The sequence below is a fragment of the Lichenostomus cassidix genome, chromosome W (assembly GCF_008360975.1).
Source record: "Lichenostomus cassidix isolate B80296 chromosome W, HeHo_3.0, whole genome shotgun sequence".
Classification (NCBI taxonomy): Eukaryota; Metazoa; Chordata; class Aves; order Passeriformes; family Meliphagidae; genus Lichenostomus; species Lichenostomus cassidix.
In genome coordinates this window covers 17,330,980-17,403,068 of record NC_139510.1, presented here as the reverse complement: position 1 = coordinate 17,403,068, position 72,089 = coordinate 17,330,980, and the positions used below count along the sequence as shown (strand labels likewise).

The 72,089-nt window shown below is 45.6% G+C and overlaps 1 protein-coding gene, 1 long non-coding RNA gene and 3 pseudogenes across 2 annotated transcripts; 4 read left to right on the top strand and 1 right to left on the bottom strand.

Annotated features, from left to right (window-relative positions):
* The first annotated feature begins 31,910 nt into the window (after positions 1-31,910).
* On the top strand, positions 31,911-38,912 carry LOC146425615 (endogenous retrovirus group K member 5 Gag polyprotein-like; annotated as a pseudogene).
* A 689-nt stretch (positions 38,913-39,601) lies between these two features.
* On the top strand, positions 39,602-40,546 carry LOC146425614 (uncharacterized; annotated as a pseudogene).
* A 2,583-nt stretch (positions 40,547-43,129) lies between these two features.
* On the bottom strand, positions 43,130-49,631 carry LOC146425613 (uncharacterized). Its single transcript, XR_014846591.1, has 2 exons — positions 49,544-49,631; positions 43,130-44,524 (listed from the first exon to the last, which is right to left on the bottom strand). It is a non-coding gene; the product is annotated as an uncharacterized LOC146425613 (long non-coding RNA).
* A 365-nt stretch (positions 49,632-49,996) lies between these two features.
* Positions 49,997-51,576, top strand: LOC146425612 (uncharacterized). Its single transcript, XM_085041486.1, has 3 exons — positions 49,997-50,004; positions 50,130-50,702; positions 51,120-51,576. Exons 1-3 carry the CDS (start codon positions 49,997-49,999, stop codon positions 51,352-51,354), a joined length of 816 nt encoding a protein of 271 aa, XP_084897612.1. The 3' UTR covers positions 51,355-51,576.
* A 1,133-nt stretch (positions 51,577-52,709) lies between these two features.
* On the top strand, positions 52,710-56,921 carry LOC146425611 (uncharacterized; annotated as a pseudogene).
* Positions 56,922-72,089: the final 15,168 nt, after the last annotated feature.

Below are 72,089 nucleotides of genomic sequence, written 5' to 3'. Positions count from 1 at the left end.
CCTGATGCCATCCAGGTATGTGGGGACCGAATCCATTTCTATTTCTGAGGTGACAGGAGGATCCCAGCAGCTGACTGTACTGGAAGCTGAAGTGAGTTTAACTGAGAACGAGTGGCAGAAACACCCCATCGTGACTGGTCCAGACGCCCCATGCATCCTCGGCATAGATTATCTCAGAAGTGGATATTTCAAAGACCCAAAGAGACATCGCTGGGCTTTTGGGATAGCAGCCGTAGAGACAGAAGACATAAGACAACTGAATACCCTGCCTGGTCTCTCAGACAACCCATCTGCTGTGGGACTACTGAGAATTGAAGACCAGCGTGTACCAATTGCTACAGCAACAGTGCACCGCCGGCAATACCGCACTGACAGAGACTCTGTGGCCCCCATCCATAAGATGATTCGGGAACTGGAGAGCCAAGGGGTGGATGTTCAAGGGAAGGGTTCCCTCTACCCACCATGCCACTGATGCCACGTAGAGCAAATAGATTGCCCTCATCACACAGCGCGCCCGTATTGGAAACCCAAATCGCCCTGAGATTCTGAAAATCATAACAAACTGGCCTGAAGGTGAGACTTTTAAATTATCTTCAGAAGAAGCAGAGGAGAAAGTAGCACGTGCCGAGGAAGCACCCCCGTATAACGAGCTGCCAGAGAGTGAAAGATGCTATGCCCTCTTCACCGATAGTTCCTGCCGAATTGTAAGCGCAGATCGGAAATGGAAAGCTGCAGTGTGGAGCCCCACACGACAAGCCGTACAGGCTACCGAGGGACAAGGTGGATCGAGTCAGGTCGCAGAGCTTAAAGCCATCCAACTAGCTTTGGATATTGCCGAACGAAAGAAATGGCCAAGGCTCTATCTCTACACTGACTCCTGGATGGTAGCCAACGCGCTATGGGGATGGTTAGATCGCTGGAGAAAGGCTAACTGACAGCGCAGAAGAAAACCCATCTGAACCGCTGAGATTTGGCAGGACATCGCCGCCCGGGCAGAAAAGCTGACCGTGAAAGTTCGACACGTAGATGCACATGTACCCAAGAGTCGGGCTAATGAAGAGCATCGTAACAACGAGCAAGTGAACCGAGCTGCCAAGGTGGAAGTGTCACAGGTGGATCTGGACTGGCAGCACAAAGGAGAATTATTTCTAGCTCGTTGGGCCCATGATGCCTCTGGTCATCAAGGGAGAGATGCGACATACAGATGGGCTCGTGACCGAGGGGTGGACTTAACCATGGACAACATCTCACAGGTCATCCACAGCTGTGAGACTTGCGCTGCAATCAAACAGGCCAAGCGGGTGAAACCTCTGTAGTATGGTGGACGATGGTCAAAGTACAGGTATGGGGAAGTATGGCAAGTTGACTACATCACACTTCCCCAAACCCGCCAAGGAAAGCGCTACATGTTAACCATGGTGGAAGCAACCACGGGATGGTTAGAGACCTACCCTGTGCCTCATGCTACTGCCCAGAACACCATCTTAAGTCTGGAAAAGCAAGTCCTGTGGAGACATAGTACCCCTGAGAGAATCGAGTCTGACAATGGAGCCCATTTCAAGAATGGCCTCATAAGCACCTGAGCTAGAGAACACGGAATTGAATAGATATACCATATCCCCTATCATGCATCAGCTGCCGGGAAAGTTGAACGGTACAACAGACTACTTAAAACAACTTTGAAAGCACTTAGCGGGAGAACCTTCAAAAATTGGGAACTGAACTTAGCAAAGACCACCTGGATGGTTAACACAAGGGGTTCTATCAATCAAGCCGGTCCTGCCGAGTCCGAACCTTTGCACACAGTAGATGGAGATAAAGTCCCTGTGGTACACGTAAGAGGTTTTTTAGGAAAGACTGTTTGGATTAGTCCCACCTCAGGAAAAGGCAAACCCATCCGTGGAGTGGTTTTTGCCCAAAGACCTGGTTATACTTGGTGGGTGATGCAAGCAGATGGAGAAACCCGTTGTGTACCACAAGGAGACCTTATCTTAAGTGAGAACTGTGTAGATGGTAATAGAATAAGGGGTGGATAATGTCCTAGGTTGCAATATTGATGTAGTTAAGTATTCTATTACCACCAGCTGTGGGCCATTAGCTACTATCACCCACTCCGGATGACAGGCAATGGGCCATCCGTTAGCTATTATCACTTGCTAATGACCCACCCCGCATGACAGGCAATGGGCCATCAGGGACCCACCGTGTGACCCATGGACTTATCTCATCCCATTGTGAGATGCTCTGCCCAGGAGGGAGGAGCCAGGTGTTCCCACCTGGATATAACCTGGCCTTGGAACTGCCTGAGCTAGCCCTGTCTACTGGGTTCCCAGAGGACCAGAGCTACCACTGAATCTTCAGCTGGAGACTAGACCTTCACAAGATCACCACTTCAACTGGACTACTTCAGTTGGACTGCTACTACCACCCTAACAGGGCGTTAGGTTGTATCTGACTTTGTCAGTGCTTTTCCTTGTATTATTTCATTTATTTTTAATTTCAATCTTGACTTGTGATCTCCCACTGGTTTGTTTTCAAACCAAGACACCGGCAACACAACGCAGAATCCCCGCTTTCAGCTCGCCGATCCAGTCCCCGTCCCGTTCCTCCCTCCATCTCCCCTTATCCTATTAATAAACCTCCTGGACCGCCAATCCGACTGCCTGCATTTCTTGCTTCTGCTACCGATCTCTGGATCGCACGGTTTACCCGAGAGTTCTGCCAGTCCTGGCTGCCTTGCCCGCCCCCGAGAGCGGGCTGCCCCTCCAGGGCTCCAATTCCGCAGCTAGCCCAATCATGAACTGAGCTTGGGGTCCGGAACCCCATTACCCCTAAACAAGCGAGATAAACAACCTTGTCGGAGAAAAAAGCAAAGAATGCAGACTTGTATGACTAATTAAAAGAGGCACCTGTGGATAGTTTGCTAACTAATGTAATGTAATAAGGAACACCTGTTATGCATGTGAAGAAAGGGTATAAAAGGGTGTACCAGGGGACAATAAACTGCTGATGTGTGCCTCCATTTAGGGTGTCAGCCTTTTGTCCACTGTTACAACTTGGTGTTGTCTAGGAATTCACTGAGGGTACGCTTCATCCCCTCACCTAGATCACTGATAAAGATATTAAACAGGACAGCCCCCAAAACTGAACCCTGGTGATCACCACTTGTGTCTGGCCACCAACTGGATTTAACAGCATTCACCACCACCCTCTGGGCTGGACCATTCAGTTACATATAAACCTTAATAAGATTAAAGCAAAACATAATGATCAACAAGCTGATTTTTTTTTCTCTAATTTTAAATTGAGGCAAAAGACCATTATGTCAACAACATCTGGGAAAACTGTTGAATAGTTATTCCTTGTTAGCTCATAATTGAGACGTAATATGTCTCAAGGAACTCTTTCTGTTCCCTAAAAGAAATAAATCCCAAAGTACAGAAATCCTTTCTACTGTAATTTTCCACCTTGAACCATGGTGAATTAAACCAGGGGAGGCAATCAAAAGGATAATAGAACATGCTAAGTATTCAAGTCAGCATCTACCCTTGAACAAACCCTCCCCCCAAAAAAAAACCCCAAAAGAAGCCCACCTCCTGAAAGGAAACTATAAATACCTAATACAGTGAAAAATATAGAATTTTATGGGTCCAATTAAATAATTGTAGAGCCAAGTGCATACACAATTCCCATTTCTGAACAGAAAAAACCCCATCTGCCAGTAAAATCCATCCATTTACTGATATACATTGTATTGTCCAGTCTTTTCTGTATTGTCCACTTGTTAAGCAGTTCTATAAAGTACTCTTATGTTTTCATTCTACCCAATAGCTTCCTCTGTAATCCATAACTGTGGTATGAAAATGTCACATGCGCTGAAATATTCAAGTAAATATTTTTACTGTATATAGTCATATGAAATAGTTTGAATGTGATCCTACTCTTACAAGAGAAGCCACACTGGATATCTGATAGCACAGAGAGGCAATATGACAGGGTTTTTTTTCTTATTTTTTATTGTGTCCACTTCCTTTCCTATCATTAACAAAATTGCAGAATCACAAGTTTATTTATTGATGCTTTCACTGGATCCAGCATATCAGGATATGATCCTGACAATCCCACACAAAGAAGATCCACAGATCTAGATTTAGGGAAATACTTTCCAGATTTGTCCCATCTCAGAAACTTCTATGTCTAATTAAATATACTTGATATATAATTGCAGGTCTACCAGCACAGTAACTACTACTGTGATTGCTTTCCACTGCAGTGTCAGCTTCTTGCTTCTGATAAAACCCACCTAAGGCTTTGGCACCTATCATTGGAGATGCTCCCCAAGCAAGGTCAGCTTTTGCAAGAGCAAGAATTTGTGAACACCATGAGGGGAAGGATCAAGGCCTGAATCATCAAACTTGTAGCTCCTTGCTCAGCTGTTGACTTTGGAAATCTCTCTTTTCTCAACAAAGTGGGTGTGACCCCAGGCAGACAAACTCACACAACCAAGACCATGCTAGGCATGATTGCCCTATTAATGAGGAAGGCAGCAGAGTTGTTTTTTGATTTGCATCTCACAGAGGATTTTGCAGGGACAACTTTGCTTCAGAGGAACCATTTCCTTTCCAACAGTGTGCCAAGTAAAACACTTTCCAAGTTGTCCAGCCACTATATATGATCATCCACCTCCCTTTTTAGCTAATGGGCTAATGCATAGCCTCTGGTGCCAACCAGAGGGCATTTGGCTAAGAAAATTCTAATGTGTAAAAATGTCTGCAGACTGATTACGTGAATGACAATATATATATTTAATTTGAATGATATGCAGTGTTTACCATAATTAGACAGCACATTAGCATGATTAAACCAGTGCTGTGGATCAGAGTGACAAGGCACTCAACTAGAATCTGAAGCCTTTATTGCCAGGAGAAGTGTGTTGTGCTTGTCCATTAAGCGACTGCTTCCCCTGTCCTTTTGCAGTGTGAGTTTGAAGCTGTCATTGCAGGGGGGCAAAATTTTCCTTGACAAGCAAACAAATCCACTAACATGTTAACAGATTTTGCATGTACATGTGGAAAATATTAAGGACGCCAACACAACAGCATGGTTAAGAGAGTAGTATTTAGTCTAACACAACAAAATGATCAAGTTTTACTAGGAGAGAGCAGGTGATATGCTTTTACCTATCCTGAAAGGCAGAAAAGGAATTGATTTTCAACAGTGGTAAAATAACAGGACTAAGAAACAGCAGAAATCACTGCTATTTATAGCTGCTAGCTAGTTGATCTCTAGCATCCATCAAACAGCCACAATTATATTGCTATGTATGATTGCTTTGTGTATACCCTCCAAGTACTCAAGATCACAGTCTGCTCTCCTATTCGTTGCTGGGAGCTTTGCCATTGATTTCAATCAGGCCAGAACTTCACCCTTGTTTCAGCCAGCAGAAATCCTGTCACCAGACCTTTTCTCTGGAGCAAGCCAAACATGATAGAAAGTAGAAATGATGGCAAATGGACACAAAGGCTACCCACACATTTAAAAGTAGGAGCATACAGTTGTGGAGCTTTGGTGGGATGGGGAGGGGATATGCTACATCTACTTAATTCTGTGTATTGGAAGAACATGAGCATGAATTGCTTTAGAAAGATAGCAACTGGGCACACAGAAAATTAAAAAATAATAATCAAGTGTTAAATAAAAGTATATGGTGATTCACAACTCCTTCATGTTCATACTTTCACTTGCAATATTTGGTTTCCCCCTGTACACCAGATAAGCACTCTTACTTTTATTCATTAAGGAATTTGGAAACAAGCGTCATTACAAGTCATAGCAGCTGCAGAGCATTAAGGGTACTCTAACCATTAAAGGGGCATCTGGAACATCTCAAAATCAGTATTGCATCAGGCCACAGGCCACAGAGATTTCCATATGATGGGTACACTTCAATTCATTCCACCTTTAGCTGTGTTCCAGCAGTATGCCCAGTGCATAAGATGGGGAAAGGTCTTGCAATCTGCACCAGTTTCACAATTGACAGGGAATGATTTTCAGCACATAATCTTCAAAGCAAAGCAGAGCAACCCACAACACAGCAGTGAGATCACAATTTTTACAAATGCTTTGTTCATGGCATGAGTGACTAAAGTCAATAAAATGTCCTTCTAAGCAAGGTGCAATAAAAACTTGGAGGCATCTTGTAGAGTGTGAGCTCCAAATGTCTAAAGCAAGCACAAGGTGGAACTGAGATGCAGTACATAAATAGAATGAATGTGGTGACAGCGGTAAATATTATATTATTCATCTTGGTCCCATTCATCCTAGTTTAACAGTGGGGTCATCTGAGGAGGGGATTAGTGGGAAGGGAAGACAAAGAAAAAATGAGGAGATGGAGAACAGGCAACACTGAACCACAAGAAAATCTTGGTGACATCAGCAGCACCCACAGGTCCCTGGTTAAGCCACTTTCTTGCCCCTTTTCTTCCAATATAGGGTCTGTAGTCAAATCATCCCTATCTTCTTATTTCCAAAAGGATACACAGCTTGGGGCTGATGGATCTGTCTTGAATAGATATGGGAGAGGAAAAGAAAAAAATATGTGTGTGTTGTTTGGCATAGTGGAGAGTGTAACTATGAGGTTTACACACTCGTTGTGGTGGAAGGTGTTGATGCAAGTTAAGAAGCCTCTATTAGATGATCTTGCCCAAGGGTTAGGTTTTGAAGGAGAAAGACAAGTGGGATATTCATGTGTAACCTGCGTGACCCCATTCCCACTGTCAGGGAACACAGGAGCTTTGCCGCATCCTTCAGCAGCAACAGAAAATACTGAGCCCTTCACTCCACATATACAGAAAAAACTTGTAAGACCAGGAAAAAAACCAAACCCTTAGTGGTTTGTTTCTGCCTTAAACCCTCTCTGGCATTCCTAGAAAACCAAATGTAACCCTTTCACTGAATTTCGAGGGAATATGAGAGCTGAGCTCTATTAGTCTCTTTTGAAGCCCTTTGATAACAGGATAAGAGCAACATAAGACAGATGGGGAAAAAAATACTGATCACAACATAAGCACAACTTCTGCAAGGAAAGGACTCTTTAACTTCTCACATCTCAGGACAACTGACAAGAGCAAGCAAAATATTGTTCTGTATCTAGTAACAAATCCAAACTTTTAATCTCTGGTTTTCTCAATTTCCATGTCTAACTGGTGTTTTCCTTGCTTCCAGGATGAAATAAAATAATCCAGTCCAGAGGTTATCTGTGTCCTCCCACAATATACTGGGCTGGGGCATGCAAGGGGGAGTCCTGAAGGTGTTTGATGCTTGCAAGGGTAAAATTATTTTAGCAGGAGCTGAAGATGCTGGATACCCTGTGTTCAACACAGTGGATGCTTTCAAGCCTCAGAGGACTTGCTCATGGACCACAGAACTCAAAGGGACCTCCCTGGCATAGTGCAAGGCTCACTCACTCCTGACAATCTGACTGCAGAGTCACAGCAGGGCTTCCCCAAGTCTGACTTCAGCACTCGGATGAGGAGGAAGGGTGGACTTTTGCCTCTGAACCAATCAGTTCCAACTCCACTTTCAGTGGTTCAAGGCACTTCTCCCTGCAGCTAACTGTGCAGATATGAAAAAATTAGCTTAAGGAGTGAAGTGGCTTCACTTGTGAGGCTCAACTGGGAATCCAGCCTTGGCAGTAGAACTGGCAGCAATGCTTGCTGAGACCATGATGGAGGACATTACAGCATGTTGTGTGGATAAAGCTCTTAGTTCCACTCCATGGCACTGAAATTGCATTAGCTGATGTGATAGCTCAGATTGCTGGAAGAGCCTCATGCAGAATTAGATGTGTCTCTTTATTCTTGTAAAACTCGTTATAGTCAGCAGGGATGTTGCCGACCAGATCAGCAGTGCCACTGGGACTTGGGACCATTGATCTCTGCTGTCAGAGCAATATCAGTCTCCCAGATACAACATCTCTCTCGTTCATGCTCTCCCTAACCCATGGTGCAATGTCATTGCTTAATGACTGGCTCAAGCCAGCACCACATTCACAGCCTAGGGTGGCTTGAGACATTATGATATATATTTCAGGTTTGTCCCCAGGCTCCTGAAGTATAGATCATTTTCAGAGTAGCTAAGGGTTGTGCCCTATCTCCTGGAGTATAAATCTAAGAGGACAATGTACTCACTCTGCTTCACTCCTCATACTCCAAACCAAAAAATTACTGTCCAAAGACTGAATGGGAGGGCAGTGTACACTTTTTCTCTGTAAGAAATGAGAAGCAGGTATCAAAAATGTACAAAATGTAATACTCAGAGTATTGGAAAGGGGCTTTAAGAAGAATTTACCAAATGAAATAATATGTGCAGTCCTTTCCCACATAGCCTGGGTTTGCTTGATTGTGTGTAGGCTCAGTGAATTGGGAAGGACTAGAGAAAAGGGAAAAAATAAAGGTACAATATTCTAGACCTCTTACAGATGATAAAGAAGAAAGTCAATAGAACCTTGCAACCAAGATCATTCCCTGCCTTTTGTTCCTGAAGGGTTCATTATGACCCCAAAGTTTTTAAATTGTTTTTCTTAAAAAATACTGGTTCATGCTATTGCATATATGAGTAGAAGATTCTCTTAAACTTGTGCTCTGGAGAAAGTGTAGAGGACGAGAAGTCTGGCCTTAACGGTTTGTGCAGCCATAAACCATTTGGGACACCTCACAGGTCCTGCCTGTGCACATTAGCTGGATTTCCATCCACAGGATCAAACAACAAGGAAATGTGCACACTCCTTTCTTCCAAAGAATCACAAATCTGGTGCTTTCGGACTGTCAACCCTGCTTCACTTCAAAACTGTTACTTCCTATGATACAAGAGCCTCGGACTTTCCCTCCCACGAAGGAAAATACAAAAGTCTGTCTGAACTTCTGGGAACTTTGGACATTGCCTTCAGCATCCCCCTGGCTTGCCTAGTCTTGAGAGTTCCTTAATGCCTCTAAGCTGAACTGTGCTGTAAGCCTGCAATGCTCCTCCATAGAGCCTGTCAGAATGAGTGCATCCCTTTCAACACTGGTGCTCTTTTGGTTTAAAAATAGCAGTCAAGACTTGAAACAGGAAAGAAAAAACATATTAAAATCATATTATTTCAGAAGGCTTCATCCCCATTTACAATAAGAGACAAAGTAGGCTCCTTTCTAGTTTTTCCAGCCCCAAAGAATCAAGATAAAATCTCAGAGATGATCTCTCCATACTCCTCCCTGAAGGTGAACAGAGGGACTGTGTTGGTTTTGCTTGGTCCAGTTTTTGGTAGTGGGTGGGAGGGCCACAAAGATGGCTCCTGTGTGTTCTGTGTGAAGGTTCTGGAAGTATTTATCATGTCCAGCAGAGCTAAGCTCTGATGGCTCTGAAGATGATGGACAGACTGCTGGCCAAGCCTGGGCCAATTAGAAATGTTGGCTACACCTCTGTGATAACATATTTAAGAAGAAATCAAAACAATAGGTGCACGTACTTCTTTTTAGCCAAAGAAGAAGGAGGAGGAGGTGAAAATATGTGAGGGAAAACAACATGGAAACACCAAGGTCAGTGGAGAAGGTGGGGGAGGAGGTGCTCCTAGCACCAGAGCCGACAACCCTCTGCCAGCCGTGGTGAGGACCATGGGGAAGCAGGTTGTCCCCCTGCAGCCCATGGAGTCCATGAAGGGTGCAGAGATCCACCCACAACCTGCGGGGAGGTGCCCACGCCAGAGCGGGTGGATGCCTGGAAGAAGCTGTGATCCAGTGGCAGTCCCAGTGGAGAGAAAGGCCTTGCTCTTGAGATGGAACAGCCTGGCCTCAGAGGTCTGCACCCTGTGGATGGACTCGTGTTGCAGCAGATTCAGGCGGGCTGCTGCTCCTGAGATTTGGACTCACACTGGAGGTGTTCGCAGAGAGCTGCCTGCCGTGGGAGGGACCCCATGGCTATGCAGAGAACGACTCCTCTCCCTGAGCAGCGGAAGATCTCAGTGATGGAGTGACCAAACCCCCATGCCCTGCCCCCTGTGCTGCTGGTGGGAAGGAGGGAGGGGAGTGAGTAGAGAAAGTGTCTTAAGAGCTTCTTTTTACTTCTCATTAGCCTCCTCTGACTTTGTTAGCAATAAATCACTTTGCAACTTTAAGTTTCAGTCTGTTTTGCCCTCAGTGCATCTTCTCCCATTTCCTTATGTCAACTCATGAGCCTTTAGTGTGTTAACTTTTTTCCTCTCCTCTGCCCAGCTGTGGCAGGGGAGAGCAGAGAGAGTAGATAAGTGCCTGGCATTTGGCCAGGGTCAAACCACGACAGGGACGGACCCTCCTGTTGGGTGCACAGATGTAGCACACACAGATCATCTTTTTCGGTGCAGGATGGAAAAGGGCTTTTTAAGAATGCTGCTGGAAATGTAGGTTTTGCCTTCAAAATCAAAACTTTCAGGAGGTGCGAGCTCAGAAGGGGGGAGTCCTGTTGCAGTCTGCCCCCGATATTGCGTTATGTATTTCCCCACCCCTTTTCTTCCTTATATGTCCTCCCTTCCCAAATGGTCCTGGCCACTCCCTTCGGTTTTCCCTATTGGTTCCTGTACCCTAACTCCGCCCATGTACTGCCCCTGTGCCCAGAGATCACTGGGCCAATGTGCTGTCCCTGCCCCCTGTCTCTATAGAAAACCTCTGACCCTCCGCCATGATGTGTCTGTGCATGTGGATGTCTTTGCATCCGTGAGGTCTTTGCACCAGGGATGTCTTTGCACTAGGTCTTTGCATCTCAGTGTCTCTGCCCCTGGGAAGGCTTTGGCCTCTGGTGGACCATGTTAATAAACAACTCCCATGGTCACTATGCATAGACCCTTCTCACCTCCTCTACCGCTGCCATGTTGCAAAGCGCAGATGAAACCAGAGCTAGCCTTCGGCTCCCTGGCCAGTGGAAGTGCAGTGACCAGCCCTCAGAGGGAGGGTTTGGTGCACTGAGGCGCTGACCTGGGCTGGGCAGAGACGCTCCCTGGTAAGGTCTGCAGACTGCTATACCATTGCAGAAACTAATTAATGCAACAGGGTCCCATCTCAAATTTTAAATAGCACAAAAATGCAACTGGACAGTAGTGAGGGAAGAAGAGAGGGATGGAGGGTGGCAATAGAGAAAGGCCAGGGCAAAATATCCAAAGTATACATATTCCTCACAGTTTTGACTGTAACTGCTGGGATCAGCCCTTCAATACGTATAAATCAACACAATCCCAGTGACTTTGGGGAGCTGTGCCAAGAGATGTCAGCCAGAGAAATGTGTCCAGACCAGTCCCACATCTCCCTTTGGAGCTGGATCTACAGCCCTGGCTGGCCAACAGCAGGATGGCCATGGAAGTAGCAACACCAGGCAGAAAAGCCCAGGAGAACTCCCTGACCTAAAAGGAGCATCTGTGCAGGAACAACATCCATCCATCTGTTGAGCAGCACATTCTGTCCTGGCAGTCAGACACAGCCCTGTGTACATTGCTGTCTGTTCTATATTTAGCCCCGGATGTAACTAAAGTCAATAATATTCCATTAGGGCAGCTGGTCCTAATTCTCAAATATGCTTTCCTTTGACAGCTCCACCTACACATGTCAAAAATCTGGATATATACATCAGTAAAATCTTCCTGTATTTATATACCCAGCGGAACAGTTTTGAATAGAAAATATATTACTGTTAGCATAGTTTAACAGTCTGCTATATAACAGCAGCAGTACTTTTTTTACAAGAGACATTGATTCTTCCTGTCCAGGGATGAGTTTAAAGAGCTTAAATTTCATTGCAAGTCAATATTGGCCTTTCCCTTTCTAGGGTATGTTTCTGAATTGGAGCATTCCTTATCTCTGCTGCCAATTAAAAATTGCCTGAAGGGTTTTGTAGTGTTTTCTGGGAAGGAAGGCATACACATGTAATAAAATAATCACGTTGCAAGTCCCACACTTGAGCCTGTATGAAGTTTACATCTGGTATTTTGTATTACTCAAATAAGGGCTTGTATCAATTAAAATGATTACCAAGATAAAGGAAAGTTAAAGGCACAGACCTGAAATCATGAATGGGGAGGGAGAGGAAATCTCATATAACTTCTGCAAAAGATCCATCCATCCATCCATCCATCCATCCATCCATCCATCCATCCTTCTATATGATGATGTACATAGTGAAAATTCCCCAGATACATTCAAACTAACAAATAGAGTTCTCTAAAAGAGACACACTTCAAGAAATATTCAAGAAGTACAACTTAGACCTGAAGTTAATACTGCCTGTGTTAAATCCCTTGATCTCCACCATATGTGCTAGAAGAGCACAGAGAACCTTTGTGGGAATTTCTGAGTAAATATTAATATTTCTTCAACTAGCAAGGAACATTTGGGAATAGAAAATGATGACTCAGGAGTCTGCAGACATGTTGCCATTTAGATCAGTGGTTAAAGCCAACCCAGCCAGTTATTAAGCTAAGTCTATTCCCAACTGATACCTACCTAATAGTTTTTAAGAAATGAAAAAATGCTTCTTCAATTTGAAATTAAAAAAAAATAAATTAAACACTATAAAGGATGCAATTTAACCAGGTTTTGGTGTATTCAGAGAGACTGGGGTTTAACTGAAAAGTTTCTTTAACCATGCAACCCAGAACATAAACAAACATCTCTGGTCACACAAAGACATATGGTTAAGTAACACCCAAAAGAGCACCCTGACACTCGCATGTACCCCCTGCAGCCATGCATGGCACCACAGTGTTCTGAGGACAAAGGTCACATTTGGTTCTGAATGCCACTGATGAACCACAGAAATAGTCTCATGTCTGCAGACCCAGACTTCGTCAGGGGCAGTGGCTGGGGGAGTAGAACCCTCGGGAAGTCAGGCTAAAGCCAACCACTACCTGAACATCACAGATCATAGAATAATATCATAGAATCCTAGAATGGTTTGGGTTGTAAGGAATGTCAAAGACCATTTCATTCCAACCTCCCTGCCATGAGCAGGGACACCTTCCACTAGACCAGGCTGCTCAAAGCCCTGTCCACCTGGCCTTGAACACTCCCAGGGATGTGGCATCCACAACTTCTCTGGGTAACTTGTTCCAGTGCCTCACCACCCTCACAGCAAAGAATTTTTTCCTTATATCTAATCTAAACCTACCCTCCTTCAGCTTAAAGGCCATTACCCCTTGACCTATCACTACATGCCCTTTTAACAAGTCCCTTTCCTCCCTTTCTGTCTTTCTTGTAGGACTCCTTTAGGTACTGAAAGGTGCTATAAGGATGTGTATAAGATCACAGCAAAAGCTTCCGAATTCACTTCCTAAAGGTTATGGCTGCTGTTTACAAAGACATGGAGATGAAGCACTCAAAAGCATTGCTATTTGAGACTTGATTAAGACCTGCACCCAGGATGGGAGGCACCAGAGAAGTCCCAGCTGGGTCAGGAAGGAATAGGGTTAAGGAGGTTAAAACATTTCAATAATATTGCCTAAGCAACACACTGGCTCACCAGTGAAGCCTGGGTACAACATGTGGTCTTGGATTTCTTTTCAAACCTCTAGGTTTAGAGGCATTAAAATAAATCCATTCTAAAGGATTGCTTTTCTCTATGCTCTCATGGTCATCAGAGGCACTGACTGCGATGATGGAGAGAAGACACCTGTGGAAATGAATACCTGTTTGTGCCTCTCCATATCTGGGATCAGCTATGTCCCACCCTTGCAAGGAACAGCACAGGATTCATCACATCCCCCTATCCTTAAGAGCCATGCCACAAACCAGTTGGTCCATGAAAATATCTCCTGGGGATGTGGAGTGACTCCAAATTACCCACCTGAGGACTCAGAGGATGGGGTGATGCTAAAAATCCTTGGCATGAAATAGCAAGGCATGGATTATCTCAGTCAGGTCAGCTCAAGAAACCAAATCAGTTTGTGCTTCTCCAAATGATTTCTCTAGAAATTCATTAGCATGGAGTAAACCCCTTGCAATGAGGATGCTCTCTGGAGGAGGAGATCAGCCTTAAAATATAGGAAGCCTGTAATTTTTCTGGCAGTCTATACACATTTTTCAGAAAAGGATGTTTGGAGATGTGTAAATTCTGGGAAACATATTCCACTAAGTAATGGCATTGCCCACAGTTTGCAGGAAAGAAAAAAAACACATTTTCTAATCCTTTTAAAAATGTAAAATTTTCAGATTTAAAAATTGAGGGTCAAAGCAGGTGCTTATGGTGATGCTTGCATTAGAAGAACAATAGACCAGAACAGAAAAGAAACTATTTTCATTATTCAGATAAGAACATCATTAAAAATCAATAGGTCTAATTTATCCCCGATAACATTCTGTGGAAGTCTGTACATTTACCATAGGGATTAATTTATCCTAACGAGTCTTAGCAAATGCTACTACAGGACTTGATCCTATCACTTGTGAAGACAGAAAGGGTTGAAGTTTCTAATAGGCTCAAAGCCCTTGAATGATGTCCAAATACAGCTTGTGGTGAATGAATGTTTTTTGGTCAATCATATGTCACTGTGAATCAACTTTTTAATTAATGTTGCTAATCATAAAATGAAAGAACAGATCGATTCATACATTTCAAAGAAAAAAAAGAGACCTGTGATCATCTATGCCTTGTGGACACTGGCAAAAGTGAGACATCCTGACCTACTGTAATCCTTGCAAGAAGATATTTTTCTACAGTCCTAGAAAATGAGCATTTACTCTGCAAGACTCCGCTCTTCAAAAAAACAAAACAACAACAACAAAAAAACCCCTAAAAAAAAACCCTGAACACTAAAGAGCCTGGTTTCATTGAGAATACATGACAGTGAATTAGTGACCCTCAGGTGTTGGTATACAGGTCAGCGAATTAAATTAAGCTCTTTGCTTCTGTTCTAATATAGCAGAACTAATGCAGTTATGCTCATCACTACAGCTTCTTAAATGTGGGCACTGCTGCTGCCATAGGGAAGGGAACCTGCTTTCCATCCCCTGGGAAGGCTGGCTGGAGTCAGCAAGCAACCCAGGAGCTGTGACATTGTGGTGGTTTGACCCTGGCCAAAGGCCAGGCACCTACGGCATCTGCTCTCTCCCCTCTCCCCTGCCGCAGCTGTGCAGAAGAGAGAAAAAAAAGCTAATACACACACACACACACACAGAGCTCATGAGTTGAGATAAATGACCGGTGGGAGGACACACTAAGGAAGGACAAAACAGACTGAACACTTAAAGTTGCAAAGTGATTTATTGCTAACAGAGTTGGAGGATAAATGAGAAGTAAAAAATAAGCTCTTAAGACATCGTTTCTTCGCTCACCCCCCTCCTTCTTAAGACACCATTTCTCCACTCACTGTCCTCCCTCCTTCCCACCAACAGCACGGGGGGGACAGAGTATGGGGGTTTTTGGTCAGTCCATCACCGAAATTTCTTCCGCTGCTCAGGAAGAGGAGTCCTCTATGTTGCCATGGGGTCCCTCCCATGGGAGACAGTCCTCTGCAAACTTCTTTGGCATGGGTTCAATCTCATGAGCAGCAGCCCACCTGAATCTGCTGCAACATGAGCCCCTTGTCCATGGGGTGCAGACCTCTGAGCCGAGGCCAAGCTGTTCCATCTCGGGAGCAAGGCCTTTCTCTCCACTGGGACTGCCACTGGATCACAGCTTCTTCCAGGCATCCACCTGCTCCTCTGGTGTGGGAACCTCCCCACGGGCTGTGAGTGGATCTCTGCACCCCCTGTGGACCCCATGGGCTGCAGGGAGAAAACCTGCTCCACCATGGTCTTCACCATGGCCAGCAGAGGGTTGTCAGCTCCAGCGCCCGGAGCACCTCATCCCCCACCTTCGCCACTGACCTTGGTGTTTCCATGTTGTTTTCCCTCACATATTCTCACCTCCTCCTCCTCTGGCTACAAAGAAGTACGTGCACCTATTATTTTGATTTCTTCTTAAATATGTTATCACAGAGGTGTAACCAACATTTCTAATTGGCCCAGGCTTGGCCAGAAGTCTGTCCATCATCTTCAGAGCCATCAGAGATTGGCTCTACTAGACATAGTAAAAAACTTCCAGAACCTTCACACAGAACACACAGGAGCCATCTTTCTGCTCCCCTTCCCCCCACCCACTACCAAAAACTGGGCTAAGCAAAACTAACTCATGAACACAGGGGTACGCTTTCTCCCAAGCCTTCAGCCACTTCTTCAGGCCTACCACAACAGCTTTTGAAGGGTTTAAATTTCCCCTAGATGCTAAAGGTACCTTGCTGATGTTCTGGGCTAAGCAAAACCAACACAGACATAACATCTGAAGACATGGGCAGGAGGAGGGCCAGGCAGCAGAGGCAGCTCCAGTTCCAATCTTTACACTATTAGAGGGGAAATCAAGCACGGTGGCTTTTAATCATGGTCTAAGGAAGCATTACGCTAGGTGACCAAAAAAATCAACAACAACAATAAAATCCCAACAGGGAAGCAGCAACCCTTTCGCTTTTGCTTCCTCCAGCAGAAAAAGGCAGTGCTTAGAGGTCCATAAAAAAACTTTTCCATAGAGGTAAGGCTGCCATGATGATAAACAAGGAGCATTTGGCTTTAAAAAAATCAAGACAACCCCTACAGAACTCCTGGTGGCAGCACCACAGAAGAAAAAAAGAAAAGAAAAGAAAAGAAAAGAAAAGAAAAGAAAAGAAAAGAAAAGAAAAGAAAAGAGAAAAGAAAAGAAAAGAAAAGAAAAGAAAAGAAAAGAAAAGAAAAGAAAAGAAGAAAGAAAAGAAAAGAAGAAATAAAAGAAAAGAAAGAAAAGAAAAGAAAAGAAAAGAAAAGAAAAGAAAAGAAAAGAAAAGAAAAGAAAAAAAGAAAAGAAAAGAAGTCGTTTTCTGAAGACTTGGTGTTCCCACACATTTTGTGCTTCCCTGACTGTATCTTTTGCCTTCCTGCTCCTGCCCCTTCCATCACCTTTGCTGCACAGTAGCAAGCTGGGTAAATATAAACCACAACAGGAAATTATTAATGACTTATCAGTTGCAATCAAATTGCATAATGCAAATAGATGGACAGTAAGGAAAAATACTGGCTGCTGTGTCTTTATTATTATATTGGAGAGAAGGTGGAGGCAAAAAATAAGTTAGAAAGATATTACGTCTACTGTAGATCCTGAAATGTATCCTATATGCTGGCTATGCACAACTCTTTGGAAAGTGGAGCATAAAAAATTGTGCAAAACTCTGTGTTTGATTTGCATGTAAACATTAAGTCAGTGCATACAAAATCCTATCTTTGCTCATGCAAATGAAAGGGCAGAAGCACCACCAGCAACTGCTCATGCAAAGCCAGGCTGCAATGGCACATGCCTGAAGAAGAGTAGGAGCAGGGCTTTTCAGGCAGGATGCTCTTGCTTGATCCACTTTCAGCAGCAGCATTTCCATATTCTAATGAACAAATAGTTTCTCATGAGATAGTTGAGATAATTTTCTTAGGAACAGTCAAGCTTCATGATATAAAGAGCTGTCCTAAAATGTTCCTCCAAGGATAAACTGAAGCAAAGTGGTGATAAGGTCAATATTTTCCAATGGAGTTGCTTAAAATATCCAGCAAAGTCAATAATAATCAAGACAATCACTAATTTGGATTACTGCATTGGGATGTACCTACAAGACTTGAAACTCACATTTGAAAACTTTGGCCTTAATAATTTCCTTGTGGTTGAAGAGTGGGTAAAGAACAGACCTGTGTTGGTTTTTTGACCTGACCACTAAAAACAAGGCATGAAAAAGGCTGGAAAAGTGGCATGGGCCCACAGACTTTCCCATTTATCTCCCTGAGAGAGGGCTTCTCCCTGGAAGAGGGCTAGGATCAATGCTCAAGGTAATCAGGGTAGCATGGAAACCCATCTGTGGTCAAAATGTTTCCAGCCAGCTCAGGAAAAGGGATGTGCACTACTCATCCCTTCTCCCTCCCTCTGGAAACACAAGTGCCAGCAGCTCAGCTGCTGAGTTCTTTTACGTTTGGACACAGATGACATCGAGACCCCTTGCAATGCAGGAGGAAACAGTTAGTGACCGGCTGAGCCACTTAGATGCTCACAAGTTTATGGGACCAGACAAGATCCAACTGAGGGTACTGAGGGAGCTGGCAGAAGAGCTCGTCAAGCCACTCTCCATCATATATCATCAGTCATGGTTAACGGGGAGGTTCCAAACTACTGGAGATTGGCCAGTGGGATGCTGTAGTGGGTTGACCTTGGCTAGCTCAGTCAGGAGAACATGGTATTCTTAATACCAGGGTTGTGGGTTCAGGCCCCACATTAAGTGCCAAAGGGACTGTAGTGGATTGACCTTGGCTGAATGCCAGGTGCTCACCAAGCTGCTCTATCACTCCTGTTCCCAATGGGACAGAGGAGAGAAAATAAGATGGAAAAAAAATGGTAGGTTTAAATAAGGCAGTTCGCAAAGCAAGCAAAAGCGAAACTTTGCACCCCCATAAGCAAAGGGGAAAAAAAATTCTCTTCTTCCCATCAGCGAGGGATATTCAGCCACTTCCTGGGAAGCAGAGCTTCAGTGCAGGCCTCCACAGGGTCACAGTCTTCTCTCAAGCATCCACCTGCTCCGGCATGGAGGTCCTCCACAGGCTGCAGTTGGATCTCTGCATCCCCGTGGATCTCCATGGCCTGCAGGACACAGTTGCTTCACCATGGTCTTCACCACGGGCTGCAAAGGAATCTCAGCTCCGGTGCCTGGAGCACCTCCTCCCCATCCTTCTCCACTGACCTTTGTGTCTGCAGAGTTGTTCTTTTCACATGTTCTGACCCCACTCTTCTCTGGCCACAATAACTTTTTTCCTTTCTTCTTAAATATGTTATCACAGAGGCGTTACCACCATTTCTAATTGGCCCAACCTTGACCAGCGAGTAGCATGTCCATCTTTGGAGCCACCAGAGATTGGCTCTGCCAGACATGGAGGAAGCTTCTAGCAGCTTTTCACAGAAGCAATCTCTGTAGCCCCCCCTCCCCCAGTACCAAAGCTTGGCCATGCAAACCCAATACATACATGTTGTGGTACAAATTGTATCTCCCCACCCCTTTTCCTTCCTTATATAGTTATCTTTCTTCTATTGTGCTGCCTTCCCCACATCTGGCCCTGGCCACGCCCTTGGGTTTTCCCTATCGGTTCCTGTACCCTAACTCCACCCATGTACTGCCCCTGTGCCCAGAGATCACTGGGTCAATGTGCTGTTCCCGCCCCTCTGTCTCTCTAGAAAACTCCTCACCCTCCACCATGTTGTTGTCTATGTACCACATGTGTCTATGCATGGTCTGTGCACATGTGTCTGTTCATGTGAGGTCTTTGCCCATGAGGCACCTCTGCCTCTGGGAGGGCTTTGGCCTCTGGTGCAGCCATGTGAATAAAATCTTCCACGGACACAAGGCGTAGACCCTCCTTGCCTCCTTTACCACCACTGGTTGTGAAGAGCAGATGAAACCAGAGCTAGCCTTATTGCTCCCCGGCCAGTGAGAACACAGTGTCTGGCCCTCGGAGGGAGGGTTTGGTGCACTGAGGCGCTGAACCGGGCTGGGCAGAGATGCTCTCCAGTAAGGTCTGCTATAACAACCTTTAAACTGCAACACATACACCCACCTATAAGATGGGCTGGAAGGGAGAATCTGGGAAACTACAGACCTTGTCAGTCTGACCTCAGTGCTGGGGAAGGTTATGGAACAGATCATCTTGAGTATGATCACACAGCACATACAGGACAACCAGGGGATCAGACCCATCCAGCATGGATTTAGGAAAGGCAGGTCCTTCCTGACTATCCTGATCTCCTTTTATGACAAAGAGACCTGCCTGGTAGATAAGGAAAGGCTGTTGATGTTGTCTACGTGGACTTCACGAAAGGCTTCAATACTGTCTCCAACAGCATACTCCTGGAGAAGCTGGCAGCCCACAGCATACTCCTAGAGAAGCTGGCAGCTCACAGCTTGGACAGGTGCACTCTGCTGAGTTAAAAACTGATTGGATGGCTGGGTCCAGAGGGTGATGGTGAATGTTGCTGCATCCAGTTAGCAGCCTGTGAAAAGTGGGGTTCCCCAAGGCTCAGTATTGGGGCAAGTCCTGTTTAATATCTTTATCAATGATCTGGACTAGGGGATCAAGTGTATCCTCAGCAAGATCACAGATGACACTAAGTTAGATGTGAGTGTTGATCTGCTGGAGGGTAGGAGGCTCTGGAGAAGGATCTGAAGAGGCTGGATTGATGGGCTGAGGCCAATTGTATGAGGTTCAACAAGATGAAGTTCCAGGTCCTGCACTTGGGTTGCCACAACCCCATGTGACACTACAGGCCTGGGGAAGAATGGCTGGAAAGCTGCTCAGCGAAAAAGCACCTGGGGGTGCTGGTCGACAGCTGGCTGAACATGAGTCAGCAGTGGCCTAGGTGGCCAAGACGGCCAATGGCATCCTGGCTTGTACTAGCAATAGTGTGGACAGCAGGACCAGGGAAGTGATTGTGTCTCGGTACTCAGCACTGGTGAGGTCACACCTTGAGTACTGAGTCCAGTTCTGGGCCCCTGTTGTGGGTAACTCAAAATGTTATTATATTCCATATCTATCTGTGCCAAAAAAATCATTACTGTCGCTTTAAGACTCGGCACTCTGTCCGGAACTGGACTCTCAGGCCGGGAAGGGGCGGGGGTGTTGCCATGGTCCCTTTTTAAGTTGGAGCCTGGAAGCGGAAAGCTCTCTGTCCTGGCAGCGTTTGCTGAAGGCAGAGACTCCACTTCGAAGGGGGTTGCTTTGGGTAGTTGGGTTTTATCTGGGCTTGCAACATCAGCCACTCAGAAAAACTGCATTTTGTAATTAGAAACTGTTTCAGAGTGAACTTTGCAAACCCTATCAGCAGCGCAAAGCTTAAGCTGGTCCCTGGGTCTGAGTCACCCTACGTCGGTGCTGACAGACCGGTTCTTCCCCCCAACTCACCCGCTGCTCAGAAGACAGCAGCACCAACACCAGCGCAGTCCAGCGGGCAGCAGGAAGAAGCAGCGAGCAGCAGTGCTGACCCAACACACGCTGGCAATTCTCATCTGCCGCTAGAACTGCTCTGTAAGCTCCAAACATTACGGCAGGGTTTTCCTTTGGTCCGCCATTTTTTTTTCCCTTTGTCTCCCGGACCGTGCGGTAGCCTGTGAAGGACGCCCTCTTCGGGGGGAGGGTTTGCTGCTATCTTTTCCCTTTGTCTCCCTACACGCAGTCACCCATGGCAGTCACTGTGATAAATACATATCATAATGTTGGCTTTTCGCAAATATTACAATGGATACTATGTGTATAATTTTAATTCTTTTTACAAAGGTAGCCTTGCTGTGAAAAAAATAGTTGTGTAATGATGACTAATGCCTTTCTTTTTGTTGCTAGCTAAGCTTAGTCATAGTAGTGAAATAGCTGTTATAGTTTTGTTAGAATGCTTGAACTGCCTGCTTGAACTGGATAACATCCCATGAACGGACCCTGCCACTGACATTCCAACTATCAGCACCTGTCGTCTGCAGAAACCCCAATCTGGGAGTGATAACAGGATCAATTAAAACCACAACCGAGAGGACTGTGCATGCTCCGAGGAGGCGTATCCAAGGAGGAGCTAAGCTAAACAGTTCCTGGAACATGCAAACTAGTTTGGAGAAAAGTTTCAATATGCATAATTGTTTATGAATATGCATTAGGCTGAAGAGTATATAAAGGGTGTCTCCATACCAGGTGTGCTTTTTGGCTGAATGCCAAGAACCCAGCACTATACTTTTGCCTTCTATCTGTCCCCTATTGTCTTTTATTAAACTTTTAAATCCTAACAGGAGAGTGCATCTCGTTTTTCACAGGCACCATCTTGGAAAGGGTATTTCTGGCGTATTGGGTTTCTCTTTGTTCTCATGGAGTTAATGAGATTTAGCAATTTTGTCTTTAGTGATTATTTACTGTTGTTTTTTACCTGTTGCTGCTTTGCTTGTTAGTAAACTGTTATTTTTTCACTTATCTCTACTCATATTTTGTTTCTCCTTATTGGTGGAAAGGGATTGGTTATACAAAGGGAGAGAACTAATTTTAGACGGTTCCCCTTTAAATTGTCTTAAACCAAGACAGCCCCTCACTTCAAGAAAGGCATTGAAGTGCTGGATCATGTCCAGAGAAGGGCAATGGAGCTGGTGAAGGGTCTAGAAAGTAAGTCCTATGAGGAGCTGCTGGGGGTGTTTAGCCTGGAGAAAAGGAGACTCAGGGGAGACCTTATTGCTCTCTATAACTACCTGAAAGGAGGTTGTAGCCAGGTGGGAGTCATCCTCTTTTCTCAGGCAATTAATGACAGGATGAAAGAACATAGCCTTAAGTTGCACCACAGGAGGTTTTGGTTGGACATCAGGAAAATTTTCTTCATGGAAAGGTTTGTTAAGGATTGGAACAAACTGCCCAGGGAGGTGGTGGACTGACCATCCCTGGAAGTGTTCAAGAAACAACTGGACATGGCACTTCATGCTATGATTTAGCTGAAGGTGTTCTTCAGTCAAAGGTTGGACTCAATGATCTTGGAGGTCTTTTCCAAACTTAATGATTCTGTGATTCTATCATTCTATGTAATAATTTTTCAGCCTTGCTGCTGAAGATGAAATCTTTATAATGCAACTCTACTATCTTCTAGCATTTCAGAAAATTGAAAGATCTTTTCATGCTTCCCTCAGTTCAAATGTCAGCCCAATTTTCAGACCAGGGAAGTGCTTTTGGAGCTACTGGATGAAAAATATTTAAAAATATGAGGTTTCTCCTACTTTAAATAGTGTCTTAGAGACTAGTGTTCAGATTTTATAGCTATTTTAGAATGTAAAAATGAAAATCATAATTGTTTCTTTTTGTAGGAAAAGTCAGTGACATGGTGCAAAACCCCTATTTGCATGCAATAGGAAAGAGCAGGTGGGACCATCAGAACCACTAAGCATAAAGATTTGTAGTTTAGTTTTTAGACATTTAGTCTTGGGAGTGTTGGAAGAAAGCAGAAAAATGGGCCAATAAACCTACCACAGATTTAGGAAGAGGTCTGAGCTTTTACAAGGGTATATTGGGTTTGTGTGGCCAGGTACTGGTAGCGGGAGGGCTACAGAGATGGCTTCTGTGAGAAGCTGCTGGAAGCTTCCTCCATGTCCAGCGGAGCCAATGCCAGCCAGCTCGAGGGTGCATGTGCTGCTGGTCAAGGCTGGACCATTTGGAGGTGGTAGTAATGCCTCTGTGATAACATAGGAAAAAAAGTGATTGCACAGATGTAATTGTGGCCAGAGAAGAGCAGGGTGAGAATATGTGAGAGGAACAACTCTGCAGACACCAAGGTCGGTGCAGAAGGAGAGGGAGGAGGTGCTCCAGGCACCAGAGCTGGGATTCCTCTGCAGCCTGTGGTGAAGACCATGGTGAAGCAGCTGTCCCCCTGCAGCCCATGGAGATCCACGGGGATGCAGAGATCCAACTGCAGCCTGTGGAGAAGACCCACACTGGAGTAGGTGGATGTCTGAGAGGATGCTGTGACCCCATGGGAAGCCTGCACTGGAGCAGGGTCCTGGCAGGGACCTGTGGACATGTGGAGAGAGGAGCCCATGCTGGAGCCAGTTTCTTGCTAGGACTTGTGACCCTGTGGGGGACCCACGTTGGAGCAGCCTGTTCCTGAAGGACTGCACCTCATGGAAGAGTGACCCATGTTGGAGCAGTTTGTGAAGAACTGTAGCCCATGGGAAGGAATCATGCTGGAGATGTTTGTGGAGAACTATCTCCCATGGGAGACACCCCATGCTGAAGCAAGGGAAGGACTCCTCTCCCTTAGGAGGAAGCAGAGGCAGAAACATGTGATGAACTGGCCATAACCCCCATTTCCTATCTCCCTGTACCACTGTGAGGGGAGGAAGTTGTCTTGGGGTGATGTTATGATAATCCTGTATTCCCTATCGTTTGCTTGTATGCTCAGAAATGTAGTTCTGTAGCATTAACTGCAATCAGCAGCTGGAAGAAGTGCGAGTTGTTTTGAAAACTCTTCCCCAAGCATCTCTGCTGAGGAGAGAGGGGGAGGAAAGGACCCTCCTGGGACTGGCTACTCTGGAGGCTGCTAGTTTTTCCCTGGGATTGCTTCTTCACTGTTTTCTTTTTGGACCCTTTTCTCCGATTTCCTTTCTTGCCCAGAAAACCCAAGGAGCCCTGGAGGACGGCAGACTAGAATCCTCCAGGGAGCTACTGGAGCAACTCTGCCTAGCCCCTCCCTCGGGGACCCCCGGAGAGGGGAAATGTCCTGGGGTGAGGGTAATCCTGTGTATCCCCATATCGTTGTTCGTATGCTCAGAAAATGTGGTCCTGCAGCTTTAACTGCATTCAGCCAATGGGAGGAGAGCGTGTTGTTTAAAACCCTTCCCCAAGCCTCTCTGCGGGGGAAGTGAGGCGGAGGAAAAGACACTCTTGGGACTGGCTGGCAGCTGCTGTCGACGCTGCAAGTTTTTCCCTGGAGGTGCCTCTTCGTCATCTTCCTTTTTGGACCCTTTTCTCCGATTCGCTTTCTCGCCAAGAAAACCCAAGGAGCCCCGGAGCACGGCAGACGAGAATCCTCCAGGGAGCTACTGGAGCAACTCCGCCCGGCCCCCGGAGAGGGGAAACTACACCTGAGATAAGGACACTAAAGCTTACCACCTGTTAACTCAGGTTTAATAACTCCTTTTCCCCTGTTTTTCCCCTTCCCCTGTGCCTTGCAGGGCACTCTGTGTGTTTTGTTAAACAAATAGGTTGGTATTTTTCACTTTCATTTAAGAAATTCTGTTGTGAGTGAGGGAGGGGGAGGTACCAAAGCCCTTGGCTTTCGGAGGAGGCGTTTGTTTGGCGCGCTCTCCACCTAGAGAAGTTTATCTCCAATCCAGGACAATATTTGGTGCCCAACTTAAAGGGGCTTGACTAGTTGTTTTACACCTTTTGTGGGGTTAGAGAAAGTGAAGAAAAAAACCCTAATATTACATTCTGGTTTTAAATGCTTTGTATTGAATTACAGCTATCAGTAGTCACTATGTTGTTTGATGGGAGGTTGTTTGATGTAATACTGTCTGTTTGGCACATAGGCCTGTTTCCCTACCAATAGGTAGGGACAATCTTGTCCCTAATGTATAATTTTCACCAATCAGGGACATGACTCCGGCTTGTTATAGTGATTTGCGTGATACTGACAATCTGTAAAAAGGTATTGGAAACAGTTAAAAATGTACATGCTCTGTTGCTGTCCTCTCCTAGTTTTAGTAGCTTGTTTTGGGGTTTTGTTTATAATATTACCCAACCTGCTAGAGGAATAGAGGCTGAAGCTTCCTGGCTCCTCACCTATTTTCTTCCCTGTAAATCCAGTATATCACCTTTTGGGAATGTTCAGTTTCCCCTGGATGTTAAGGAGACCATTTTCCTGGTAGTACTGGTGCTTCACCTGGTAGTTTCCATGTATATGATGTTCAACATGTCCAGAAGGAAGGCTGAGAAATCCAGAGGGGCTGAGCAGGGGCAGACACCTGACCCAGATGTGGGAAAATTTGAATGGTGTGGAGTATGGGAGGACATAGGTAAAACTTTAAAGAAATTCTCTGATCCAATAGACTGGGAATTTCCCCCTGGACAAATCCCCAGACCAGCTGAGGTAGGGAAGTAACTGAAAGAGAAGTGCAGAGACAACTGCAGTGCAATATGTTGGGCCCTGGCATATGCTTATCGTACACTGTCAGATACTATAGAACAGGAAGTCAGGGAGCCTAAGCCAGCGGCAGTTGCTCCTGTTACGAAAAGCAAGAAAACCCAAGTCAAGACTGATCGCCCAGATGACGGCGGGGAGGGATCCTCAAGGTCAGCAATTGAATCAGAAATCATTGTCGAATCCATGATTGTGAGAGACCTTCACAGCCTAAGAAAAGATTATGTCCAACGAGATGATGAATCTATAATTAGTTGGTTAGTCCATCTTTGGGATGCCGCAGGCGATGTTACACTTCTAGACGCTACTGAGGCAAGGCATTTGGGGACTGTGTCACGTGACCCAGATATCAACCAAACTATACGGGATGGGACTGACTGTTGCAGCCTCTGGAGGCGAGCTATCAGAGCTGCGAGGAGAAGATAGATACCTATGCCCTGACGATCTCTATATACAACAAACCCCGGGGGGGGACCATAGAACAAGGGATTCAACGCTTGAGAGAAATGGCAGTGGTAGAGATTGTCTTCCCAGAGGACATAAGAAACCCAGCCCCTCTTGTGGACCCAGAGGGGGTGGAATGTACACCTGTGATGTGGCGGAAACTCGTACGGCTTGGGCCATCAGAGTATGCTTCTGCCTTAGCAATGATGAAGCGAGATGACGGGCATGAGACTGTGTGTGATGTGGCAAGGAAGCTCCGAGCATATGCAGATGCTGTGCATAGCCCAATGAATGCAAGAATCTCAGCTGTAGAAACACATCTGCAGAAACTAGAAAATAAGATAGAGGAGAATCATGAGAAACTCAGTAAGGAAATTAAAGAGGGCCTTCTCCAAATCTTGGCAGTACAGATCAGAGGTTCTGTTACCCCACGCAGACATTCCTCAGCTATGAGAAACAGATACACCCCTCGACGTGAGTTGTGGTATTTCCTGTGTGAAAGTGGAGAAAACGTGAAGAGGTGGGATGGACAATCCACTACTGTCCTGGCACGACGAGTGCGTGAATTGAAAGAGGGCAAGACTCAGAGAGGGAACTCCACCAGAAGGGAAGTAGCTTCAATCAACATGTCCGATCCCCTTGAAGGAATCTCTAATATGCATGCCCACTAGTGTTAGAGGGGCCCTGCCTCTAGCCAGGTAGAGGCCAGGGAAAATCGTATTTTTTGGACAGTGTGGATTCAGTGGCCTGCCACATCAGAGCCACAAGAATACGAGGCCTTAGTAGACACTGGTGCACAATGCATGATAATCCCATCGTGACATGTGGGGGCAGAACCTGTTTCTATTTCCAGCATGACAGGAGGATCACAGGACCTGACCCTGGTAAAAGCTGAAGTGAGCCTGACTGGAAAAGAGTGGAAAGATCATTCCATTGTGACTGGCCCAGAGGCCCCATGTATTCTGGGTATAGACTTCCTCTGAAATGGATATTTCAAAGACCCAAAGGGACTCAAGTGGGCATTTGGGATAGCTGCTGTGGAGACAGAGGGCATTAAGCAATTGAACACCTTGCCTGGACTGTCAGAGAACCCATCTGCAGTAGGACTCCTGAAAGGGGAAGAGCAACAAGTACCGATTGCAACCTCGATTGTGCATCGCCGACAGTACCGGACAACTCGAGATGCTGTGATTCCCATTCACAAACTAATCCGTGAGCTGGAGAGCCAAGGGGTTGTCAGCAGGACCCATTCATCCTTTAACAGCCCCATGTGGCCTGTGCGAAAATCTGAAGGAGAATGGAGATTAACAGTGGACTATTGTGCCTTGAATGAGGTGACTCCACCTCTGAGTGCTGACGTGCCAGACATGTTGGAGCTCCACTATGAGCTAGAGTCCAAGGCAGCGAAATGGTACGCCACTATTGACATCGCTAACGCATTTTTCTCCATCCCTCTGAAAGCAGAGTGCAGGCCTCAGTTTGCTTTTACCTGGAGGGGCGTGCAGTACACGTGGAATCGACTGCCCCAGGGGTGGAAACATAGTCCCACCATCTGCCATGGGCTGGTCCAGGCTGCGCTGGAAAGGGGTGAGGCTCCAGAACACTTGCAGTACATCGACAACATCATTGTGTGGGGGAACACAGCAGAAGTATTTGAGAAATGAAAGAAAATTATCCAGATTCTCCTGGAAGCCGGTTTTGCCATCAAAAAGAGCAAAGTCAAGGGACCTGCCCAAGAGATCCAGTTCCTGGGAGTGAAGTGGCAAAACGGATGGCGTCAGATTCCCACTGAGGTTATCAATAAAATCACTGCAATGTCTCCACCAACCAACAAGGAGACGCAAGCTTTCCTGGGAGCCATAGGCTTTTGGAGAATGCACATTCCTGAGTACAGCCAGATTGTGAGCCCTCTTTACCTGGTTACCCATAAGAAAAATGTTTTCCACTGGGGCCCTGAACAGCAGCAAGCTTTCACCCAGATCAAGCAGGAGATTGCTCATGCTGTAGCCCTTGGCTCAGTCAGGACGGGACCAGAGGTAAAGAATGTGCTGTACTCTGCAGCTGGGAGCCATGGCCTGTCCTGGAGCCTGTGGCAGAAAGTGCCTGGTGAGACTCGGGGTCATCCACTGGGATTCTGGAGCCGAAGTTACAGAGGGTCTGAAACCAACTACACCCCAACAGAGAAAGAAATCTTGGCAGCTTTGGTAGGAGTCCAAGCTGCCTCAGAGGTAATTGGTACAGAAGCACAACTCCTGGCACCCTGACTACCAGTGCTGGGGTGGATGTTTAAAGCAGAGGTTCCCTCTACTCACCATGCCAAGGGCACATGGAGTAAATGGATTGCCCTTATCACACAGCGCGCCCGTATGGGAAATCTGAATCGCCCTGGGATTTTAGAAATAATTACAAATTGGCCTGAAGGTGAAGATTTTAGTCTGATTGAGGAAGAGGAGCTGGAACAGGTGACTCGTGCAGAGGAAGCTCCACCATACAACCAACTGCCAGCAGATGAAACATGCTATGCTCTTTTCACTGATGGTTCCTGTCGTCTTATAGGGACAAAACGAAAATGCAAAGCAGCTGTATGGAGCCCCACGTGACGGGTCGCAGAAGCTACTGAAGGAGAGGGGGGGATCGAGTGAACTTGCTAAGCTCAAAGCTGTTCAGTTAGCCCTGGACATTGCTGAAAGAGAAATGGCCAAAGCTCTACCTCTACACTGATTCATAGATGGTAGCCAATGCTCTATGGGGTTAGCTGGAAAAGTGGAAAAAGGCTGATTGGCAGGGTGGAGGAAAACTAATTTTGGCAGCTGAAGAGTGGAAAGACATCTCTGTCTGGGCAGAGAAACTACCTGTGAAAGTCTGCCATGGAGATGCCCATGTCCCCAAGAGCTGAGCTAATGAAGAGCACTGAAACAACAAACAGGTAGATAAGACTGCAAAGATAAAAGTGTCCCAGGTAGACTTGGATTGGCAGCATAAGGGAGACTTGTTCCTAGCTTGATGGGCCCATGATGCCTCTGGCCATCAAGGCAGATATGCCACCTATAAGTGGGCATGAAACCGAGGGGTGGATTTAACCATGGACTGTATCTCTCAAGTTATCCATGACTGTGAGACGTGTGTTGAGATCAAACAGGCCAAGTGGGTGAAACCCCTGTGGTATGGTAGAAAGTAGTCTAAATATAAGTATAGGGAGGCCTGGCAGATTGATTACATCACACTGCCTCAAACCCGCCATAGCAAGCGCTATGTGCTCACAATGGTAGAAGCCACCACTGGGTGGCTGGAAACCTACCCTGTGCCTCATGCCACTGCTCGTAACACCATCCTGGGCCTTGAAAACCAAGTCCTGTGGAGGCATGGTACTCCTTAGAAAATTGAGTCAGACAATGAGACTCATTTTAAAAATAGCCTCATAAACACCTGGGCTAGGGAACATGGCACTGAGTGGGTGTACCACATTCCTTATCATGCCCCTGCTGCTGGCAAAGTGGAACAGTACAATGGACTGTTAAAAACCACCTTGAAGGCACTGGGTGAGGAATTTTCAGAAATTGGGAGTGACATTTAGCAAAGGCCACCTGGTTAGTCAATACCCAAGGCTCCATCAACCAAGCAGGCCCTGCCCAATCTGAGCCCCTGCATACAGTAGACAGAGACAAGGTCCCAGCAGTACGTCAGAGGCTTGTTAGGGAAGACTGTCTGGATTAATTCTGCCTCATGTAAGGACAAACCCATCCGTGGGGTTGTCTTTGCTTAGGGTCCAGGGTTTACTTGGTGGGTAATGCAGAAAGATGGAGAAACACAATGTGTCCCTCAGGGAGATTTAATTTTGAGTGAGGTCAACGTGTAATGTTGAGATGGCTATGTACCACTGCTTACTGAATGACACTGACACTATTTGTACATAGTCATGTGTGTATATATATATGTGTGTGTGTGTGTTTAAAGTTAAAACATGTTAGAGTAAACTTTAAGCCAACGATATGGAATAAGGGGTGGAATGTCTTGGGGTGATGTTATGATAATCCTGTATTCCCTGTAGTTTGCTTGTATGCTCAGAAATGTAGTTCTGTAGCATTAACTGCATTCAGCAGCTGGGAGAAGCGCGAGTTGTTTTGAAAACTCTTCCCCAAGCCTCTCTGCTGGGGAGAGAAGGGGAAAAAAGGACACTCCCGGGACTGGCTGCTGTGAAAGCTGATAGTTTTTCCCTGGGATTGCTTCTTTGCCATTTGTTGAGGCCTGGTCTGTCTTAACAGACCTATAAAAGTCATTGAGGATAGATAAGAGGAAGTATTTTGCTGATGCTGCAGGATAGATAAGAGGAAGTATTTTGCTGATGCTGCAAGAAAGCAAGAAGCTGGCCAGAGAAAACAGGATATATTGCCCAAAAGTAGGAAATTGTGGTTTTAGTATATACCAGTCATATAATGCGTGCTTAGCTCGTGCTAATTGCTTATAGCCAATTGTAATTGCATGGCACATGTACAAACCATATGTAGAGTTTCGTGGCGCATGTACGGAAGATTAAAGGCTTTAAAAGAAGCGCTGCTGCAAATAAAGGTAGACGACTCTCTGCATCACATTGGTGTTATGTCGTTCTCGCCTTGCATGGAACAATAAACCCTGACAACTGGTGACCCCGATGTGATCTGCATTTACAAGGACGGGTTAGCAGCCGTACCAGAGGGATCGGGAGAACGCGAGGGATCCCACCGGCTGGAAAAGGTAAGCCGGGCTGCCCGAGAGAGGCAGGAGCAGGCCTGCGACTGGCGGGAGAGCCAGAGATCGGTGGGATGGGAAATGCTGCGTCTGCAGTGGAAAGAGTTGCTGTAAACAGCCTGTTTCAGCTAGCAAAAAAAAAAGACTGAGCTGAATGAGGGTGACCTCACAGCACTGTTGGGGTGGTGTCGGAGGAAAGGACTAATGATGCAACCTGATCAGTTGTTTGATTTAAGCGCATGGAATCGAGTAAGAGAGGAACTCTGGGATGGGATAACGGTTAAAAACAAGGAGGCAAAGAAGCATGTCCCAGTGTGGAGGACTGTCACACTTATGGTTGAGCAACTAAAAGGGGAGGCTCAAGTTACCGCTGCGGCAAAGTGAGCGATAGAAGAGGCTGGGAAGGACTCAAATGGGAAAGAACGGGAAAAAGTGGCAGAAGCGGGGGAAACTGACTTGCTGTTGCCAGAAACACTAGCATGTCCCACCACTCGAGTGGAAAGGGAATTTTGGGCAGGACCCGAGATAGATATTGCTCCGTGGGATCCCGCCAAGCCGCCTCCTCCCACTCTCCCGCCGCAGCCGCCCCTTCCCCTCTCCAGTAGTGAGGATGCTGCAGATCTGAGCAAAGTGCCGCTGCCAATGGATATAGATGAGTGGGAGGGCAAGCCAAAGTGATACCTCTGACACGGTTAACGAAGAGACCAGAGAAGCTCTCCAAGCGCAGGAGTGAGCTATGAGGCAGTTACTAGAGAAGATGCAGCGACTGGATGCGGGGTCTAAAAAGACTAAGATCAAAGAGGCTTATGGCAGAGCTCATAAGGCTATAGTAGAGGGGCTGCGAGCCGTGGAGGCTTGGTTCCTCAGAGAGGAACAACCCACGCCATCTACCAATCCATTTTTACCATCTGAATCGGTTGAGCCATCTGCCCCCCCCTACAGAGCCTGCCTTTGCTCCCGTGAGTGATTCAAAAAAGTGGAACTGGGTGATTGAATGTTTCAAGGAGAGGGAAATGTCCATTGAAGAGGCCGACAATTACTTGCAATCTCAATTTGGCCCAGATGGCGAACTGACGAGGCAAGAGATATGGACCATAGCAGACTGGTGGGAAAAGGTGGGTGGAGAGCCCAAGTGGACGCGATCTACAACTGACGTGTCAGGGTGGGCAGGCTGGCTTAAATCCAAAATAATGGGAGGAACCAAAGAAAACAAGGGGGAAGGCGAGCACAGAGCGGTGTCCACGTCCTCTGGGGCCCCAGATGCGCCTCCCCCGCGAGACCCATCTTACAATGCTGGCCAGTGATGGCATGGGGTCATAAGAGATTCCACCATGTAAGGGGTCATGTTGCCACCTGAGGTTATCTCTATGCCCGTTATAGTCAATGGTAACAATAGGGTCTGGCATCCCTTTCACTGGAAAACTGTGAGTCAGTTACAAAAGACTGTCATGGAATATGGCCGTGACAACTGACAAGTGCGGACCCTGGTGCAGGCGTTTTTCACGAATCAGGACCTGGTTCCCCTGGATATAAAAAACCTTTTCCAAATCGTGCTGCCGCCCACTGCCTTTATGTTATTTAAAGATAAGTGGAAGGAGAAGTATGAGGTCGCTATGATTGCCAAATTAGAGGAGCAGGCCCAGGATGACCCACTCCGCTACGTAACCCTTGATATGCTTATGGGAGAGGGTCAATATCGAGATGGCGCTGCTCAAGCCGCCCTCAATCTTCGCATGATCCAGCAAAGCCAGGCACTTGCACTGGCTGCGTTCCAAGAGTTACCCCAAATGGGAACGCCAGCGCTTCCATATACAAAAATTATACAAGGACCAAATGAGCCGTACATGCAGTTTATAGATCGGCTTAAAGCTGCCCTTGATGCGGCACCCACGCTTGATGCTGCAGCAAAAACCGCTGTGGGAAATGATCTGACCTTTCAGAATGCTAACACACAATGCCAGCAGATTATTGCTGGCTTACATGTGTCAGGGCCTGGTCTGTCTTAACAGCTGGTCTGTTTTAACAGACCTATGAAAGTCATTGAAGATAGATAAGAGGAAGTATTTTGCTGATGCTGCAAGAAAGCAAGCAGCTGGCCAAAGAAAACAGGATATATTGCCCAAAAGTAGGAAATTCCTTGCTGGCCAAAGAAAACAGGATATATTGCCCAAAAGTAAGAAACTGCGGTTTTAGTATATATCAATCATATAATGTGTGCTTAGCTCGTGTTAATAGCATGTAACCAATTATGTAATTGCATGGCGCATGTACGAACCATATGTAGAGTTCCATGTTGTGTGTACAGAAGGTAAAAAGCTTTAAAAGAAGCACTGCTGAAGAATAAAGTGGGACGACTTTCTGCATCACATTGGTTTTATGTCGTTCCCGTCTCGCATGGAATAATAAACCCCGACAACTGGTGACCCCAACGTGATTCGCGAGGACGGATTAGCGGCCGTACCAGGGAGATTGGGAGAATGCGAGGGATCCCGCTGGCTGGCGAAGGTAAGCAGGGCTGCCCGAGAGAGGCAGGAGCAGGCCTGCGACTGGCGAGAAAGCCAGAGATTGGCGGGATGGGAAACGCTGTATCAGCAGTGGAAAGAGTGTCTGTAAACAGCCTGCTCCAGCTAGCAAAGAGAACAGAGACTGAGCTGAATGAAGCTGACCTCACAGCACTGTTATGATGGTGTCAGAGAAAAGAACTAATGACGCAACCTGATCAGTTGTTTGATCTAAACGCACGGGAGCAAGTAAGGAAGGAACTCTGGAATAAGATAACTGTTAAAAACAAGGAGGCAATAAAGCATGCCCCAGTGTGGAGGACTGTCACATTTATGGTGGAGCAATTAAAAGGAAAGGCTCAAATTACCGCTGCGGCAAAGCAAGTTATAGAAGAGGCTAAGAAGAATTTAAATGGGAAAGAACGAGAAAAAGTGGCAGAAGCCGAGAAAACTGACTTGCTGTTGCCAGAAACACTGGCGTGCCCCGCCACTCGAGTGGAAAGGGAATTTTGGGTAAAACCCAAGATAGATATTGCTCCGTGGGATCCCTCTGAGCTGCCCCCTCCTCTTCTCCCGCCACAGCCACCTCCTCCCCCTCTTCCGCCGCCACTGCCCCCGAAGACTTCCTCTTCTTCTTCACCGGCATCGTCCTGCCTCGGGGGGGGGCCGCCCTGCTGCCAGAGCCCGCAGCCAAGGCCCCCCCGGGCTCGCTTCCCCCGGCCGCTGCCGCCGCCTCCCGAGACCGGCGGTGTGGAGACGAGAGCCTCCCTGGCCACACCGCCCACACCCTGCAGCCGCTTTCCCTCACACCTGACTCAGGGTCCTTCGCTACAGAATAATAGGAGCTGCAGGCGATGTCGAGCGCTGGGCTGGGGTGGGCATGGCGAGAGCAGTGGAGCATCATGTGTGATGTCGGCCAGCGAGAGCCATGCGGGGAGGGCAGACGTGGCCGCCCCGCGCCGCTCCAAGGGGGCTCAGCGGAGCCGGGGGCAGCGGGAGGCACCCGGAGCGCTCGGCGCGGGGTCGCGGCGGTGCCGTGGTGGGGCAGGCAGAAAGCGAATGCTCGCAGAGCTAGAGGTCAGGAGAGAAAAAAGAAAGCAAGCCAGAGCCCTTTCAGAGCCCTTTCCACTGCTTCTGCCTCCCGGAGTTGCTTCCCCCACCCGCCGGATCCCCCGGTCGCTCAGCCTTATGGTAGCATTTGTCCTGCAGCAGCAACAGACCTGCCCTGAGGGAGCCCTGCCGCCCCGGGGACGCCATCAAGCTCCAAGAAAACTGAGAATTCTGCTTAAACACAGGCGCACGGGGGTCCTGGGGCTCCTCTCGCGCTGGCACGGCGCGGGGACGGCGCAGGAGGCGGCGTAGAAGACTGCATTCAGTTTGCAGCCGGAGCCGAGTGCGGGGGCTGCCGCGGCCTGGAGCCCACAGGCTCGGTTGCTCAGGTGTACTTGTTAATCAGTGTAAAGGCCCAAAATGACTGTGAATGCCACTAATATGCCAAGGAGCGCCGGGCTCCGACTGGGACCAGGGGAGCATCCATCACCAGGTCGGTTCCCAGCGGGGTCCTTCTCCCCAGCCTGGCACGGTGTTGCTGGTACTGCTGGTAGCGGCTGGGCAGGAGCGCCGCAGGGCTGGGCCAGATCTTTCCCTTTCTGCGCCACACCCTCTTCAGCGCAGGGCGAGCGCTGCCCCCCGAGCCCGCCAGGCAGCAGCTGGGCTGGTTCTCACAGTTGCTGTCCCCGCGCTGGACGTGCTGGAGCAGGGCCGAGAGCGGCAGCCGCCGCGGGTCCACGGTGCCCGCCGGGATGGAGCTCCAGCCCAGCCCTGCTGCTTCCTCGGCACCCCTCGGCAGCTCAGCCCAGCTCAGCGCTGCTCTCATCGCCTCACCCTGAGCTCTGCCGGAGCCTTTGCCGAGCATCCTGCCCAGAGGAAACCTCCAGAGAACACCCCGTTCCGCTCTGCTCCTGCTGCTCCTTCCCAGCCCCGCCGGGCGCGCAGCGTCCCCCCGCAGCACCGCCGCACGCCTCGCCCTCGCTGCGCCAGCGCTGCCAGCAGCAGCCGCTGGCGTCCCGCACCCTGCCCAGTGGGCAGCCCCGCGCCGGCAGCGCCGGGCACTGCACCGGCCCCACCGGGCGCTGCCGCCCCTCGCTCGCCGCGGGCAGACGCCGTCGCCCCGTTCACAGAAGCAAGTGTTGCACTGGGGGCGAGAGTGCTGCCGTCACTGCTCATCCTTCCCCGATGCAACAAGCGCAAGAATCACATGTTTTTACATCAATCATACCGTGCTTTACAGCGCCAATTCCATATATCAAAGACCAATGCATGAGCAATTGTTGCATCATGCCCTGATTGTGCCAGAATAAGCCCTATACAAGATCTCGGGACAAACCCACCGGGGGTTACAGACCCACCAAATTTAGCAGACGGATGTTACCAATTTTCCCTCTTTCAGTACCCTTAAGCACGTTCATGTCTCCATCGATATGTGCTCACAAGCCATAAGCGTGCCAGCAACAATTAAGACCAACAATAGTCCTGCATATTGCAGCACAGCTGTAGCTACCTTTTGCAATAAGTAGAATATTCAGCATGTGACAAGTATCCTGTACAACAGTACTGAACAAGCTATAGTTGAACACACTCATCAGTCGCTTAAGCGCTATTTTACTATATTTTTAAAAGAGGAGGAGAGATCCCTGGCGAACGTTGCAGCAAAAACCCTTTATGTGCTTAATTGGCTAAATCCTTGCACTGATGCAAACACTGAATCTAGCATCTCCATTTTTTCTCATTTTTCTCAAAATCCATCCGATTTTTCAGAACATGATATACCCGTAGATGTATTCAACCCGCAACAGAACAGTTGGGAAGGCCTGTATAGATAATTAACCTGGAGAAAAGGTTATGCTTGTGTCATTACAGGACAAGACCATCGCCCGCGCTGGTTGCCAGCCAAGTGGGTAAGAACACACATTACAATACCCGCCGAGCTGGATGTCATGCCCCGAGGCCCAGAGGAGAAGTAATCAGCAGCACAAGCGTGAACTAGCTCCTCTTCTGCGGACCCTATATGAAGTTTCAGGGTTCTCCATTTGCTTATTTCCACAAGAGGCCTTACTGGCAGACATCTTTGTTACGCAAGAGCATGCAGTATGCTTGCCGCAGCCTCAAGTAAAGCGAGAGGCGGAGAGACCATGTGATGAATGTGGGGCAAAGCAGAAGTGGCTGAAAATTTTGTGTAGAGAATGTAAGAAGGTTTGAGTAAATGTAGCAGTGTTTGTTGAAGAGTGGCTGTGCATGGCCTGTAGTTCTCGCTTCCATGAGCGAGATAATCCGCTGAGAGCCTTGCAAAAGTTTATTAGAGATTTTTCTTCGAGCAATCAAAACCTTATACGGTTATTTGAGAGTGTTGAAGCTAGGGAGAGAGCTTTATGTAAGTGGCAAGTTCCAATAACAATACAACAAGCCAGAGCAAATAGAGCCAGTGTGATTTTACAAGCCCAGTGCCCCTGAAACATTTTTGTACCATTTAACTATATCTGACGGGCTGGGTATTGATGAGTGGCTCAGTGGCTGAAGTATTACTGGCTAGCTGAAGGACCACTGTGAGTTAGCACTAATGTTGGTGTTGTGCCTTTTAGTGGGTGGAATTTTGCTGTGCTGTGCCCTACAGTGCTGTAACATAGTTATTTGCCAAGCATTGGGCTTATTTGAAAGAAAAGGGGGAGATGTCAGGGCCTGGTCTGTCTTAACAGACCTATGAAAGTCATTGAAGATCGATAAGAGGAAGTATTTTGCTGATGCTGCAAGAAAGCAAGCAGCTGGCCAGAGAAAATAGGCTACACTGCCCAAATAGTAGGAGATTCCTTACTGGCCAAAGAAAACAGGATATATTGCCCAAATAGTAGGAAATTCCTTGCTGGCCAAAGAAAACAGGATATATTGCCCAAATAGTAGGAAATTCCTTGCTGGCCAAGGAAAACAGGATATATTGCCCAAAAGTAAGAAACTGTGGTCTTAGTATATACCAATCATATAACGCGTGCTTAGCTCATGTTAATAGCATGTAACCAATTATGTAATTGCATGGCACATATATGAACCATATGTAGAGTTCTGTGTCACGTGTTGTCAGAGACTGAAATAGTTCATGCCTCAAACATTGATATAAAGTTTTGCTCATTATAACAAAACGTGTATAAAGAAGCTACAATCAAAAAAGCCTCCCTGAAGATACCTGACTGGGACTTTGGACTGAGTCAAACTGCAGAGATTAGATAAAGGGAAACCCTATTGTTCAATCATCTCAGGCTGAGGGAAAGGAATGCATCCACAAAGGCCAAAGCCACCAGCTGTACTGAGAATCATCCCTGGCTGAGTTTGGGGTGGGGGCAGAGCACAGCTCACAGAAGCCAGGTTTACCCAAACTGGCCCAGCTGTGAAACCCCCAACCCCACAGGCCACATCCATGGGACTTTCACGTGAGAGGCAGCTGAGGGAGAGTCACAATCCATCACAGACCCCCCAGAGTGCTAGGCCTGGCACCACAGGAGTGCAAGTGATGCAAGCAGAGTCTGCTGCTAGAGGCTGCCCCTCCCCTGGGGGTACATGCCTGGACATTGCCCCTGGCCTGAGTGTATATTAACCCATGGCATTCTGTGCTTTTGGGGGGACCACCACCACCAAGAAGACCGGCTGGAGAGGATCAATGCAACATCGTTGGGATCCACGGATGGTGATATTTTCTCTTTCTCTCTTTCTGTCCCCCCCACCTCTTTTCCTACTTCTCTTTTTCTCTCTTTGCTTCTCTCTCTCTCATATTTTCTATCAAATAAAACCCATACTATTGATTGGCATATAGTCTCGTTTGTACCTTAATTCGGGCAGAAGTATTTCTAAAGAACCTTAATAATTGGATCATAACACGTGTACGGAAGGTAAAAAGCTTTAAAAGAAGCACTGCTGAAGAATAAAGTGGGACGACTTTCTGCATCACATTGGTGTTATGTCGTTCCTATCTCGCATGGAATAATAAACCCCAACATACATGGGGAAGCCATGCTTAGTCAAATGGTAGAAGCCTGCTCAAAAATCCCTGTACTCATGCACGAGGAAGAGAAAGCCAAAATTCATGCAACAGCCATGGCCGCTGCCTTAAAATTGGCAGCAGTGCAAGGTAAAAGGGACCGAGGGTCCCAGAAAGCACCTGGTGTAGGATGTTACAATTGTGGAGAAAAGGGACACCTTAAGAAGAACTGCCCAAAACGAGAGCATGCCCCCAAAGAGAACCCATTTGGGGGAGTGTACCCTAACTGCAACAAATTTGGCCACAGGGCAGCGGGATGTCACTCGCGTTTCAAAAAGGACGGCACACCGTTGCAGGGAAATGGGAAGTTCAGCGCCAGGCAGGGGGACGCGATGACAATCAAATACCCGCAAGTGGCAGCTGTCTCAACGAACTTGCAGCTGCCACCAGAGGCAGTGCCGGAGTCGATCTGGCCGTGGGAGACACAGTAAACCTTACTGACAATCAAGTGCATGTAGTTCCCTCCACTTGTAATGGACCCCTAAGATACGGCCTGTTGGCCCTCCTGTTGGGGCGATCCTTGACAGCATGTCAAGGCATTTTTATGGTACCTGGAGTCATTGATTGTTGGAAAACGTAGTTTTCCAGCAAAACTCATGCTAACCGAACAGGGCTGAGCAAGGCTTCAGTATTCCCAGGCCTCAGTAAAATTCCGACAAGCTGCAGTGATTTTGTTTGCCTGAGAATGTTTTGTGGGAAGAATGCCATGAGAAAGATTAGGAGTCAGGAGTGTTATGAGAAAAGAATAAGGGAGTTAGCAGGAGGATCCCTGGGTGTGTGAGAACAGCTGCAGGTGTGCGTGTGTATCTATGAATAGAAACTTCTGTAACAGTATATAAGTCTCTCGTTTAGTGAAATAAAATGGAGCTTACTTTATATCTCATATTGAGACTGCCTGTGAGTTTCCCTCGCGCCGCATCTCGTTAATTGATGCTGATTTTGAAGGGACTATAAGCATCATGACTTACACCTTGAGTCCCCCAGTCACCATCCCACGAGGTAGTGTGATTGCTCAGCTTGTTCCTTTTAGAGCCAGTGGGATGGGGCATGTAGGAGGTGGGCACGGTGTCGTCACAGAGATCATTGCACTTCTCAGCACGCTCGCAGTAGGAATGGCCCAATGGGTACCCCCCAACCAAAAACTAACATATGGATAACTATGGCTAATCTTACCAGTCAAGATCCCATATGCTTAGCCTTGTCATCCCCGGGTAATCCGTTTTCTACATGTTTACCGGGAGTACCGACAGACTACTGGCCCTGTCCCAGCACAGTGCCCACATGCAGCAGCTCTGATATCGATAGCATGGTGAACAATTGGGACGCATGGATGCCTTATTTGCCAATAGCCCCAACTGAGCCTCAAGAATTGGAACTATTGGGCTCAGTCCAAATGGATGCCTGCGTAAAGTTTAAATGGTCAAGCTCTTCTTGTAGAACCTTAGGTTGTAATGGCTCAGCTGTTAACGTAAATTCTAGCTTGCTAGCTTACCGCGATGACTCTTGGTGCGGTTACGTGTCCAAAAACGTTTCCAAAGCAACCAACCACACTTTGCAGCTACCCCTAGGATATTTTTTTATTTGCGGGGACCATGCATGGGCTGGCATCCCTTCCAGAATCAGGGGAGGCCCCTGTTCAATAAGGCAATTAACCCTCCTAACACCAAACACGTCTATGATTCTCAACATAAACAGCCAGCATCCTCGAGGCAAAAGAAGTGTGCTTAAGTTTCAGGCTGACTGCAACAATAACATTGAGTTTTGGAACAATGGAGAGATAATTGTATCCTCCATTTTTGCTCCCAGAGTTGCATCGGCACAGGCCCTAGCCACATTAAGAAAGTTAGGGTGCTGGCTAGCAAAACAAACCAATGCCACATCAACAACTATTAGCAGTTTGTTGACTGATGTTGACTCTGTTCAACATGCTACCCTACAGAACAGAGCAGCTATAGATTTCTTGTTGTTAGCGCAGGGGCATGGATGTGAGGAGTTTGAAGGTATGTGCTGCATGAATATCTAAGATCATTCAAGATCGATGCACAAGCAAATAAAAGAGCTGTAGTCCCTTACCCACCAGTTAACTATATCTGATGGGCTGGGTATTGATGGGTGGCTCAGTGGCTGGGGTATTACTGGCTGGCTGAAGAACCCCTGTAAGTTAGCACTAATGTTGGTGTTATTCCTTTTGGTAGGTGGGATTTTGCTGTGCTGTGCCCTACAGTGCTGTAACATGGTTATTTGCCAGGCACTGGGCTTATTTGAAAGGAAAGGGGGAGATGTTGGGGCCTGGTCTGTCTTAACAGACCTATAAAAGTCATTGAGGATAGATAAGAGGAAGTATTTTGCTGATGCTGCAAGAAAGCAAGAAGCTGGCCAGAGAAAACAGGATATATTGCCCAAAAGTAGGAAATTGCAGTTTTAGTATATACCAATCATCTAATGTGTACTTAGCTCGTGCTAATTGCTTATAGCCAATTGTATAATTGCATGGCGCATGTACAAACCATATGTAGAGTTCCGTGGCACGTGTACGGGAGATTAAAAGCTTTAAAAGAAGCGCTGCTGCAAATACAGGTAGACCACTCTCTGCATCACATTGTTCCATGCGAGGCGAGAATGACATAACACCAATAAACCCTGACAGCCATTTTATTTTTGGACCCTTTTCTCCAATTTGCTTTCTCGCCCAGAAAACCCAAGGAGCCCCAGAGGACAGCAGATGAGAATCCTCCAGGGAGCTACTAGAGCAACTCCGCCTAGCCCCTCCCCGGGGACCCCCGGAGACGGGAAGCTACATCTGAGAAAAAGGACACTAAAGTTCACCAGCTGCTTACTCAGGTTTAATAACTCCTTTTCCCCTTCCCCTGTGCCTTGCAGGGCACTCTGCGTGTTCTGTTAAATAAATAGGGTTTTTTTCACTTTCATCTAAGAAATTCTGTTGTGGTGGGGGAGGGGGTGCCAGAGCCCTTGTTTTTTGGGGGAGGCGTTTGGAGTGCTCTCCACCTAGAGAAATTTGTCTCTAATCCAGGACAGAGGTAGAGCCCAGGAAGGAGGGAGAGGTGGGGGGAAGGTGTTTTTACGATTTATTTTACTTCTCATTATCCTACTCTGATTTTGATTGGTAATAAATTCAGTTAATTTCCCCAAGTTGAGTCTCTTTTGCCTGTGATGGTAATTGGTGAGTGACCTCTCCCCATCCTTATCTCATCTCATGAGCCTTTCACTATATTTTCTCTCCCCTATTCATTTGCAGAGGGAAGTGACAGAGCAGCTTTGGTGAATGCCTGGAATCCAGCCAGCATCAACCCACTACAAAGGGAAAAGTGTTGCAACTGCAGACATGGAATTTTACGTGATTTGGTGGTGAATCATACCCACTTTAGGATTAAAGATCATACCTCTACGTGGGCCACCATCAGCAGCATTATAACTCAAGTTGCTAATACTGCTGAAGTCAAAATATTTGAAGACTGTGGGCCAGGCTCCTTAAAAACTGAATTAAAGTCATACAAATTAGATCTTATTTCTGTGACTTCTGAGTTTCAGGCACTTTATAATTTAAGCCTCATCACTCATTGATTTGGCTGCAGATGATTAAAAAGAAAAAAAAAAAGGAAAAAAAAAACCAAACCACTGTACACCTCATGTCATAACATACTTAAAAAAAACACAAGAGTTGGCTATGCGGGTCCCAAAACAAAACTCAGTCCATGCAAACCAACCATTCTTCCACCCTTGGATCCAGCTGAGTGCATAGGGAGGAGGTAAAGATTCAAATCTTGATGCTCAAGCAAACTGTAATAAATTGGCAAAGTTAGGAACTTTGGCATAGCAAGAATGAAAGCTTTTCATTGCTGCATACTGAATCTGTGGAGATTAAATGGAAACTGTGCTCCACTGCCTTTTTCATTACTGGGTAAATGGCAGCTGATATAGAAGGACAATTTGCTACTATGGGTGGAGATGTACAGGAGGGAAGTGAGAGGAAGAGAAGGGCATTGTACAATAGGGAATAGCTGGGAATGATGCTTCAGTGGTAAAAGGGACCCTCCAGTATAAGATACATTCTTTACTTAATCTATGCTGTAAGTATCCTTTCCAGAGCAGTAAATATACTGGGGAAAGAAAATTTTAACACTCATTAGACAGTTCAGGAACAACTATTATTATTTAAGAGGAAAAAAGTCTATATTCATTTACTTTTAATCTTAATTCTCATACACACAATCATGTATGTAAATATGTCCACACATAGAATCAAACTTTGCTTTCAATAGCTATACACCCTGAATTATTGGAGTAACTGGAATCCTTTATCACGTTTACAAATGGATTTCTCCTGGAACCAGTCTCTAAAGTTTAAGAGTTGCTCTACACCTCTTATCAGACAAGAAAACTCAAAGCCAAGCTCCAGGGTGACTCAGCAACGCTGAAGAGAAATAGAGTTCAAACATGATTTGCAGTGGGCCAGGAAAGACTTGATTTAAGCAGGGGACAATTTGGCTTATGATCTTGGGTAAATAAGGAAAAGTGAAAATGAATATGAAACAAATAACTTCATTATTATTACAGAAGGGCCCTTGTTCAACTCAGACACCGCTGTACCAGGTCCTGAAGAAATACAGGTCAAGTGACTTGGAGGAGCTGAAAATTAGAAGTAACAATTTATTTCTAAAGGCCAGCTACTAAGTGTAACTACTGTAACACCCAGATGGTATGCACACAGGATCAGAGACAACACCACTACTGCCATCAAAACCTGAGCAATGGCAATATCAACATGCTGCTGTTCAGCTACCAATCATTTCTGGAATCGCTGTACCTGTCCATGGGGCCAGTGACTTACTCTTCTGGCAACCAATCATTAATGAATTGCCAATAACAGTATGAGGACTGAACAAAGCCCAAGAACTTCCATATAATCCTACACACATTTTACACAAAAATCCAAACAAACAAGCAAAACCCCAACAAGGTGTATTGGTTTGAAAACAAACCAGTAGGAGACTACAAGTCAAGATTAAAATTAATAGGAAAAATTAAAAATAAGTGAAATAATACAAGGAAAAGCACTGACAAAGTCAGATACAACCTGACACCCTGTTAGGGTGGTGGTAGCAGTCCAAATGGAGGAGTTCAGTTGAAGCAGTGATCCTGTGAAGGTCTGGTCTACCAGCTAAAGGTCCAGTAGTAGCTCTTGTCCTCTGAAAACCCAGTAGACAGGGCTAACTAGGCAGTTCCAAGGCCAGGTTATATCCAGGTGAGAATGCTTGGCTCCTCCCTCCTGGGTGGAGCATCTCACAATAGGATAAGTCTATGAGTCATGTGGTGGGTCTTTGATGGCCCATGGACTGTTATCCGGGGTGGGTCATTAGCAGGTGATAATAGCTAATGGCCCACAGCTGATGGTAATAGAAAAAAACATCTCTATTGTAACCTAGGACACAAGGCAAGTGGATAATTCAGTCTCCCAGAAAACTCATTCAAAAACCTTCCTCATCATGACCTGAAGACGCTGGAAAGAAAACCTAAATGCACACCTAGCAGTACTTCACTTGGACCTGAGATTGTGTCTATTAAAAACACAACACACAAAGGCAAAGCCTTCAAATTCACTGATGTCCTGCCATTCCAACTCTTTTGCTGCCTTCCCTATTTGTTTGTTTTCTTTTTATGATATTGCTGTCTCTGGAAAGATCATAGAATCATTAAGGTTGACAAAGATCTCTAAGAACATTGTGTCCAACAGTTAACTCAGTGTGTTGGTTTTTCTTGGCCCAGAACATTAGCAAGGTATTTTTAGCATCTTTGAGAAATTTAAACCCTTCAAAAGCTGTTCTGGTAGGCCTGAAGAAGTGTCTGAAGGGTGGAGAGGGGCACAAAGATGGCTCCTGTGTGTTCTGTGTGAAGGTTTGGGAACTTTTACACCATGTCCAGTGAGTTTTTCACCATGTCCAGCACAGCCAATCTCTGATGGCTCTGAAGATGATGGACATGCTGCTGGCCAAGTCTGGGCCAATTAAAGATGTTGGTTATGCCTCTGTGAAAACATATTTAAGAAGAAATCAAAACAATGTGAGCACACACTACTTTTTAGCTAGAAGAGGAGGAGGAGGTGAAAATATGTGAAGGGAAAACAACATGGAGACACCAAGGTCAGTGGAGAAGGTGGGGGAGGAGGTGCTCCTGGCGCTGGAGCTGAAAACCCTCTGCCGGCCGTGTTGAAGACCATGGTGGAGCAGGTGGTCCCCCTGCAGCCCATGGAGTCCACAAGGGTGCAGAGATCCACCCACAGGCCGTGGGGAGGTGCCCATGACAGAGGAGCAGGTGGATGCCTGGAGGAAGCTGTGATCCACTGGGAGTCCCATATAGAGAGTTAAAGTTGCAAAGGCCTTGCAAGGGAGAGAAAGGCCTTGCTCCTGATATGGAAACAGCCTGTCCTTGGCTCAGAAGTCTCCACCCTATAGACAAAAACTCGTGTTGCAGCAGATTCAGATTTGGGTGGGCTGCTGCTTGTGAGATTTGGACCCACGCCAAAGAACTTCCCCAAGGACTGTCTCTCGTGGGAGGGACCCCATGGTTAAGTAAAGGACCCCTCTCCCTGATGGACTGACCAGAGAAAAAACCCCTTACCCTGCCCCCTGCCTGTGCTGTTGGTTGGAAAGAGGGAGGGGGGTGAGCAGAGAAACAGTGTTTATAAGGGAGAGGGGAGAGCAGAGAAACAATGTGTGTAGCAGAAAAATTGTGGTGATGGATTGACTAAGAAAAAATCCCATACCCTGTCCCCCGAGCTGTTGGTTGGAAGGGGGGGGTGAGTGGAGAAACGGTGTCTTAAAAACTTATTTTTACTTCTAATTTATCCTCCAACTCTGTTTAGGTTAATAAATCACTTTGCAACATAAAGTTTTTATCCTGTTTTGCCCTTTTTCTCAGTGTGTTCTCCCACTGGTGCCTTAATTCATGAGTCCTGTGTTTAACAGCTTTTTTTCCCTCTTCTGCACAGCTGCAGCAGGAGAGAGCGGAGAGAGCAGATGTCATAGGTGCCTGGAATTTGGCCAGGGTCAAACCACGACACTCAGCATTGCCAAGTCCATCAATAAACCATGTCCCCAAGTGCCACATCTACTGTGTCTCCTCAGCCTCCTTTTCTCCAGACTAAAGATGGCTGGACTGCCACTGCTGGGAAAGCCTGTGCTGAGGAGGAAAAGAGGCAACACCCTAGGTAGTGCCCAGCATGTGGGGCCACTTAATCTCAGAACTTCTCATTACTTTTAAAGGCTAGCGTATAATGGCATAACTGGAATAGTATGGGCATTCTAAAGGTTGAAAGATGAAAAAGTAGGAATCCTCTTCCCAAATGATAAAAGCCAGCATGATTTTAACAAAGTACTGAAAATCCCCCTCCTCTGAAATGAACTTGGTGCAAGTTTGACATGCAGGAGGGGAAGTTTCCACTCAAACACTGGGAGTTGCCACAGTCCAAACAACCAAATCAGGGATTTATCATAGGAAGTGACAGGCAACCTCAACTATAAATGAGGTCATCAGCTCCGTCTAAGCACTTTATTTGAAATATATCTGCAGGGTAATAAAAACAGGATGGCAAATGATTCAAGACTAAATACTCCGACCTATCCTGCAATACCCTTCACACTCTCTTTTTTGACTCCAGGAAAAGCCAGGAAACTGAGTAGCAGCTCCATTTCCATTCCCTTTTCACCTCCCCTCAAAAAGAGCAACTTTTAACCTTATTATTTATATTACCGTCACATCTGCAATTAGGCCCTGCACAAACACGCAATCTGAAGGAAGTACCTGCCCCAAGGAGCCCACAGATGGGCAGAGGCAGGGGAAGCATTAGACCATGAGATAAACCATCTGTCTCTATGTCATGAGGCAGAGCCAGGTATATGGGCCAGTTCTCAGTTTGGTGACACTAAACCCCTTCTGCAGTGGCACAGAGCAGACACGTGTCCATCTCCATACCACCATCAGCATCTGCCTGCAGCAACAATAGCCCATTTGGCTTCCCAGGCGAGGGAGGTCAAGCATGGAGAGGGTGAGTGCAGCCCTTGCCTGTGTCCATTTCTGCTGGGGTGGATGCAATTAACTGGAATCATTAGAGCTGCCTTCATGCCTTTGTTAGAGCCACCTTCATGCCTTTGTTGGAGCCATCACCCCACCCATGAAGTCTATCCTGTGGCTGATGGGCATGCTCTGCTCCATTAGTCTTGCCAAGGCCAACCAGCTCAACAGGGTCTTGGTAAAATGAAGACCAAATGCAAATTGAGCAGTAGCTTTAAGATTCTAATTTGTAATTTTTTGCAATTCCAGCCTTTTTTATTTCTCCCCCATTTTCTCCCTTTGTAGGAGGTACTGTCCTGGTGGGGCCCACAGACTGAAAACCTTTCATCACTGCAGCTAGACAGCAGCAGAGATGTTTATTTTCTTCCTCTATTCTCCAACTTAATGAAATTTTTTAAACCCAGATGTCTGGAGATTCACACCTTGCATCCAGAGACTATCTGAATTCACTAAAAGCTCTTAAGTTTCCTGTCACCCACTGAACATAAACAAAGTCTACAAACAACCACATTCCTCCTTGGAAACTGTGGGGGAAAAAAAAGAGCTAAAACCAGTACTGAAGACCTTTGGATGACAGGTTGAATAACAAACACATGTGTATGCACACATGCATGGACACACTTACCTTGCTCACAAGTCAGTGCCTGCACTGAAATGTGTAATAAAAGCACAGCAGCTGCCTATACCACTAATTTAAGGAAAAGGTCAAAGAAAGGCACGTATCCAGAATTTCCTTTGAAATACTCTATAAGGAGAACGTGGTGGTTTTTTTTCCTTTCTGTTTTCTTTTCCATACTTTTCCATGGCCTTTTCACATTTATGTTACCAACAGAAGCAAAAGTCCTTTGAACTGGGTTGGGTTTGATTTTTTGAGCAATGAAGGAAGAGGTACGGTATGATTTGTTTTGGACAGGGAGTTGCTTAAATATTAAGCAGTGAAATGGAGTTGCAGTTGCTACTTGGAAAGGATAGGAGTGATTCAAGATTCAAGATTCAAGAATCTTGAATGAGGAAGAGATGAAGCTTTTGATGTTTTGAGGTCAAAAGCAACCTAATAATGGAATCAGGTAACAGAGAAAAAATTAGAAATCTTAAAATTGCATTCAAAGAAAAAAAACTACATTAGTGCTGTGCAGAGTTCTATTGGGTTTGCATGGCTTGGTTTTGGTAGTCGGGGCGCTACAGGGGTGGCTTCTGTGAGAAACTGCTAGAAGCTTCCTCCATGTCCAGCAGAGCCAATTCCTGGCAGCTCCAAAGATGGATATGCTGCTGGCCAAGGCTGGGCCAATTAGAGATGGTGGTAATGCCTCTGTGATAACATATTTAAGAAGAAAAAAGTTGTTGTGTAGATGTAATTGTAGCCAGAGAAGAGTAGGAGGTGAGAAAATGTGAAAAGAACAACTCTGCAGACATGAAGGTCAGTGCAGAAGGAGGGGGATGAGGTGCTCCATGCACTGGAGCTGGGATTCCTCTGCAGCCCGTGATGAGGACCACAGTGAAGCAACTGTGCCCTTGCAGCCCATGGAAATCCATGGGGATGCAGAGATCCACCCACAGCCTGTGGAGGAGACCCATGTCAGAGCAGGTGGATGCCTGAGAGGAGGCTGTGACCCTGTGGGAGGCCCATGGAGAGAGGAACTGTCGCTGGAGCAACCTGACCTTGAAGAACTGCACCCCATGGAAGAGTGACCCACGCTGGAGCAGTTTTGGAGGACTGTTGCCTGTGGGATGGACTCACCTTGGAAAAGTTCACAGAGAACTATCTCCCGTGTGAGGGACCCCACAGTGAAGCAGGGGAACATCTCTCCTGGAGCAACGGGAGAAGCCAAGGGTGATGAACTGACCATAACTCCCATTCCCTGTCTTCTTGTGCTGCTGGAGTAGGCAGTAGAGCTGGGAAGGAGGGAGGGGTGGGAGGGAAAGTTTTTTTAAGGGTTTATTTTACTTCTCATTATCCTGCTCTGATTTTGTTAGTAATAAATCCAATTAATATCTCTAATTTCAAGACTGTTTTGTCCATGATAGTATTTGATGAGTGATCTCTCCCAGTCTATTTCTCAACCCATGATTCCTTTGTTAAATTTTCTCTCCCCTGTCCAGCTGTGGAGGAAAGCAATAGAGCAGCTTTGGTGGGTGTTGGAGCCTGGCTCACAGAGCGAGGCCATATGAATATGTTTCTTAAGCTCAATTCAACCTGTGTGACCGACTCTGAAGTCTCTTTCCCAGGAGATAACGGAATGTAAAGAGCCAAGAATGTGAGCATCATAAAAGAATGTTAACAAGATAAAGCAGTTACATATACAGAGCTGTAGCTAATGCTTAGAGAGCGTGATTAGAATTTTATAACCAATTAGCGAGTTAGTTTAGGCACATGAACAGTACCTATTATCCAATCATATGTACCAGTGTGTCGCATGAACAGTGCTTTTGTCTATAATAATGCTTGCTTCCTGAAAATAAACGACATTACATCCTTTACCTATGGGAGGACGTGTGTATTAGTTTGGGCAACCCCCAAATTTTGGCGCCCGTCACAGGGACAGAAACAGTGCTTCGAGCACGACTGTACTCAGAGTACGAATATTGCGAAGCCACTAAGGTATTGCATCGGTACGGCGGTGTAAGCGGGGGGATCGCAAGCGGAGAACGCCGTCTGGAGACGGACAGTCACAGTCCAGGTGAGGAGGGTCGTGCCCGTCCGCTCCGCGCCGCGAAGCATGAACATAGAGCTTTCAGCGGCTCAACAATTACTCCTCAATATTCTCGCCAAGCGAGACGAGGCAGTAAAGGATAAAGAACTAGATAAACTTATTTCCTATGCTAGAAAGAACAATTTTTTAAATACACCCCCTCTGCTATTCGCCATATTGGAATGGCAAGAGGTGGGCGGGATGCTCTTTGACCAGATGATACAAAGCAAAGGAAACAAAGAAATCACAGCTTTAGCAGCGACCTGGCGGTCAGTAATTAATACCTTAAAACCTATGAAAGTGGAATCAAACGTGGCTGCTGCCGCAATCCAGGCGGTCTCAACATCCACGGTCTCCCCCACAGCAAACAGCGTCCAAGCCCGCCCCGCCGCCACCGCCACAAAAACAAACCACAGAAGAGAGGAAGAGTTTGTTTAGTGGGTCAAAAGCAATAAAAGGACAAAAGGCTGAATCGTGTTCGACTGTCTCTGAGCTCCTCAAAAAATACGAGAATCCTAACCTGAAAGACCCGGCCGAAAAAGCCGCTGCTGCCGCGTGCCGTGACTCAAGAGTGAAAGCGGAAGTTGCTCCGACCTCGGTTTCCAGTCAACTAATGCAGAGGGTGGAAGTCACAGAAGGCACCCCGGTGGGTGGTGCCGCGAGCCGTCCACGCTCCCCTTCACTGCCCCACCTGCTCACATCAGCAATAGCGCCTGAAACGCAGCCCCTCCCCGAAGATGACAAAGTGAGTGACAGCTCCGACAGCGAACCAGAACGAACCAACAGCTTTAGCCAGCAAGAAACAGCTGCTAAAAGCAAAGAAAAAATTTGAAAATACTATAGAAGAGCTAAAAACTCAATTCAAACAAGCAATGAACAATTAGAACGGCAAGTGAGCACTGCCATCCAAGAAATAGTACAGCCAGCAACTGGCCCCTCACAGCCACAGCAGATACCACAGCAAACACAGCCGCTGCCACTGCGATCACAACAGATACCGCAGCATGTAAGCACAGCTAAGACTGCAGCCCAATTGCAGCAATTGGCTTTCCAGCCTCTCGCCTCCCAAGCCTCCGCTCCCAGCGAAGTGCAGTGTCAATCATTACCGCCCCCATACTGCACAACTCCAAATTCTTCACGCCTGGGGCGGAGATGGAATGGAGTCATTCGCAATGCCATAATAGAAGGAGAATGGCATTCAGCTGCCACAATCTCCTGCCCTATATTGTATGACCCACAAGGCCCCAGATATGAACAACATGATTGGAAGGTCTTGCAATCAGTTAAAAAAGCAGCCATCGACTTTGGAATTAAATCTGAACAAGCCCGAATAGGCATAAACTGGCTTCTCACAGCTGATATCAATTCTCCCACAGATTGTAAAAATCTCGCACGTCTGCTACTGACTCCATCGCAATATATAACATGGTCACGTGAATGGCAGTGACTAGCCAAGCAAGAAGCAGCGCAGCCGCGGAACCAAGAAGATCCTCTGTTTGGAATTAATTCAATGATGCTCACAGGAGATGGCAATTATGAACATATGCTTGTACAGCTACAGTATCCCCCCGAAGTGCACCATTTGTCAGCTCAGCTAGCATGGTTAGCATTTATGGCTGTATCCGATTCAAAGCCAGAACCCAGCTTCACTGCAGTAAAACAAGGTATCACCAAGCCATACTCCCACTTTATCAATCGATTGTTTAAAGCATTAGAGGATCAAACTGACCTCTCTGAGGACTCCAAACAGCCAATGTTTAAACTCCTAGCATTTGAAAACACCAATTCACCTACAAAGCAACTATTTGCCACTTTACCCAAAGGAGCGGAAGTGCATCAGATGCTCGAATTAGCCCGCAGAGCAGCAGTGCAGAAGCAAAATCAATACATGGCCAATGCAGTGGCTGAAGCCATTAAGCCCACTACGCAATTACTAGCAGCCGCAGTTACCAAACTGGGAAGCTCTCAGAAGACACCAACAAAGCCTGCAACCTGTTTTAAGTGTGGAAAAACTGGACATTACCGCAGAACGTGCACAGCTATTGTTTGGTGTGACCGATGCCAAAGAGATACACATGCTACCAGTACCTGCTGAGTGACAAAAAACGAGAACAAGAGCGCGAAGGGACGCCGCGCTGTGACACAAATGGCAGCTCCCATTACTCAGCCAGACTTCCTCTTCCAGCAACCCAAGGAAGCTTGGGAATCAATTTGGCAACAACAATAGACATCACATTCTTAGACAACAAAGTCCAAAAAATACCGACAAGAATGTTTGGACAAACAGCAACTCAAAATAGATTTCTTAGAGCTCTCCTCATAGGTCAATCTTCTTCAGAGCTTGCAGGGCTCGTAATATTGCCAGGAGTCATAGACTGTGACTATACAAGTGAAATTTTCATGTGTGCATACACCTTAACCCCTCCACTCACCATATCCAAAGGAACCAGAATTGCTCAACTCGTGTTAATCGACAATTTGAATGGTGGTTTAGGAGCACCTGACGATCCACGCCAACCATACCGATGAAACAGAAATTTTAGATCAACCAGAAATCACGTAGTTAGTTTAGCACAGCAAATGACTCAACGACCACTCACCACCTTGCAGCTTACCTACAATAACCACACTCAGCAAATCACAGCAATGCTTGATACAGGAGCCGACGTAACCATCATCAGCCAAGCAAGATGGCCCAAGTCCTGGCCATTAAGCCCTGCCCTGGATGCCGTTCAAGGAGTTGGAGGAGCCATGAACCCATTACGAAGTTCAGTACCTATATCTATCACATTCCCAGAAGGGCAAAAAATTACCGTGTGTCCCTATGTAATGCTCCTCCCAGGAAATCTTGAAGGACTTGTAGGACAAGATATTATGAGTCAACTAGGTGCAGTGTTGCATCTGCCACAGCCAACACATTTTTAGCAGGGGCCACTGCAAAAAGGCCGCCGACCCCAAAAATATCATGGAAAACAGAAAAACCTGTGTGGGTTGAGCAGTGGCCTTTGTCCAAAGAGCGGCTCACAATTGCACACCAACTTGTGAAAAAACAACTTGAAGCAATACACATTCAACCATCTGTTAGTCCATGGAACACACCCATCTTTGTCATTCCGAAAAAATCAGGTAAATGGAGACTACTGCATGACCTCTGAGCAGTAAACGATCAAATGTGGGCCATGGGAGCTTTGCAGCCAGGAATGCCCACCCCAACTATGCTTCCACAATAGCATGTACTCGTTATTGACCTTAAAGATTGCTTTTTCACAATCCCCCTGCAGCCAGAAGACACAGTTCACTTTGCATTTACCTTACCAGCTATAAATAAGAGCGAACCAGCCCAAAAGTTCGAGTGTGCAGTACTGCGTCAAGGTATGAAAAATTCACCCACTATGTGCCAACTATATGTCCAATGGGCCCTAAAACCTATTCGTGCAGTCTTTAACTCTGCCCTTGTTTACCACTACATGGATGACATTCTTCTGTGCCAACAGCAACCATTCACTCAAACAGACCTGCAACAAATCACTGCCTTGTTAAAAACGAAGGGTTTAGTTGTTGCTCCTGAAAAAGTTCAGATGTCTGCCCCATGGAAGTACCTTAGATGGACTGTCACTACCACGCAAATCAGACCTCAAAAACTATCCTTACATTCCGAGCTGAAAACTGTGCATGATGCTCAAACCCTACTTGGTGATCTACAGTGGGTACGCAATCTCATTGGCCTCCGAAATGAAGACATACTCCCATTATTGCCACTATTGCGAGGCACCAATCCAGCTGCTACAATTACGCTAACCCAAGACCAACAAAACTGCCTAGTGCGACTGGGAGAAATGTTGCAAACCTCTTTCGCTGAACGCCACCTGCCTGAAGTTCCACTAGGCGCGCTCATTTTCAACCTAACCGTCGCCCCCTTTGGAATTATTTGCCAATGGCCGTCTTGGCAAAAAGAAAAAGGGGGAGAGACCCCAACTGTGTTGACCACCGAGATTGCCAAGATGCCCAAGACTCCAAAGATGCAAGAACAACCAGTCAAACATGCACGAGCTACCCGTCCCGAAGAACACATTGTGATTTTAGAATGGGTGTTCATCAGTCTGTCACCACCAAAAAGTGTGTGGTCACTCACAGAGATGCTCTCAGCTCTTATTCGAAAAACACGCACCAGAATTGTAGAAATAGCAGGACATGAAGCTGTATTTCTCAGTATACCCTTGAAAGCAGAGCTACGAGAATGGCTGATACAAAATTCAACAGACATGCAGATCGCCTTGGACGTGTACCCAGGACAACTCCTAGACCGATACCCTGTAGATCCTCGAATCAAGGTAATAGGAGAGCAGCTGTGGGTAGAAGAGTCCAAAGTCCGTGCAAGGCTGATCCAAGGTCTCACAGTATACACTGATGCGGGACAGCAAAAGAGAAAAGCTGCTTGCACATGGATGGAAAATGGAGAGTGGTAAGAATATACCCTCAAGGGAGAAACATGTGATTCGCTACAAACCCTTGAGCTGGCAGCAGTTGTCTGGGCACTCACACGATGGCGCAACATGCCCCTGAACATCGTCTCAGACTCCTTATATGTTGTCAGTGTTGTCCTAAGGATCGAGCAAGCCTTGATCAAGACACACTCAAACCCAGGATTAGGACAACTGTTCCTGCAAATCCAGCAGGCCATCCATGACAGAAAAGAAATCTGTAGCATCCTGCACAGCAGGAGCCACATCACCACACAAGGCCTAGGTGAAGGAAATTCTAGAGCAGACACTCTCGTTAGCCCACTGCTACAAGTGCTCCACGAAACTCCTTCACAGCTGCTCAAGAAAGCCACTCAATGTTCCATCAATCAGCTAAGGCTCTACACAGGCAGTTCGCACTATCGATGGACGATGCCCGAGGAATACCAGCATGGCACGAGTTTAGGCCTTGGAGTGAATCCCAGGGGCCTACAAGCCTGTGAACTATGGCAAATGGATGTCACCCATGTGCCTGAATTCGGCCGAGTCTCCTGTGTTCATGTTACTATAGACACATTTTCCAAGATGATCTGGGCGACTGTTCAAGCAGGAGAAAAAGCAAGCCATGTAATTAAACACTTAACCTCATGCTTTGCAGTCATGGGGGTGCCCAAAGAGATAAAGACTGACAATGCACCTGCCTATGTAAGCCGAAAATGCCAACAGTTCTTACAGACATGGGGCATCAAGCACAACACAGGAATCCCTCACGTATCTACTGGACAAGCCATAGTAGAGAGAGCCCATCGAACAATAAAAGAGTATCTAACCAAACAGAAGAATGATGAAGAAACAGACCCCAGTGTGCGTCTAGCGAAAATCATTTTCACACTAAATTTCTTGAGCATAGAAGGTGATGCAGAAAATCTGCCAGTAGTCACTCATTACAGTCAAATAAAGATGCAAGCTACCCCAGGAGTTCAAATTATGTATAAAAATCCTACAACAGGGGTCTGGGAAGGACCTGCCCCACTTTTGTTTAATGGTAGAGGTTACAGTTGTGTCTCCACAGATTCCGGTCCTATATAGGTACCAAGTAGATGGACGAAACCTGCTCCCAGAAAGATTGTCAGCACGCAAGACTGCAACGAGCCATCAACCATCTAGTAAGAGAGCTCACCGCGTTTGCAGTGCAAGCAAGACATCCACTCATCTGTCCCCGAAGAATCATAGCAGATGTCTTTGCGGGACAAACCTTTGGCGCTTGGCAACTGCCCTCCGAAGTTCGCCACCTCCAAGGAGAAAACTGTGGGCACTGTCAAAGCCCACTGATTCTACTGTTACAGTGTGGTAGTTGCGGTGCACAGTTTAGTCGAAGTAGTTAGAGTATCGCAATAACAAGAGTTTTATGTAATCATTGCTTTCCTATTAACGCTTTAAATGCTTTTCTAATTGATGCTGCAATAGCATATAACAAACCCCCTCAGCAAATTCACGTGAGCACATTCAGAAATTTTTATACATATCAATTAGTTCAGCAAGTGTGGCCCTTAAAAGTAGCATTACGCCAAGTACAGAAAAGCCGAGCAATGTTGCTAACTGCCACTTACTGCATGCGATGTCGCCCTCAAAGTGCTTGAGCAGCGTAGCTCTGACCTTAGTTTGTCTAGCCTCTGTTGCTGCAGAATAGGTCCCAGCACAACCCAAAACGAATCTATGGGTCCCACCACAACCCAAAACAAATCTATGGGTCACTCTAGCCAACCTGACAGGACAAGACGTGATTTGTCTCGCTCTCTCATCACCTGGCAACCCCTTTCCTACTTGTTTAGTTGGTATCCCTGTAGACAATTGGCCATGTCCTTCTGGCGTTCCTACCTGCAATCAGAAAAATCTCAATAGCACAGTAGATAATTGGGATATCTGGGTGCCTCACCTTTCCATAGCCCCAAACGAGCCTCAAGAATTAGAGATATTAGGAGCTGTACGAATGAATGCTTGCGTGACCTTTAATTGGACAAGCAAACAAGCCAAACTAGACAGTACAGCAACAAATGTAAATTCTAGCTTGTTAGTATATAAAAACGCCAGCATGTGGTGCCAATATGCCTCTACTAAGCTATCTAGATCCATGAACAATTCCATGTCGTTACCAGCAGGAGTATTTTTAATTTGCGGAGACCTCGCATAGCCCGGCATTCCCTCCAAATTACAAGGTGGACCCTGTACTCTGCAGACATTAACGTTATTAACCCCCAACACTTCAATGATTATAAACATGTCCCGACGACATCATCGGACAAAACAAATAACTCATGCTTTCTCCCCCAACTGTAAATCAAATGTCAAATGCTGGTGCCCTGCGGCCATGATAGCTGCTTCCCTTTTAGCACCAGGAGCAGCTTCTGCTGGTGCCTTAGCTCAGCTAAACAAACTAGGATGCTGGCTAGCTAGACAAACTAACGCTACTTCTAAAGCCATTTCACAATTACTGCTTAATGTAGATTCAGTTAGACACGCCACGCTACAAAATAGAGCTGCAATAGATTTTCTCTTATTCGCCCAAGGACATGGCTGTGAAGAGTTTGAAGGAATGTGTTGTATGAACCTTTCTGACCACTCAAAGTCCATTCACCGGCAACTTGCTGAACTGCAGCAGCTGTCAGGGCAACAATAGCTGATGGCTTAGGACTTGCCGAGTGGTTAAAAAGTTTAGGAATTACTAGATGGTTCAAAGATCTGATTCAAGCAGCTGTGCTCATTTTAATTGTAGTTTTGCTATTATTAGCAATTTTGCCATGCGTAGTGCAATGCTTACAGCGTATGCTAATAAAAACGGTCAACCAGACCTGGCTTGTGCAAAAAGAAAACAGGGGAATTGTTGGAGCCTGGCTGGCAGAGCGAGGCCATATGAATATGTTTCTTAAGCTCAATTCAACCTGTGTGACCAACTCTGAAGTCTCTTTCCCAGGAGATAATGGAATGTAAAGAGCCAAGAATGTGAGCATCATAAAAGAATGTTAACAAGATAAAGCAGTTACATATACAGAGCTGTAGCTAATGCTTAGAGAGCGTGATTAGAATTTTATAACCAATTAGCGAGTTAGTTTAGGCATGTGAACAGTACCTATTATCCAATCATATGTACCAGTGTGTCGCGTGAACAGTGCTTTTGTCTATAATAATGCTTGCTTCCTGAAAATAAACGACATTACACCCTTTACCTCTGGGAGGATGTGTATTAGTTTGGGCGACCCCCAAATGGTGGGTGCCTGGCATCTGGCCAGCATCAACCCATTACATCCTCTCTATGGACACTGCCTTACTCTTTGAGACAGCATTCATGAAAACCCAGGAGTATTCTCTAAAGGACATATACCTCTAGCAAAAATGCTAGATTGTGGCTTTTCCCTTGCTTAATTTCTTTACAAGAGTGGAAAGAAAATACTAATCTTTATAATTCATGTATGGATAGCAAAGTGTTTAACATCTCAACCCTGGGAAGAAAAGAGCAAATTCACAGGAATTACTCTGTGAATTTGCCTCAAAAGGATTCCTTCTCCACCCCTATTATTGTTATTTTTTGTAGAAGATTATTTTTCTAATAGAATTAACATTACCTTCTTGGGTTCTTTGCAAATGGGTGAGTTCAACTTGCCATGAGCTGTTTCAGCTCAAACAGAGAAAAGAAATTTTTCAAATCCTCAAAGTTAAAAAATAAAAATCTCCTGATGAGTTATTCTTCCCATAAACAGAGACATTCATATTGTCATCCTTCATGAAGGAAACATTCTTAATAAGGTCTGTCCCAGATCCAATCAGTTAAAAAAGCTCACTCAAGGCTCAGCACTGCCAAAAACTGCTCAGATAGGCTGGCTGGACCTCCCTCACTCTCCATCACTTCTGCATGACAAACCTGTCCCCCTTCTTTTCACTCCTGTCCGATTTTTGAAGGTGATTCCTTTACATGACCCAGCTCTACCAGAAAAAGGCTTCATTTCAGCACCAAGAGAAATGTAGAGGAGTCCTTCAGGATGAAAGGTAAGATAAGAAAAGGAACTTATTCCATCAAGCTGAAGAGCAGTTCCTCCAGAGGAGGCAGGCCATTTGCATGCCATTTGGGTCCGCTGGGAGAGATGCCTCTGTTCTCCAATTTCTGCCTCCCAGTCCTTGAAGAAAAGTGAGGCTGAAAAGGACAGTCTACATTACACTCCAAATGCATTAAAGCTCCATGCACATTGCTCTAGACCATCAGAATAAATCTGACAGCACTTTGAAGTCTGTAAACCAATTCCTAGGTAACTGCTTGGAGTTTCTCCCCTCCCCATACACCAAAGAGCTTTTTATTTGATGTTCTGGCACAGAGCTAATCTGAGAAAGGATCAGAAACTCGATGCTATTGACAGTAGTGACAGAAGTGTCTCAGTGTGCAGCTGATTGAGCACCATTCACATTTCACTGAAAAACCCGATTGCTCCAGTAAATCGAGTCAAAGTCAATACAGGCAGCTCCTCCTCTGGCCTGGGTGCTTCCCTCCTCCTTGAGCCCTCCTGCATGCCTTTCATGAGTGCCACCCCTTGTAGAACCCAGCTGAGAGTCCACCCTTGTGTGTGATGGAGACATGGACCCACAGCTCATGTGGGTTTCAAGGGCAGCAATGTAGTTTTCATCCTGCTAATATAAAGCTTGGTTTATCCTACTCTTCTTCCCCTTTAACATTTTCCTTTTCTTTTGTCATTTGTTAATAGAGACATCTTCTGGAAAAGGAAGTTTCATTCTAAATCATCAGCCCAGGCTTACACTGTAACAACCAGGCAGGCAGTGTTGGAGGTGCAGGAGCGTGGTATCTGCTTGTCCAGCAATGCCCATGTGGCAGCGCACGTTAGAGTTAAAACCAGGAAATACAGGTCTGTCTCTGCTGGTTTTCTCTGCTGCAAATCAGTAATAAAAGCCAGCTGCGAGGACTAAAATCTTACCATGGTAGAAGAGGTGGGAGAAAAGGCTCAAGCCCATTGCAGATGGCAACCTTGTGTTGGCAGTGAGTAACCAGGCAATTAAGTCAGTGACTTAATAGGCTTTTTCCATGCTTTAATTGTGAAGCAAGGGTGTCTGTGGCTCAGAGCAAGCAAACCACAAAGCACACTAAGCATCAGGCATGGGGAATCTGAATTTGTGCAGAAAACCCCAGCTCTCTCCCTCCCAGCTCAGCGCGGACATGTGCTCTCAACCAAATGAACTCATCTGGACTGGATTGAGCCTTCCAAGTAAAAATAAATACAGCACATTGGAACTGGAAGGGATTTTTCAAAGATTTTAGTCCCTCCCAATTTTCCCTCAGCATTTTATACACTTTGTCTGCAACAAAATGGAATAATTTTATATTCCTTGCTTCGATACATATTTTATGAACCTTCAGAAAAGCTGCTGCTTATGCAGTTACTATTTTGGTTCTAAAGTTATCTGGTTAAAACACATTATTAGATTGGGCATGGAAAAAAAAAAAAAAAAGGCAAGTGATGAATGCCAGGGGAGTAAAACCAGCAGCAATGTTTGGAATGGCTCTTCAGCCAAGACAGCAAACCTGGTCTTTGTAATGGGGCCACCCATTACAGACCTTAAGCTCTTACTCACATTTGCTATGTTCACTGAAGTGTAATTCAAAGTCCAGAGAGGAGTTAGAAAAATAGTTGGGTTTATTAAAGGCTTAGCAGATGAGAGAAAGTACTGGGTTCCCACCAAAGTTCATTCCCAAACTTGCCAGCAGAATATCATGTGATCTCAAGTCTGGTTCAATAAACACAGAAGCAGGGACACAGTGCTGCTGGAACAAGCTGTCGCTGCCTGGACTTCCCAGAAGTCAACCGTTGTTCATCAACTGCTGAATAAACTGTGTTGGGATTTTTCTGGAGGTAACACCACCTCCTCTAAACACATTTCTGACTTTCAGACCAAAAAAAAACCCCAACCCAACAAACCCAAAAATCCCTTCTGAAGGCCACTTAACAGAATAGCATTTGAGCTTGTGGCATTTTCTCCAAAAAGCAGTCTATACAGGAATCCTTCCTCATTTTAAAATCATTAGTTAATTCAACACCAGTCCTTTATGTGTTATGAATAGTTTGGTTGGGTTGGCTGACTCAGGTCTAAGGCTCATTTCCAGGTCATAATTAAAAATATTACTGGTGAGAAAACTGTATTTATTTAAGTGCCAAGATAAGCAAAACCAAGAAGTAATAAAGAAAAGTGAAGTTTAGAAAACCACTTAAAATAGAAGTGGATGGAGATAAAACAGATCACCTAATGATGGCAAAGCTGGGTTCTTAGATTACTGTCCCTATTGCTTTCTCTAGTCTAGATGAAACACTCCATCAGCAAAATCCTGTCATTAGATTTAGCAATGGCATCTCCAAGGACAGAGCAATAGTTGTGCAGTATCCCTTCTCTCTGGGATTTTGCTGTTTGCATCCTAGCCTCTAGGAAAGAGGATGATTGACGCATAACAGCAGAGGAGGTGGACAAATGGGAGGGGAAGAAGACGGCAAAATCTCGTACTCAATATGAAACATTTAAGTCCTAAACTTTTGTGGGGATATTGTCCTACTCTGCAGCATTGCTAATTTTTTTTGCCACAGAATTAAAAAGGACTTTTTTCTGGTGTCACTGCAGGCCACAGAGGATCAATCCAAATGACAGGGCTCAAGTTATGAATATGGGGAATTAGAGATAAGTAAAGCAACTTATGATTCTCCCATTTGCTCTTTAGAACACAAGCTTCAGTATTGATTTTAAAAAGCCCTGTCTTCATCCTAACAGCTTCTTGAAAAAGAATTTTGAGAGTTTCTTCATCTTGCAGCCTCTTCAGCATGATTTGATAATTATAAAAAGAGAATATAAAAGCTTTTGTAGGCTGTTATTAATGGGGAATAATTTCTTTGTTTTCTAAGTACAACTACTGACCTCTAGGGAGGATGTTGAGAGATATTTCGATTTACTTCCTTAAGATAGCTGTGGTTCAACTCAGAGCTTCCATTCCTGACAAAGTCAATGGAGGGAGGTATGGATGTCTCAACAACATGTCAAACAGTCAGTCAGTCATCTAAATTCAAACCATAGGAGTGCCCTGCAAAAAACCTACAATAGCTCTGACCTTGCAGCACCGGGTAATGCCAAGTTCATGCAGAGTGGCTACCATTTCCTTGTCATCCTGTTCTCATGGTTACTCAAGCAGCCTCAGGACACTCACCCAAGTCTTGGCCCATAACATCTATAAAAAGGGCAAGTATCCATATCCAAATGGAAAATTTGCACCACCTCTTCATCACATGTTTTCCCATGCCTAGAATATGACATAATGAAAAATCAAGCAGCCCAGGGGTTGCTGAGAAGCCCATAGGCTTGGGAAAACTATTTTTATTTTGTTTTCTGACACCAGCTTTGAGTTAAGATAATCACATTTCCCACTCAGTTGCAAAATATTCTGAGCTCTTTTTAAAGGGCTTGACATCAACTACCAAAATAATCATGATGGACAAAACACAGGGCCTCATCCCTCATAGCTTTTCCTTATTTGACCAGTCTCAATGTCATGCAGGTAGAGTCTAACCCATTCCAACAATAGAGTGAAATAATTACTCTATCAAATAACTCACATCCTTGAAGAGATGAGATTAAGAAGGAAAACTAAGGTGAAATAAGGTGGAGAATGAGAGACTGTTTCCCAGCTACCTACACCAATATTCACCTGTGAGAAAGAAGTGCTCAAATAGAAAACCCAAATCTATTTGTACTTCAACCATCCTTGTTTCTTTAAGCTTTTGCCCCCTTCCACCAGCACGGCGCCTGTCCAGGGCTGAAGGCTGAGCTCTAATTCAAATTCAAACTGTAGCTGACAGCTTCTCAGAGAGGAGTGGATGCAGATAACAGCTCTGGCCTGATGGCTTATCAGCTAAGATGTACAAGCATGCATTTGAAACCAGCACAGAAACCGCTGAATCATCCCATGAAGGACCATGCATGCTCCAGAGGGAAAGGTGAAAAGTGCATTGTGATGAAGACTACTAGGACCTTCATCCTGGAGGGGTCTTTGGGGGTCTCCAAAGACCACCAGGACATACAGAGCATGCGTGGTGCACATGCTAATGATATTAATGACTTCCGAGAAATGATTTGTATAACCACTCCTATCCTGAGGAATGTAATGAATATTCATGAATTTTACCTATAACACTGTGTTTTTGGAGGTACTGAGGTGTGTGTTTGGCGGAAAAGAATTCCCCCACACCCGGTGCATCGAATAAAGCAAATTTCCACTTCTCTGACTTAGTCTCTGAAGTGTGTCTGGGCTCGATTGGGGCAAATCACCTGCTAGACTGACCCTGCTGCCCTCCAAAAAATGAACTTAAATACCTGAGGAAGGATGGTGAAGTTTCCAGCAGCTTTTCATTTTCCTCTCTGTATTTTTTCTCAACAAAAGCAAATTAATATTCAATCATTCCTGCATGTAAGATGCAGTTGCTAAAATGGTTTTGCACTTAACAGCCTCCAGTTGTAGACTAATTGATGACACTTAAAATGTGCCCATGAGCCATAGCAGAATGATCCTATTACAGCAGTGCCTTAGTAACGTTGTGTTAGTTAAGGTTGTGCTGTCTGTTTTTGAAGGTTTATAACCCAGCTGTGAATATATTCTCCAGGCTGGAAGCAGTTGCCAAGGGGATTTAGTCCTGCAGCAAATCATATGGCTTTCTCTTTTATTTCTTTTCCTACTGTGATAAATGAGTGGATAGTGAATGTTGGCTTTCGCATATATGAATTTAGCATTTATAAGTGATAAGGTACTGTGTAAAGTAGCACTTAGATAAAATATAGTTAAGTAGAAACAAAGTTAGAGTGAATTATTAGCTATGTAATAGTTGGAGTATGCTAGAAATGTGGTAAGAAATACATGGTAATAGATGTCTTTTAAATTGATAAGCCACAAAGCCAGAGATCAAGACGCCCTGAAGGAAGAAAAAGAAACAGACCTCATGCATCCCAGGAAATCTGTGATCTACAGTCACACCTCCCTGAGAAGAGTGTCAGCCATAAATTGAATTAGGGCTATAGAAGACTTCAGCCTTCAACCCTGAAACAAAACAGAAGACCAACATGTCGCCGGCCTGGCGGACAGTGGCATAGAGCGAAGAAGAAGGAATGATTGAAGTGTAAATAGTTTTCTTTGGACTTAATGAATATGTAGTAGTTACAGAAAGTAATTAAGTGCACATTAAAATGAATAGGGCGTGGGACTGAGAATAAGGCAACCCAGCCACTCCCGCCCGGCCGTAAGTCTTTGTTCTCCTAATAAATGTTCAATATTATATTCCTAAAAATGCCGGCTTGTGAATTTGTTTGTATCACTACTTTAGATCAGATTTTTGTCTGCCTCTTCTTAAGATATGACATAAAAAAAAAGAATAAAACATCCCTCTGTCATGATGCTAATAAGCACCATTTTATATTTCAAGCTAGTGTTAACCTACCTCAGGTTTTGCGGGAATTGAATAAAAACATCTGGTTGTGTAGGTAACTTGTGTCAGACTGAGGGACTGAACCAGCATCTCTGAAGGGTGTGCTAACTCCATGGACACTGAACCCCTTCTTCCACCTGCGATACTTTCAAACTATAGCTTGATTGATTTCTCCCCTGTACAAGGGATTTTTTTTCAACTGCAAAGACCACTTTGGTTACAGTTTTAGTTGGTTTTATTTGACAGAGCTTTCTAAGTGGTTTCCAGGAAGTAATGTTTTCAAAACTGGTTTTGACCTATATAAGTGTCTTGGTTCCAGCCAGGACAGGGTTAATTTTTGCAGTAGCCATGTGATAAATACATGTTATAATGTTGGCTTTTGGCAAATATTACAATGGATACTATGTGTATTGTTTTAATTCTTTTCTTATAGAGGTAGCCTGGTTGTGAAAAATTGCTGTGTAATGATGACTAAGGTCTTTCTTTCTAGTACTAGCTGAGTTTAATAGTAGTAAAATGGCTGTTATAGTTTTATTAGAATGCTTGAACTGTCTGCTTGAACTGGATAACATCCCACGAATGGACCCTGCCTCTGACACTCCAACTATCAGCACCTGTCACCTGCAGGAACCACAATCTGGGAGTGATAACAGGATCAATGAAAGACGACTGCACATGCTCCGAGGAGGCAGATCAGTTCCCAGAACATGCAAAATAGTTTGGAGAAAAATATGAATATGTATAACTGTTTATGAATATGCATTAGGCTGAAGAGTATGTAAAGGGTGTCTCTGTCCATACCAGGTGTGCTTTTTTGGCTGAATGCCAAAGCACCCATCACTGACCTTTTGCTTTTATCTGTCCCCTATTGTCTTTTATTAAACCTTTTTAATCCTAACAGGAGAGTGAACCTTGTTTTTCACAGCCAGAAAGGGGCATGGCTGGGACCCAGAGGTTATTTTATACCACCTCATGTCATTGCTGGGGACAGGGAGAAGGGGTCCTTTCTGGGTTGCGCAGCATGGCAGAGGAAGCGGTCTGGTGGAGGTGAGAGAACTCATGTGATGTGCGAAATGTTCTTGTACCCTCTGTCATTAGTATTGTTGCTGTTACTGTCCATTGTCTTATCTAATTGCTGTTTCCAGTAAATTGTTCTTTTCTACACCTGTGATCTTTACCTTTTGTGCCTCCAATTCCCCTTTCCATCCTGCCACAGGAGGAAGGGGGAAGCGAGCAAGCAAGCAGCATGTGGTTTGGAGTGTTTCAGTGGGAACATTAAATTGGGGAGTACCAACCATTCCTAAACCACGACAACAAGGAAACTTTAAATCCAAGGTACACATGTATCTTAGGCTGCTGCTGTCTTAGGCTGCTGTCTCTGACCAAACCAAACTTGTATGCACAACCAAGAAACTCATGGAATGGAATATAGTACAGAGTAAAAGGGACTATTTAGATGGAACAATGCAAAAATGTTCCTATCAACATGGTCAACCCAACAGCAGAACAGGCTCCCATGCGAAAAATCAAGAGTCATTGCCTGAGCTGCTGGAAAATTCAACTGAATACATTTTCCATGAATGACCAATGTCAGGACTGAATAGTTGCTGAATGCAAAACAACCATATTTGGTACAATTCCAGACAGATGGCGTGTTGTGATTTAAGACCTGAATTTCATCTTGTCTTGACATTGAATCTGGTACAATGTCAGTAAAAGGAGGGTGCAACCTGCCTCCATTCTGCTTAGGTAGCATTTTGAACCCATGCCAAGTGTGAAGTGCTCCACAAAGCTGCAAGCACAGCACTCAAACCATTGACCAGGTCCTTCTCTCTATCTGCCACCCTTCACAAAACCTTTGCACTTTCCTTACACCTCACTGTTACCAATAGGTAAGGCTTTGTAAAGGAAAAGGCCTTGTAACATGGCTCCGGCCTGTCACTTAGGCTAAGTAGAAGGGAACTATGGGAGAATGATTCAGCTGGAATAGAGGGACATGAGAACCTGAGAGATTACTGCATGAGAACCTGAGAGACTGCTGCGTGACATTCGCATGTCCACCTCGTGGTATTTGGTGGTTGGTTGACTTGGGCTTGTTGTGCCTTAAAACTATGTAAACTGATAACCAGTTAACTGCTTAAAAAGACCGGGTTTTTTCCAATAAACAGTCCTCCTTTGCACCTGCCTGGGGTCTCTGCGTCGCTCATTAGCACCACAGCCGGCGAATGAATGCAACACCTCACAGCTCTCAGCAGCTTTCAGCAGGCCGCTCAGTTTGCATGAACCTCAGAGTAGATGGGCTCTCGTTTCATGTGGCATCTGTCATCTAAAAGGTGGCTGACTGAGACTGACCTTGCCATGATGTCTTCACTTGTTGGCATCTGCTAAGGGAAAATGGGAACAAGACAGTGGGAAAGGCTGCAGATGCAGCCACAATGCCAGAGCATGATGGGGAAAGATGGTCCTTCCTATATCATAATCAAATGGACAAGTCCAAATTTTCCCCATGCATGTTGTCCCTTCCCTGGTTGAGTCTCCTCACAGAAGGAAAGCTGCTTACACATAGGGCATGGGACCACTCGGAGCATCTCCGCAGTGCAGCTTGTCTCTTCCAACTCTTTCCCTCTCCACCCATGTAGAGAGATCAGTGAAAACAGCAAAATCGTTACTAATGCTCCCTGGGATTGCAGAGCCTGAAATTACGTGAGACAGCATTTTCTTTGGCTGCTTTAGTTCTCTTTTATCACGCTGCTGGATGTTTGCTTTCAAGGAATATAAATGGCCCTTTCAAATTCAGGATTTGAGTCTGACAATGATAATTGATTACACTACTTTTTTCATCTGTGAAGCACTTATTTAGAGGGGTCTCAAATTGTTTTTCAAAACTGTACAGCTTCCCTTCATCCACCACCAGAAAATACACAGCAATTTAGGGCAGGAAATGAAGAATAATGTGTTCCAATGAAGGCACAAGGTCAAGTCAATTTGGCAGAAAACATATCTGAATGAGAGCCTGGACAAAACATCATCACTGGGACTCACATGCTACAACTCATGAGGGAGAGTGCCATGGGATCATCATTCACTATAAAAGGTCAGAACCCTGTTTTACATCTCAAACAAGGGCAGGGCACTGTATTAATGCACATATTCAGAACTGCCTCAAAAGAAGATAAAAGCAATTTGCTGACTGCCATTTCTGAAACCTTTCAATAAAAAAAGGGCATTATGAGTTTCTTGGTCCCTTCTTTCCTGTAGAAAGGAAAGGCAATATTGAACTTCAGTCTACACTGTGCTGCACTTTACAGGAAGCCCAAACCCATTTTGAAATTGATATGAAGTGTAAGAGGAGACCACAAGGTAGGAAACCCTTTAAGTGAATACAAGGCTATTCATAAAAGGAGAAAAGGAAATAGGTGATTATAAAAGGTCATTAGAAATGTCAGTTTAGCAATGGTATTTGTCACGGTTTGACCCTGACTAAACACTGACACTCTAGCTCTTTTTTGTTACAGATGTGCAGGAGAGGGGAAAGAAAAAAAACTATAAAAACACACACTAATCTCATGAGTCAAATGAGATAGGATGCTGGTAGGAGGAGGATGCACAGAAAAAGAAAAAGGGCAAGCAGGCTCCAACTTAAAGTTGCAGAAAGTGATTTAATTACCTAACAGAGTTGGAGGATAAAATGCAAGGCAAAAATAAACTTCTCATACATTATTTTGTTCACTTCCCCCCCTCCCTCTTACAAACCCATAGTATTCACCCCCTTTCTTCTTTTATAACCAACAAGCCCGGGTAGGAAGGCAGGGTGTGAGGTATTTTCTCAGTCCATAGAGCAGATCTATAAATCTATTTATCACCACAATTTTTCTACTACAAATACTCTTTATCTCTATTTATCTCTCTCTCCAGACAGTTTTTTCTGCTTTCACGTCCCACCTTCTTAAGAAGCAGTCTCTCCGCTCACCCCCCTTCTTTCTTTTTCTAAACTAGCAACACAGACAGGGGGCAGGGTAGGGGTTTTCTGGTCAGTTTAATCAGGGAGAGGGGTTTTCTACTTAGCTATGGAATTTTTCTCACAAGAGACAGTCTTCTGGGAACTTCTTTGGCGTGGGTCTAATCTCACGAGCAACATCTTGCCTGAATTCTGCTGCAGTGTGAGGTTTTTTGTCTATAAGGTGTTGTGCAGACTCTCCTGAGCCGAGGCCAGGCTGCTTCCATGCCAGGAGCAAGGCCTTTCTCTCCTTTGCAAGGCCTTTTGCAGTTTTAACTCTTAGATGAGACTCCCACTGGTTCACAGTCTTTTCCAGGCATCCACCTGCTCCTCTGGAGTGGGCTGTGGGTGGATTTCTGCATCCTTATGGACTCCATGGGCTGCAGGGGAAACCTCCTGCTCCCCCCATGGCCTTTACTACAGCTAGCAGAGGGTTTTCAGCTCTGACACTTGGAGCACCTCCTCCCCCACCTTCTTCACTGACCTTGACGTCTCCATGCTGTTCTCCCTTCACATATTTTCACCTCCACTTCCTCCTCTTCCAACTACAAAGGAGTGAAAGAAGTGCGTGCCTGCTTTGTTTTGATTTCTTCTTAAATATGTTTTCACAGAGGCGTAACTAGCACCTCCAATTGGCCCAAACTTGGCCGGCAGCATGTCCATCACCTTCAGAGCCATCAGAGATTGGCTCTGCTGGACTTGATGTAAAAACTTCCAGAACTTTCACTCAGGACACACAGGAGCCATCTTTGTGCCACTCCCCACCCCTCAGACACCTCCCCAGGCCTACTACAACAGCTTCTGAGGGGTCTAAATTTCTCTTAGATGTTAAAAAATACTTTACTGATGTTTTGGGCCAATCAAAACCACAACAGTATTGTATGAAGGGAGATGTAACGCACAACAACACAAACCTATTACAGCTGAATTTGCGAAGGACACCCATAACCTCAATCTCTTTTGTTCAGAGGTTTACATTAAGGCAGTTTCTTTCATAATATTATCTCTCCAAAACTCACATAAATCCAAAGAATGGGGACTTATCCACATAACTTCCACTTCACAACTTTTTCAATTCCACAGAACGGATGAATGAACCTGTGATGAATACATGTCATAATGTTGGCTTTTGGCAAATATTACAATGGATACTATGTGTATTGTTTTAATTCTTTTCTTATAGAGGTAGCCTGGTTGTGAAAAATTGCTGTGTAATGATGACTAAGGTCTTTCTTTCTAGTACTAGCTGAGTTTAATAGTAGTAAAATGGCTGTTATAGTTTTATTAGAATGCTTGAACTGTCTGCTTGAACTGGATAACATCCCACGAATGGACCCTGCCTCTGACACTGCAACTATCAGCACCTGTCGCCTGCAGGAACCACAATCTGGGAGTGATAACAGGATCAATGACAGACGACTGCGCATGCTCCGAGGAGGCGGATCAGTTCCCAGAACATGCAAAATAGTTTGGAGAAAAATATGAATATGTATAACTGTTTATGAATATGCATTAGGCTGAAGAGTATGTAAAGGGTATCTCTGTCCATACCAGGTGTGCTTTTTTGGCTGAATGCCAAAGCACCCATCACTGACCTTTTGCTTTTATCTGTCCCCTATTGTCTTTTATTAAACCTTTTTAATCCTAACAGGAGAGTGAACCTTGTTTTTCACAATTGGGGGCTCGTCTGGGATGCACACCTCGCCTCCGAGACCCTGGGAGACTCTGAGCGGGGGAGGGTACCCCCACCGAGTTCAGCGGCCCGCTCTGTTTCTTCCAGCAGGAACCGGCAGGTAGCAGGTTGGAATCCCGTGAACAAGAAGGGACGAATGAAAGCAAAAGAAAGAGGGAAGGCTCCATAAAAAGCCGCGGCAGGGAAGCCCCCACAAATTTTTCGTGCACGAAGATTCCATTGACAGAAAACACGGATTGTGAGTATTTTCTGGGAAGGGGCGGATACTGGGGATTGACTGTGTGTGTGTGTGTGAGACACAGGCTGGCTACCAGACTTGCAAAGCGAGTGACGGGTCTCTGATACTGCAGTTCCGATGTTTCGCGAGAAACACGGCCAGGAAGGAGAAGAAGCGTAAGGAAAAAGGAGTGAAAGATCCCCCGGGGTAACTGGGACGGGGTTCCAGGGAGGGGTTGGACCCCTAGGAAAAAAAGGAGCCAGGAATTTCCTAGTAAAAGTTTACTAGGAGGGTTACTGGGACAGGGTCCCAGGGGAGGGGTTGGACCCCTAGGAAAAAAAGGGAGCCAGGAATTTCCTAGTAAAGTTTACTGGGAGGGCTAACTGGGAAGGGGTCCCCAGGGGGGGGTTGGACCCCTTAGGAAAAAGGAACCCGGAGTTTCCTGGTAGAAATCTACTGGGAGACAGGGGACAAGAGTAAAAGTCCCCAAATTCCAAGTAAGGGAAAAATTGACAGATTGAGGGTAAAACACACACAAAAACTAGAGAAAAAAGTACTCTGGACGGGAAGTGTGGGATAGCAGACCCAAGAGAATCTGGGACTGAAGGACCATATTTGAGAGTTTACCATTTTATTTAAAACACAGAATCTGTGAGGAATCAGTTAAAAAGTAAACATTGCTCTATTATTGTATTGTTGTGAGTGAAAATGAATGATATAAGAAAATAAAGGTGGGAGAATGTGAATGAATGGAAAAACGTGATTAATTTAAAGTGGTATTTGAAAGGAGGTGGATATAATATACAGGAAAGGGGTTTTTTTGTGCTATAAAGGAGGTAGAGGCATGGGTGAGAACAAAGAAAGGGGCCCGGGAGAAAAAGGAAAAATGGGACAAAAAGGGAGTAAAATAGGTTCAGGAAAAAAGGGAGAAAGGAAAGATTGGGATCCCCCGGAGTCACCCTCACCGCTGTTTGTGCAGGGTGCGGCGGGCGCTGCTCTGCCTCCAGCAGCCAGACATGCCGGAGTCCCGCCGGGCTTAAATGCCATGGCTCCGGGGCACGCGGCGGCCCCGCTTCAGCTGGGTGCCCTACTCTATGCCCCCGATCCTACTGCATCCACGCTGGGGGCCCTCGTAATGGACCTGGGCCGGCCCAGCTCTAGCCAGCACTCCTGCCCACATGGCTACCAGAGGAGTAAAACTTACTTCCGCTCCGCTGTAGTTCCGTTTCCGCCGGCTGCCCTATCCACTTCCGGCCCCAACTCTATGACCCCGGAGGACTCAGCTGCCTCTTCCGAAGAAACTCAGTCAGGACTCAAAAGCAGCTTGATAATCCCTCCCCTGCCACTACTCCGAAACAAGGGAAAAGGGTCCCTCTCCTGTAAGGTTATGGGGATTGAAGAGCAGAAAGGGAGGGGTCACGAAATTAATTTATTTCCCTTACGAGAAGTCCCCATGAGGGGAGTACAAGGGGGCATAGGTTTCGTAAATGCCCCTCTGACCTCCTCCGAGGACAGAAATTTTAAGAAAGAAATTAAAGGGTTATTAAAGGATCCCATAGGTGTAGCTGAAACATTAGATCAATTTTTAAGCCCCAATATTTTTACTTGGGAAGAGATATAATGAGTATTATATTTTCCCAAGAAGAGAGGCAGATGATAGAGCTGCTGGAATGAGAATTTGGGAAAAGAGATAATATACAAGGTCCCCCAGGAGACCAGAAGATGCCAATAGCACCTCCTAACTGGAATCACAACGAGGAGGCAGGGAGGGGGCATATAATTGATTATCGTAATTTAATAATCAAAAGGATAAGTAAAGGCAACCAAAAGCTAAATCCCGAGAAGATTGCAGGGATTTTATCTCTCCCCCCTCCTTCTTCAAAGAAGGAAGTAAGAAGATTACTTGGATTATTGGGATACTGTAGATTATGGATTGAAAGATATACTCAAGCAGTAAAATTCAAGATCAGTCTGGGAAGTGGAGGCTTTCTGATGGGAAGCAGTTGCTTAATAAGCCACTGACTAGAAAAACATTAGAAAATATGCATCAAAAGGGGTACTCAGGCATTGTGTGATCATTTTTTTAAGGAATTATGGATGTATTGGGGTCTTTGGAGTGGCAAAACAAGTAACTGAAAAATGCATAATTTGCCAGAAAGTAAATAAAAAAGTAATGACAAAATGACCCCAGGGGGTCATGAATTAGCTCTGAGACCATTCCAGAGTATCCAAGTAGACTTTACTAAACTTCCCCAAGCACAGAGGTGGAAGTTTCTATTGGTAATAACAGACCATTTGACTCATTGGGTAGAAGCAGTCCTTACTGTCAGAGCTACAGCTAATGTAGTATGTAAAACCCTTATGGAACAAATTATTCCCAGGTATGGAATGGTTAATAGAATAGACTCAGATAGGGGGACACATTTTACATCAAGAGTATTACAGCAGATAACTCAAGCCTTGGGAATAAAATGGGAATTACATACCCCGTGGCACCCACAAAGTTCGGGTAAGGTAGAGAGAATGAACCAGACTTTAAAAAAAAAAAAAAAAAAAAAAGGGAAAAACACTTTAACAGAACTGATGATTGAAACACAAATGTCCTGGGTAAAATGTTTACCATTGGCTCTGTTGAGAATCCAAACACAACCCAGGTCAGACCTGGGAGTGTCACCTTATGAGATGATGTTTGGGCTACCCTTTCTGACCACCCAACATGAAACTGCTACTTATGAAATGGGAGAAATGAGTGTTAGAAAATATGTCATCACAATTGCAAAAACACTTGAAAATTTGAGGTTGAAAGGGATAATCCCTCAAACCACACCCTTAGAATTTAAAATCCATAATATCCATCCAGGGGAATGGGTGCTGGTGAAAACATGGAAAGAGCAATCTTTAACTCCACAATCGGAAGGTCCTTTTCGGGTATTACTGACAACCAAGGCAGCAGT

Bases quoted from the DNA above. Each gene is read 5' to 3' on its own strand.
- LOC146425612 (XM_085041486.1), top strand. The intron at 50,703-51,119 runs GTGACTAGCCAA...ATTAGCCCGCAG, and splicing joins ACATGGTCACGTGAATGGCA to AGCAGCAGTGCAGAAGCAAA.